General features: G+C 45.4%; 5 protein-coding genes, 1 long non-coding RNA gene and 1 other non-coding gene across 11 annotated transcripts; all 7 read right to left on the minus strand.

The window, feature by feature from the left end:
• Positions 1–623: 623 nt before the first annotated feature.
• LOC4341258 (berberine bridge enzyme-like Cyn d 4) lies at positions 624–2,352 on the minus strand. Its single transcript, XM_015786149.3, has one exon. It carries the CDS (start codon positions 2,309–2,311, stop codon positions 725–727), a length of 1,587 nt encoding a protein of 528 aa, XP_015641635.1. The 5' UTR covers positions 2,312–2,352; the 3' UTR covers positions 624–724.
• A 22,015-nt stretch (positions 2,353–24,367) lies between these two features.
• On the minus strand, positions 24,368–26,256 carry LOC4341259 (berberine bridge enzyme-like Cyn d 4). The gene has a single exon (XM_015786270.3). It carries the CDS (start codon positions 26,129–26,131, stop codon positions 24,551–24,553), a length of 1,581 nt encoding a protein of 526 aa, XP_015641756.1. The 5' UTR covers positions 26,132–26,256; the 3' UTR covers positions 24,368–24,550.
• Positions 26,257–28,524: 2,268 nt separating this feature from the next.
• On the minus strand, positions 28,525–30,333 carry LOC107275394 (berberine bridge enzyme-like Cyn d 4). The gene has a single exon (XM_015787272.3). It carries the CDS (start codon positions 30,281–30,283, stop codon positions 28,697–28,699), a length of 1,587 nt encoding a protein of 528 aa, XP_015642758.1. The 5' UTR covers positions 30,284–30,333; the 3' UTR covers positions 28,525–28,696.
• A 7,579-nt stretch (positions 30,334–37,912) lies between these two features.
• On the minus strand, positions 37,913–41,369 carry LOC9271874 (uncharacterized). Of its 5 annotated transcripts, none has more exons than XR_010742104.1 (7): positions 40,874–41,369; positions 40,139–40,279; positions 39,837–39,928; positions 39,069–39,160; positions 38,568–38,777; positions 38,343–38,425; positions 37,913–38,189 (listed from the first exon to the last, which is right to left on the minus strand). It is a non-coding gene; the product is annotated as an uncharacterized lncRNA (long non-coding RNA). The 5 variants fall into 5 exon arrangements; XR_010742103.1 differs by having other exon boundaries at positions 37,989–38,189; positions 38,518–38,777; XR_010742101.1 differs by lacking the exon at positions 37,913–38,189 and having other exon boundaries at positions 38,240–38,425; positions 38,518–38,759.
• Positions 41,370–48,737: 7,368 nt separating this feature from the next.
• On the minus strand, positions 48,738–50,668 carry LOC4341261 (berberine bridge enzyme-like Cyn d 4). The gene has a single exon (XM_015786137.3). It carries the CDS (start codon positions 50,607–50,609, stop codon positions 49,023–49,025), a length of 1,587 nt encoding a protein of 528 aa, XP_015641623.1. The 5' UTR covers positions 50,610–50,668; the 3' UTR covers positions 48,738–49,022.
• Positions 50,669–67,284: 16,616 nt separating this feature from the next.
• On the minus strand, positions 67,285–69,906 carry LOC4341262 (large ribosomal subunit protein uL5). Its single transcript, XM_015785601.3, has 5 exons — positions 69,843–69,906; positions 69,627–69,734; positions 68,800–68,842; positions 68,517–68,712; positions 67,285–67,673 (listed from the first exon to the last, which is right to left on the minus strand). Exons 1-5 carry the CDS (start codon positions 69,843–69,845, stop codon positions 67,475–67,477), a joined length of 549 nt encoding a protein of 182 aa, XP_015641087.1. The 5' UTR covers positions 69,846–69,906; the 3' UTR covers positions 67,285–67,474.
• Positions 68,150–68,232, minus strand: LOC112939457 (small nucleolar RNA snoR117). Its single transcript, XR_003243171.1, has one exon. It is a non-coding gene; the product is annotated as a small nucleolar RNA snoR117 (small nucleolar RNA).
• Positions 69,907–71,477: the final 1,571 nt, after the last annotated feature.

Consider the following 71,477-nt stretch of genomic DNA (forward strand, 5'->3'; position numbering starts at 1 on the left):
AACCGGCGGCCAAACGCGACGCGGCAGAGCACGTCGTTGGCGAGGTTGAGGAAGCACTCGCTGAGGTCGATGGGCTTTGCCGACGAGGTGTTCTTGGTGAGGTGCGCGAGGAGGCGCTGGAGCTCCTTGACCCTGACAACGCCGTACATGGCGACGTGGTGTGCCGACAGGAGCTCTGACACCTCCACCCCTCGCGCCATCTGGACATCCGGTGGTACGGCCCCGCCGGCGCGAACGTGACGTCGGAGCACCCCGAACGAAAGGAACTAGCCGTTGAGCAGGTGCTGGCGCGACGCCAGCACGGCGTCGTTGGTGGTGAGCGCGGGGCGGGCGAGGTTTGGCTTGGAGATCACCACCGCCGGCATGCTCCCGGCTTGGAGATCACTACCGCGCCGTCCGCTGGCTCCACTAGGAGAGAAGATAGAGAGAACACAAGAGAGATAGGAAAGCTGACATATTGACCTAAGGGTATTTTTGATATTTCACATGATTTCTTTCTTCTTTTTAACTAGAAATTATTATTCTAATCGACACAGTGTCCATTAATAAATTACCATATTTATTGAAGTCGAATGGTCTGTAGTAAAATTTGCCAAAAAAAAAACTCTGAAAGACTGTCAACAGTCAACAGAACATGTCCACGTAATAATATAAGAGTTCACCAAGAACCGAACACAAAGGCGGTACACGCAACCAACCAACCTTGCGTCAAATTAAGCCCAAATTAAGCTTTTTTCACTTGCTTTGGACCAACAAATGGCGGGATGCTCTGCTCGTTCCTGAAGTAGTCGGTCGGATCCATCGCCGCCTTCACCGCGGCGAGCCTCTCGAAGTTGCCGGCGAAGTACTTCTCCCCCCACACCTTGCCGCTCTCGAACGTGCTCACGTCGTTCGGCGCCACCGCGTTCTCGCCGATGTCCAGGTCCCGGAAGTTCACGTACGCCTCCCTCGGGTCGCTGCTGACGTACGGCTCCATGAACGCGTACAGGCCACTGATCCACCTGTTCGCCGCCGTTCCGTCGCCGGACCAGTACGCGATGTACTGGATGTTGTACAGGACGCCGCTCCGGTGCGGGTACGGCGTCGCCGCGGCGGGGACGCCACCGACGAACCCGCCCATCGGCTCGAGGAGCATCTGGCCGGAGCCGTTCATGGTGAACCACGGGAGGATGTTCTTCCACACGTCCGACGGGATGGCTCGCCGGACGTAGTCGGACTTGGCCTTGGTGAAGGTGCTCAGGCTGGTCCTCCGGTTGAGGAGCGCCTCCACCGGCGTGCTTGGGTTCCAGAACTGGATGAGCGCCGCCGACTGCAGCCAGCTCATCTCCCGGCAGTCGGCGCTCGTCATCCCGAGCTCCGGGAACATGCTGCTCATCGTCGGCACCAGGTCGGCGCACGAGCCGAGGTACAGCGACTGGAACGTGGCGCGCTGCCCTCGCACGATCACCCGTATGGTGAGCTCGGGAGGGAGGCTCGGCGCGACGTCTTGCCATCTGGCGACGACGTCGGCGGCGCCCTGGTCGACGTTCCTCCCGACGACGAACACCGTCACCGTCGTCGGAACCTGCACGAGGCGGACCTTCCAGGACACCACGATGCCGAAGCTCTCTCCGCCGCCGCCGCGGATCGCCCAGAAGAGGTCCTCCCCCATGGCGGCCCTGTCGACGAGCTCGCCGTTGGCGTTCACCAGCTTGGCGTCGAGGATGTTGTCGGCGGCGAGCCCGTACTTGCGTGACATCATGCTGATCCCGCCGCCGCTGAGGTGGCCACCGACGCCGATGGTCGGGCACACGCCGGCCGGGAACGCCAGCCCCGGGTTGCTCTTCGCGACGGTGTAGTACAGCTCCCCGAGCGACGCGCCGGACTCCACCCACGCCGTGGCGTCGCCCCCGCCGCTGACGCTCACGGCGCGGAGCCTGGCGCCGAGGTCGACCACCGCGAACACCTCGCCGCGGCGCGCGGACCGGTACGAGAGGCCCTCGTAGTCGTGCCCGCCGCTGCGCGCGCGGAGGCGCACCCCCTCGGCGCGGCCGCAGAGCACGGCGGCCTGGACGTGCGACGCGTCGGCCGGCGTGACGATGCAGAGCGGCCTCGCCGTGGCGTTGTTGAAAAACATGGGGTTCCGGATGGAGGAGACGAGCACGTCGGCGAAGCTGCTCGAGCTCGGCGTGAGCACCAGCTCTCCGGGGATCTTCTGCAGGAGACACCGCACGAAGCCATCGGAGGAGGCAAGCGAAGTGACGGAGAGGTAGTGACACGACAAGAAGCTAATGGTTAGCACTAGTGATAGGTTTCTGAACAACGTTGCCATCTTGAGTTGCTTCTAATCACTCTTACTTAGCTCATTTGATCTCCATATATATAAGTGATTTGTCGCTGTAGCTTGTAGCTAAGGTGAAGTGATGATTGGTGAGTCCCCAATGAGCAACCTTGCTTGACGGAGAATTATTTCACGGTCAACTAATCCGACGGGTATACATGTTGGCAATCTGTATTCTTTTAAGTCATCAGAGCTTCATACATGTTGGCATCATTTGTCACGCACGGTGTCTCATTCTCATTAGCACGTAAGGCCGTTAGAGGTGACTCTTGCATCGGACCGGCCTTCACCCGTCACAGGTGATTCGGACTCGTCACAGCTGAGGGTTTGAGTTCGACAGAGGTGATCTGATCTGGTATAGTGTTTTCTTATCTATATTTGTCTAGCAAAGTGCCACCAATGATAAATAAACGGGAGAATGATTCTAATCATCTGACTTATCTATTGTATGTGAGTATGTCAACTAAATAATTATTTTAAAAAATCCTTAAAAAATATCAAGATAGATTAATATGTGATATATCAATTTACAAGCATGCAAGTTCAAATCGATTTCTATGAGTTGTAAAAAAATAACAAATTAAATTATAATTAGTACACATATATTCACAGTCAAACTTGTTGTTTTTGTTATAATTTGTAGAAATCAAATTTGAATTTCCATCCTTATGGAGTGATATATTAGTTACTAATATATCTTATCAATTTTTTGTGATTTTTTTATAATCATTTAGTTGATGCTATAGATAAGTGGGTGTCCACACTCGAGTGATTAAAAGAGTTTCATGGATAAATGGGAGAGAGAGATTCCTATGTCAGAGTGGCTTAGGTATTTAAGACCTTGACGCCGAAGAAAATATGCTTGTTTGACAAATGGTTGTTAAAGATACTAAACAAAGACGAGATTTGATAGAAATCTCCTCAAAAATAACTCAAATAAACTAGATGGAAGCCTTGGTGGAACTCATATATCTTTTCATCCGTCTTTATGAAAATCATGATCACATATCACTAATTCAAAAGGTGTAAGGGGGTGATTTAAAAGTTTTTTTTACCAATGATACTAGTAGTCTTCAAAAGAATCATGAAAATGATAAGAAATCAAGATTTGCTGTTTTCTAACACAATGATAGAACCATCTAAGTATCCAACACCTAGTATGTTTGAAGAGTTATAAAAAATAATTAAACAAGTAAATCCTACATATACCAAGAAGAGTATAGTAAAATATAATCTATAAATATCCAAAAGTAAGACCACATTAATAAAAAAAATAAAATCTAAACCGCCGGGTGGTGGGACCAATTACAATGGTATAGATTGATACGAATAGTTGTATACAAAGTATATCTATAACTAATATAAATATTCGGATTTTTCCTATCGTCACAGGTCGGACGAAGGGCGCCTTTGTCCCTCGCGGTGCGCCTTCGCCCGCAGCCCCCGAATCCCAATTCCTCTCAGAATCGGATACGAGGGAAACAATTCCCAAAATCGGCACAACCAAATCACTACCACAATCATCACCGTGTTTTCGTCCATACGCAATCCGATTTGGTTAGCAATAGCGATGGAAAAAAATTGAAAAAACAAATCTGTGCGGGGATTTTTTTGTCCCCCCCCAAAGAAAAATCCCAGTCGGAATTCATTAAGAACACACATGAAACATTCCATCAAGAACACACATAACAAAACTTTCAACCAAGAACACATGAACCTCCACTGCCACCATGCCATCCGCCGCACACAGAGAGAGAGAGAAAGAGACGACGCCCCCGCCAGACCGCAGCCGCCTCCATGCCGCCTGATCTGGCGGAGGCGAGGTCCGGCCCGCTGCCCCTCCCACCCCCACTGGGCCGCAGCTGCCTCCACGCCGCCGGATCTGGTGGAGGCGAGGTCCTGTCGGGTCCCAAAACTAATGACTTGGATCCGACTGGAATTAATGTATCAATCCCTGGATCAGTAAATATTTATACATACAATATAGCTGGTTCTTCATTGCATATGTTAAAGTTTACAATACTAAGGGATTTTACAATAGTAGGTATTCACCTAATTAAACATAAGTAAGACTATTACACAGCGGAAGTTTTTATACATTCTGACTAGGGAGGTATAACCTCCAGAGATTTTCTAAGTTATCAGGGTCATCGTAGTAATAATCATAGGGGTCCTTCTCTTGACCCAAATCTGAAAAAGGGGTTATACGAGCAAGGGTGAGTATTCACAATACCCAGCAAGTTACTATGGAAATATGTTATGCATTGGCATATAGTAGAGTTCTTTGCAAAAGCCAATAATAAACAATCTGGAAGTATAGAAGCAAGAGTTTATAAAGTTGTAGACTTTAGGTTTCTAACCAGGATACCATATGTGTCCCGGTACTCAATTCCGTGAGTACAGCTATTCGAATAGTTTCATAAATATTCTACTACATCAGATGTACGCTTTACCCGCAGTCCACGACTTGCTGATAAACATCGGCTTTAGTTATGGCCCAGTATTAGGTTATTAACAATTGTGGTACCTGTTTCATGAACTTATATCCTCATGTGCTCTGAGCGTGACGTTAACAGCAGCGAGAGGAGTTCTGGCATTCCCGGGATATTTAAGGGGATCTGATCGTATTACACTACGTCATTTCGATCAGGGTTTAGAATTACCATTATAATTATACTCGAGTATCACAAACCATTTACCTGTACATGGTAATGGTAAAATTTGCCCTTCGCGGCTATAGTTGCCTCCTACTCAAGGACTTAAAAATAAGAACCACTATACAGAGGTACCACATTGCTAAGTAACATAATAATAGGTTTGTCCCCATTCTAGAAACTACGGTCGTACCATTCGTTCGACATAAGTACCTGGTGATAATTATATCGATCGAGACAGTACTAGCCACCCGGAAATCATCAAATTCTATCGTATTGTCCCAATCTAAGTATAAGATATATTTTACCAGATTGTAAGCAAAATAAGCAATACTAGATTATCTGGGTTTCTATGATTGAATTATGCATAATAAAATAGCATATTGAATGGAAAGGTTATAAATAAATAGTTTGTAAAATATAGGCTTAAATGATCAAAAGGTAAATAGTAACTTGCCTTGCTCGATGTCCTAAGATTGATTGATATTATCTAGTGTCAGAAGAATCCTCAAGACCTAGGGTTAGACATATAAAATTCAAATTCAAAAGGGATTCAAATAAAATCCAAAAATAGGAAAAATAGGGAAAATAAAATAAAATAGAAAAATAGCAAAAGTGGTCTCAAAAGATAGAGAATAATTTTATAAGAATTTTGGTCCAAGTTTCACTGGAATTGGATCTATATTTCAAAAGATATGGGCTTCTGAAGTTTAAAAATCAATTAAATGTGAAATGATAATGTGTGCGGGTCCCACCGGTCAGTCTCTCTCTCTCTCTCTCTCTCTCCTCTTCTTCAATGTCCAGCCGTTCCCCATTTGCGGCCAGTGGCGCTAGGGTTAGCTATTGCGGCGGCGATAGAGGGGGAAAGGGGTTGCGGCCAGGAAGGGGAGGTAGCTAGGGTTCTCCGGCAACGGCAAGCGGCGGCGGAGGGGCTAATTTGGTATGTGGGTGGTCTAGCGGCTAGGGTGGCGGTGACATGGTTAGGCAGTGAAGGTGATCGGGGTGGTGAGAGTTAGACATGGCTGGGGAGGGATCCAAGAGCATCTACGGGATACCTAGAAGGGTTTAGGTAGCTTGCCGACCTTCGGCAAGGTGTAGAGGGTACTTGCCGACGAGTGCCTCCATTGGCCGCGGTTGTGCTCATGTCGGCAGCCCATAGGGTGGCATGGCAGTGCAAACCAATTGCAAAAATGGACTCTAGGGGGTATGTAGATGGTTAAAACGGAAGAACTCACCGAGATCGGTTGAAACGACGAATTGCGGTTGGAAAAACTTCTTAGCGGCAAAGAACAGAGCAGAGCAGGGACGGCACTGCTCGGCTTGGTGCGACGAGGTGAAGCTCGACACATGGCTTCGATTAGGCTTCAGTATACTAGAACATGGTTGAAATAAGGTGTTCTAAGGATTATTTAGGGTGGAGGATGGATGGAGGGATGTGAAGTCGATCGTGCACAAGGTGTTCGACCGACGGGAGAGAGTGGTTGATGAGATGGATTGGCAAAGCAGAGCTTCGGGGTTGTGGGGTTATGGTTGATGATGATCGATGGTGAACAAGGAAAGGATTGGGGTCCTATTTATAGGGCCAGGGGAAACGGATGAGCTCGAACGCCATCATTACCGTTGATGAGCTCGGTATTTGGGTATGGCAGGGGTGGCAGAGGGCTGTGAGAGGGCAGGCAAGATCAATTTGAGTGGCAGGAGGCCACGTTCGAATACTTACTAGCGAAGGATTGATTTAACCGCGGGTGGAATCGGCTAGCGATGTGTTGGCGCCAATCCAAGCACGACGCGCGGCGGCGGCGATGGTTAAAACGGCCGGCATAGTGGTGATTGGTTTGAATTGTGAGAGGGGAAGTCATCATTTATCTTCAATCCAACCGTGCGGCAAGTCTTGGCACGATTCACCTAGGGTAGAAGCGAATTCGAACTCGGCGGCAAGTTTGGATTGGTGTGCACGGCGTCGAGCGGCGATTTCTTGCGGCAGAGGTCGTCCCAGCTTCGTCTTCGTCACGATTGGTGCGGCGGCGGTGGTCTGAGGACGTCGAATGGCTGACGGCGCGCCAAGGCAGCTAGGGACGCGCGAACGGCCCCGAAGCCAACGCGCGGTGGCTCGGCGCGCGGTAAAGTCGGACGCCAGGCAACGCGTGCAAAGGGGAGGAGAAGGCAAAGAAAACCACGGCTTTGAGTGGGTTGTGGTCCCCAAGGACCAAACCTAAACTTTGTGAAAGATTGGAAGGGTGTTGGGCTGGGCATTTCATCGAACATATTGAGGACAATGAACAGTGCTTTCAGGAATTTTTGAATATTTCCCTAGAAAAGAATGAATTTAATCTTTAAATTTGAGAGGGTTTCACTAGGGTTTGGAGTATAGCAAATCCTCACTATTAAAAGGGTAAACTAAAAAAATAAGCCAAGGTTTGAAATTTGAGAGAATTTGCTCAAATTCACTAAGGTTTGGGATAAAAGAAATAATTAGGGTAAATTAATAGGGTTCCAAAGAAGTAATACTTGAACCAAATAAGAACTAAAAAGAAATTTAATTAAACTTTTAAATTTTTCTAATCTAGTCAAAAGCCAGCATGATGTAGTCAAATTTTAGTTTAAAATTTGAGGATGTTACAGGTCCGGCTGGCCGCCTCCACGCCATCTGGGCCGACGCCTCTATGCCATCCGACCCGCCGCCTCCATGACGTCCGCCGCCACCACCGCCGCACCTTCCCTCCCCCCGATCTATCGGAGGGGAGGGCGTCGCCGCCCCTCCCGCCGCCGCCGCACAGAGAGAGACGGGGAGAAGTGGAGAGAGAGTGGGGGAGAAGTGGGGAAGCTGAGAGAAAGGGAGAAGCTGAGAGAAGCCGAGAGAGGAGATGAAGCTTGGCTTATCTCCTGCCAGCACCTGTGGGAAGGCCACCGGTCGCTTGCGTCGCTACTCGCCCGAGGGAAACGGCCGGCTGGCTAGGAGAGGGGGGTGGAGGGGGAGGGAAGTAGCCGGCCGGCCAGCTGAGAGAGGGGGGGGGAGGGGGAGGGAAGTGGGGAGAGGGGCGGAGGGGCGGAGGGCTGGGGGAGAGGGTGCGGCAGCTGAGAGAGGGGGAGGGGGCAAGGACTGGAGGGGGAGGGAGGCGGCGGCTGGATGGATCGAGATCGATCCTTATCTACTCGCGTGGGACCCCCCAGCTTGACCGACTCGGCTCGATTATTAGGATTTTATCATTAAAGATATTTTTAGTATGACTTATACTTTTTCTTATTTACACAATTGAATAAAATGAATAGTAAAATATTATTTGAAAAGTCAAATCAGCACAATCCAAATAAAAACAAAATCACAGTCCAAATATAAATCGAAATCAAAGAACATCCGAAATATTAACACAAGATGAGGCCATCGCATGCTGCTTCTCGCCACCTTGCTGCAGTGAAGGTCGTGAACTCAGGGGGCTAGATTCTAAACCGATGATCGACGCTGCGCTGGGGATCCGCTGTGCCATCGCACCGACGAGAAGCAGCCAATCCGTCGCTGCGGTGGATGCCGAGAGGGAGAGGGAGGAGCCAGATCCTGAGCCGCCGTGCCGTTGGAGAGCCGTTGACCCACCAGATCTGGCGAGGAGCGGGGCGGCGGCCACTGCCTGATGAGTGAGAGAAGGAGCCTGCAGTGGGGAGAGGGAGTAGCGCCACATCCACCGCCACTTGCGGGGGAGAAGGATGTTGTCGCCGCTGCTCGGTGGGCAAGGCCGCTGCCATCGTCGCCCGTTGAAATAGTCGCCGCCACCGCCGTTGCTTTACGAGAGAGAGAAAGAGAGCACGTTGGAGGATCGAGAGAGAGAGAGAGAGATTTTAGGGTTAGGGTTAGGGTTGCGGGTATTTATCTAGGTCAGGACCAATCGAGACTGTCCATCAGATCGGACGGTCCATGCTTCTCCTACGTCGGGCCGGGCGATGTTTGAAGGCCGCTCTATTGGGCCGGGCTTAAATCAGTTTTTTCTCTCTTATTGATTTTAAGTATTTTTGTAATTTTCAGAAATAGCATTAATACCATTTTAATTGTTTATGACTGTTTATTAATTTAACTCTATCTAAATTGAAGCAGTGAGAAATTTTGCTAAATGTATCTCTTGATATGGATTAATTTTTATTATTTAATTGCATTTTTATATGGACTGTAAACTCTCCTTTCAATATTCTTTTTCATTTTTCTTTCAAAAAAAATTCTTTTTTATTTCGAATTTCAATTCTTTTTCTGAATTGTATTCCTATATGCACTCTAGCCTCTTTTGGAGAATATTCTAGACTTCTCATCCAATATAATTTATAATTTCTATTATTTCTAAATTTTATTTCTATATGAACTCTAAACCCATCTTTCAATATTCCTTATATTTTTAATTCCAAATTTCATTTGTTTTTCTAAATTGTATTCAACAAAAAAAATTAAAAATAGGAATACTTTGTATTAAATTTTTATTATTTATATAGAGAGATCATTAGTCTTTCCCGTTGCAACGCACGGGCATTTTTTCTAAAAAAAATATATGCTAACTCCAAATAAATAATCTATTTTTTCTGTACGTGCATTGTTCATCCATCCATTTTCTCCCATGCTACAAATAATCCAAACTAAACATCATGTATATTCCGTAAATATAGAACAAATTATTTATCTAAAAAGAAACAATTTTTTTATACCAGATTAGATGTCTAAACCAAACAACACTTTTTTTCACTATACACATTTCGTAATCACCCGGTGCAACGCACAGGCACTTTTGCTAGTAATTATATATATAGAAATAGAAAAAAGAATTGTACGCCAAATCCAATCTTACTTTTATACATAAAATAATTGCATATATGTAAATAGAAGATAAGAGTTGTATAACAAATCCTATTCAATTAGCCTGCGCATCATATTTGTTTACGAAGGTCAACATCACATGCCACTAATTCAAAAGGCTTGGGAGTGAATTTTCTGTTTTTAACCAAGGACACACTAACGGTCTTTCCAAAAGAATCATGAAGATGACAAGATATCAGGACTTGTTGTTTTCTGACAATGGTAGAACCGTCCAACACCAATTAGGTGACAATGCCTGCTATGATGCATATCTAATATGTTTGAAGAGTTATAACAAAAATAATTAAATAAGTAAAGGTAAAATACAATATATGAAAAATGCAAAAGTAAGATCACTTTAATAGAAGAAAAAAAATAAAATATAAGCCATCAGATTTTGGTGGGACCAATTATAATGGTGTAGATTGATATGAATAGTTGTACACAAAGTAAAATTGTATATCTCTACCTCTGTCTCTACGATTATAAAAATTGAAGATGTTTTTGTTAAAATTTTAGTACGTCATATGTGTTTGAGTCAGTTTTTAGTCGCATAACCGGTTGGTCCGTTTATATCGCTGAAAACTAATTAACCGTTTGTATCGAATATGATTACGGTGTGATGTTGTAGATATAGCGAATTTGCTTATGCCGATGAGGTTACATCTAAATCTACACTAACTAAATAATAATAACTTTCTGGTCGTCAGCAAAAATTGCGTCCGTGGCAAGCGGATCCGTTATCTTATATGAATATGTGATTGGAGTCTATTCCAAATTTGTCAAATTCGTCGCCGCACGTCTTAATAAAAGGAACCCGCAGTACCGTGCACGATTAGCATCCTCCAGCACATGCTCCTCCGATCCGCCGCGGCGTCCTTGCAGGCGGCCAGCCAACTCCCTGCGCCACGTCTGAGAGACCATGTCGGCCGTCTCGAGATCGTCCAGCCCGTCTAGCCTCGCCTCTTCTTATTTCTCTCTTTCTGCAGGATTTAGGCTGCGTTCGAATCTGATAAAATTCAGATTAAATGCATGCACGTAAAACGAAATAGTTATCAGCGCATAATTAATTGAGTTCTAATTATTACAAACTTGAAAAATAGATATATTTGATATATTTTAAAGCAACTTTCATATAGAATTTTTTTTTTCATGAAACACACCATTAATTAGTAGTTTGAAAAAGTGCAACCAGAAACCGAGATAAAATCTTAACCTTTGGCCAGGTTTAATTCCCAACTTTTTATTCAAACTTTCAACTTTTCCATCGCATCTAAACTTTCCTACACACATAAACTTTCAACTTTTTTCTTCAAACTTTCAATTTTAGTCGTCAAACATCTAATTTTGGCGTGGAACTAAACACATTCTCACTGCCTAAGGGTTAAACACATTCTCACTACCTAAGGGTGTGTTTAGTTCACACCAAAATTGAAAATTTGGTTAAAATTGGAACGATGCGATGGAAAAGTTAGAAGTTTATGTGTAGAAAAGTTTTGATGTGATAAAAAAGTTAGAAATTTGAAAAAAAAATTGAACTAGACTCTTGCCTTACTCGACCACACCGCCTACCGTATGTGGCGACGGGATAATTTTCGATACCACACGACGACACGCCAATAAGCTAATGGAGAGCTGCAGCTTCATCGTCATCGTTGCTTGTTGCTTCTAGGAAGAAGGCACCATGTGGAGGCCAGGACGAGTGCAGCGCGACGGGACGGAGATCGATGACCAGCCGCGTGATCTCCAGCTGACTCCGCATGCACGACCTCCCCGTGCACTAGGCCAGTGCTGCACGCTTGCTGGTGTGGTCTGGTGCTCGATCTGAGACACAGGATAGCTAGGAGCTAGGGAACGCTTGGCATGTATCCCTACATGAAGGTGGAGAAGCCGCACGGCACGCAACGTGATTATCGGTGCCGACAAGATCCATACCGCTGTTCCATTATCAGCCCTCGCGGCGAGACACGACTTAGCGCGGCGGAGTATAACAACATTATCTAAGATAATCCCATAAAAAACTAACATAGTATAAATTTATTATACTAAAATATGTCACATTCAGTTATACATCCGGTTTTTCAGGACAGAGAAAGTAGTCATCAAAATCAAAGTGAAAGTAGGGCACGAGCCTACTTTTACTTTGATTTATAAGTGTAAGCGATAAAAAAAAACTGTAGAGAAAAAAGCCTTGTAAAATTGACCCTCACCCTTTTCTGGACCCGTCGCAATGCACGGGCAAATTGCTAGTCTCTACTATTATAAAAATTGAAGATGTTTTTGTCGGTATTTTGATATCCTACTTTTAATATGTATTGTATGCATAATATAATTGCATATATGGAAATAGAAGATTTGAATTGTATAACAAATCCAATTCAACTAGCCAGTGCAAAATTGCACAGGATAATCTCCCTATTTTCTTTTCATCCGTATTTATGAAAATCAAGATCATATATCACTAATTCTAATAGCGTAAATTAGTGATTTTTAAGTTTTTGATCAAGGGCACTAATGGTGCTTCCAACAGAATCATGAAAATGACAAGAAATCAAGAATTATTGTTTTCTAACAATATATAATCATCCAACACCTATTATGTGACAATGCATAGTAGGATGCATATCTAATATGTTTGAAGATTAAAACTAAAATGTTAAAACCATAAAACATTGGGTTGATAAACTTTATTGATCAATATATTTGGCTACGTACAAAAGATGACATTTTGTACAACAGAAGAATTAGTACTGGTTTAGGGCTCCTTCGGAATGTGGGATTCTAAAACCATAGGGACAGAAAAAACACAATAATATAGAATGTCATGTAGAATCCTATAGTGTTTTAAAAGGAACACTAGAGTTTATGACTTTGGATGATTCGTAGAAAATAAGCACAAGAATAATTTTGGAGGAAGTTGTTTGTGTCTAGGGATGGCAATTGTGCCTGTTTGCCCGTTTACCCGTGGGTAAAAACCCTATTAGGGTTGGGTTTGTTCTCCATTTTATACCCATGGGTTTCTTATTGGGTCAAAAGCTATGCCCGATGGGTAAATGGGCATGGATATAGGTAATCACTACCCATGCCCGCTTTGCCCGTTTACCCATGAAATCTAACTTACATGTAGGCTAGGAGCAAAATCCACTAGAATATATAAGCCAGGTTCTTTGTTTTCTACGGTTTCCCTTTTATTTCCCTTATTATTTCTCTCCCCCTTCCTCTATTGTCGCCAGAGGAGAGACACTACACCGAGGCGGAGAATTGATGTTTTAAGTTCGATTCGAACTTAGAAGCTTGTAGACTTTTTGTTGCACTGCTTTTGTTGTGGCGGGTAAACGGGCACGCCCGTGGGCAATGGTCATGGGCGACAATCCTTGCCCGTCATGTAGTAACGGGCATACCCACGGGCACAAATAATCTCACAGGGCACGGGTATGGATAGGCACTACCCGTGCCCGTCGCGCCCGATTGCCATCCCTATTTGTGTCAGTGTGTCATTGGGGAGGAAATAAAAAGACAAAGGATCAAAGAGAGTGCATATACTAATGAAAAATAAAAGAGTGAAGTGCATCAGCGGTCCCTAAACTTGTGCGGATGTATCATCTAGGTCCCTGAACTCTCAAAATATATTTTTGGGTCCCCGAACTTGTCTTGGGTGTCACATAGGTCCATCCGATGACGTGGCATGCCACGGTGGCGCATACGTGTTGGTGGGGACCCCACATGTTAGTCCTATGTATAAAAATAAAATTAAAAACCATATTTTCTCCTCTCTACCTCCGCGTCGAGCTCCGCCGCCTCCGCTCACCGGCATGCGCGCGCCGACCTACGTGCGTCGGCTCCGTCAGCTCCGCCATGCTGGCCTCCTCGCTGCAGCCTCAGCCGGCCCTCCACATCGAGCTCCGCTGCCTCCGCCAGTTGCACTGGCCTCTGCGCCGCAAGCGACACCGCACTCGCCTCGCCCGAGGCCGTTTCCTTGGCACCTCCGTTGTCGACGTCGCGACCTCCGCGCGAATGCATGTGGGTCCCCACCGAGGCGCCGGCGCGGCAAGGTAGCGGTGCCACGCGCGGTCAGCAGAGGCGGCGGAGCTGCGCGTGACTGGCGCAGGTGCTTCGCCCGCGGCGAGCGCAGTACCGCAGCGTGAGATCGCGGCAACCGAGCGAGACCGCAGCGGCGGTCCCGGAGGCGGAGTCATCCGGGGCCTTGATGCAGACACGGAGGTGATGCAGCGGAAGGTGGCTCGCATGAGGCCGCGCGTGTCCAGCGTCATGGCGGAGTTCGGCAGAATTGTGCGAGGCCACGGCAGTACCTCTCGGAGGCGGAGCCGTGGTAGACCTTGCACATGATGCTGGAACCGGGGGAAACCACGGCGGCGGAGTGAAGCTGACGCAGAGGCGGCCTCGCGCGAGCACGCAGGCATGGCTACAGGTTTGCAGGTTGCCTCGCTCCTGCACCTTGCCACATGAATAGGGCCATGCTCTGCATGCATCTATCCACACGTGCTACCGAGCGGAGGTTGTGGAGTCGCGTGGTGCCAGCGGAGGGTGCTGGTTGCCGCTCATGGCGGCGCCGCTAGGAGGTCGTGCAGGCGAACATAAGCGGACTCGACTGCGGTCGACGCGGAGGTGGCTCCGCACGGCATTGGTTGGTGGCGTTGGCGCATGCTGGTGAGCGGAGGCAGCAGAGCTCGACGCGAAGGCAGAGAAGGGAAAATATGATTTTTAATTCTACTTTTATATATATGACTGACATGTGGGGTCCCCACCGACATATAGGTGCCACCGCGGCATGTCACGTCATCGGATGGACCTAGATGACACCCAAGAATACATTTTAAGAGTTCAGGGATCTAGTTGACACACCCGGACAAGTTTAGAAAAACGAAATAAAACATGAGATATGAGCTCATGCTTATTTTCCAACAGAATGGGGGAGATGTAGGAAACTAATATATAGGGATCCAGACATCCAATTCCTTTGATCCAGAGGACATCATAGGAAAATTTTCTAAGGATTTTAGGACCCATTTGAAACGTAAGAAACTCAAACATAAATAAATAAGAAAAAAACACATGAATCGATCAACATGGAATCTCAATTCCTACAGGAAGATAGACCACGTGGATACTTCAAAAGATATGTTTGATTGCAATGTAGAACAAACATAGGATTGCAAGAGACAAATGATTGAAAACATGAGCTATGACATCTTTGTTTCTTCCAAAATCACCATAGGATTGTCCAATACATAAGAATTTAAAACAAAATAATAGGATTCAATCCTTTCTTTCTAAAGCTTGCAAATGAATTTTTCCTATATGATTACAATCCTTCAAATTTCCTATGTCAACCCTCCTAATCAAATTCAAAGGGGGGCGATTACTAAAGAATTGTTTCGAGGGTTCTTGAAAGACCTTTGTGATGTTTCACTATTTGAGGTATCTGACAGCTCGTTTGGCTGATGATATTACCGGGCGGTCCATTTTTTTATGACATGGAGCAATAACTTTTCATTACTCCAGAAGATTCGAAGCCCATAGAGTTTTATATTCACAAATAGAAAAAAATTATTGCCCCTAAAAATTTTACATTAAAAAGTGTGATACACATCCCCTTGCAACAACAGGAGAAGGCATATATTAAGTTCTTAAAAAAGGGCCCAAAATCAAGCATTATATTCCCTGGAAAGACTTGTTGAGGAGTGTTGATGCGAAAAACACACACTAGCATGGGAGATCTGCTTAGCTCCAGTGCAAGTCCAAAGGTTGGTGAGATGCGGGCGTGCCAGTCAGTTTGATCCTGCAACTGACAAGATATACAAATAGTAGATCAATGAGCTGATCGGCTAACAAGCCGTTAGAGTAATTCCAGCCGATGCAGATACCAACCGATAGCGATAGGGTTTTGAGCTATCGGCTATAATTCTGATGTAGATTCTAACTCTTGATGTAAATAAAAATATAAAGACAATCAGCTGATGATAATGCAAAAAAACAACAATGTAATACAATAGAAACCAATCGGCTAATAATAATATGATAGAATAAGTACTGATCCGATGGTTAAAAAATACATTGGCTGGAGGTCCGATGTCATAAAATCCACATATTAGATTAAACGGTGAAATCTTTGTTATCATCGGCTAAATCCAACTTATATGCAATACTTGTAAGCCGATACAACGTCTAGATACCTAATCGGTTGAAACCTCGATGAAACCCTTATTGGCAGTCAAAAAGCAGGCTAGGGATTATGGTTCTAAACACGACTTAGTAGATCAAACTTAACTGATGCAGCACTAAGTATGAAAAGAAACATAATATCTAGACAATCAAGCCGTTGACTGATTTTTAGGGTGGTAGATGCATTAGCTAATCTAATATAGTAAAACAATTTAACCGATACCGGCAGAAACCCTAAAGCGAGAGACAACCGATAGAGCTAAATTGAGATACTAGGACTATATTAACTAAGACATATGATAAATAGTTAGGCAAATATATCATCCAAACCGGAGCAATCCAAGAGATTAAATATACTGATGCAGCCTTGAACGACACCGACGTAGACGAGACAATTGCCTGGGCTGGCGGAACATTGGACTTATCCCTTCACCGGAGATCGAACACCGATGCAGCCCCGCGTCAGGTGCCAAGTCCAGCCGGACGATAAAATAAAGTAGAAAAGGTAAAAGGTGGCGATGCGCCGAATTGTATTGATCGTGGAGATGATTTACAATGACCCTGGGTATACATATTTATACCTATGGGGAGAAACTAGTCCTTGTAGTACAAGAAAGAAACTTTCCTAAAGATAAAAAGAAAACATAAAGTCTTTATAGGATACTAAACACACTTTCGTAAAGATAAACAAAACTAACAAACTATTCCTATTTAATAGATAATTTGCCATGCCGCATCCTCTTGAACTCGGTCACTTCTGTATAAGCTTTCTTTAATAGATTAATTTCCTTATTCGAATATAGCAGGAATCCGACTATTGGCGATGTGATAATTCTCTTAGGGGTGCCAAATTTCACTGTCAACAAGGAGTTCTTAAAAAAAAATCCATAGATTATGTTTGTTAGAGTTTATATATGTTGCATATGCATATAAGTTTAAGATTTGGAGTTATACTGCGTATTAGTAATAGAGTAAAAGTTGAACTCTGTTCTCTCTTAAATAGAGAAAATGGCATGTTGTAACCACATGTTGACTTGGCATAAATGAGAGGTAGCCGTTGCCGGTATCATTCGGCCGAGGGTCGTTGTAACTCTGATATGCTGTAATATGCTACATCGAGGAGGAGTAAGTGCCTAGGGATATAGGCTTAACTTGAATCTCGTTAACAAATATCGTGTTTCGGTGTCGTCATCGTGTTTGGATCTCCTATATATGGCATTTCTTCCGAGTTTGGTTTCCTATGGTAATTTCAGGCTGGTTTTATAACATCGCGATTAAGCAATAAGTTGCATGGTATATTTTTGTTGTTTTTTTCAGCTTAATTTTGTGCTGCAAAAATCGATCTATTGAACATTTGCCGCTTTCCCTCTGTACACGTTGCATCTCACAACGAAAAACCCGGCAGGGGCATTTTTTTTCCGCTGTCTGAAAAACCTAAGCTAGCTAGCTTGGCGCTAATTAACGAGCTCGATCTGATCTAGAGATCTGGTTTAGAGTTAATCTAGCTAGGAGACTTGTATGGTCAGATGTGTATATATGTCGTCTTGCTACAATGTGTCAACCGCTCTAGACTGGCAGTATTATTTATCTAAGGAGTATCTATGAGACTGTGACTGCATGATCGCTGGATAGATAAGGAATAATGGCAGTCACCTTCATGCCAGTTTAATCCATCCAAAAACACCCAAACGAAACATATGTGCCGGCATAAAATTCCAATCGACATGCTATGGTAACATGGGGGGCTTTTCTTAATTTCAAATTTTTTTTCGTTGCAAATATAATTTTGTTCCAAACAATCAAACAAAAACGAGAGGAAAAGAACACAAGATCAGGATGTGACAATCCATCGGAGACAGCGATATGATTAATCACAGTCAAACTGGCATTAATGTGCGCTCCAATATGACGATAAATTACGCAAAGCGCTTCAACGTGCTATTTGTATCATGGTATATTATATCCATGGCATCTCCCGAGTGTAACGTGGTTCACATATATGTATTAAGTGTCATCGATCTGGAACTAGATCCTTTACGTAGTTCTCCCTAAAAAAATCTATTTCTAGATTTGAATCTGGACGACACACTCCAGATACAAATCTAGAATTATGTTTTTTTTAAAGACGGAGGACCGAGGAAGTACGTACGTTAGAGGGACGTTGAAGTGACTTGCTTCATTCGATCCACATCAGACGAACTGAGTGATCTGCACAGCGGCTGGACAGGCTTTAGCTCGGCCCACAGCAATAAAAAACAGAGACGGCCCATTTGCAGACAAAGCTTCCACGCAGGCACTCACAACGTACTTGTCCTTTTGTCGGAACAGCGTGCCATGCATGGCCGCCGGCCGCTCGGCTCTCGTCGCCTCCCTCAGCACGAAAGGAAGCCACCGCAGCCGCCGCATTCCTCCCCATCCCTGATTACTCTGTAGTTGCTAGCTCCGGTGTCGCCACCGCGGCGTGGGTAATGCACCGGAGGCTGCTGTTGCTGTGGTGGTTCTTGCCGCAGTCGATGAGGCGGAGGCAATTTGTTGTGGTGATGCTGGCTGGTGGAGTGAGATACTGCTCGAGTTCAAGGCCGTTGTGACCGCGGACACGAATGGCGCGCTCGCGTCGTGGACGCCGAGGGCAAGAGCCGCTGCAACTTTGTCAGGTTACATGCGAGTATGCGATCAGTCTTCTAGCAGTTTCTTCGACGGAATCCCCTCCAGCTTCGATCAGCACGTTGGGCGCCAAGCTCCAAGAGCTCAACCTCAGACGCATGCAACACCTTCGGCGAGATCACACCCTTACTCGGCGCGTGTTTCGGGTCCTCTATTTATCACTGCTAGTGACAGGGGAGAATTAAAGGATATGTAGATGTGAGATGTTCTTGCTTCAAGCGGGGAAGGAATGTGTTTTACTAGCTAGCTTTGGCTTATCTTTGCATGCGCCTTAGGGCATGTACAAAGGTAGAGTCAGATATGAGCTCTACGTTATCTAGAGACTAGCATCCTACAACAGTTAAAAGACAATATGGTCTCTAATCATTAATGTATTAAAATACTTTTTCTTACTCTTCTTTCTTTTCTTTCACCACAATGCAACAAAATTTGCTCTAATAAATGCTAAGAGTCGACTCTGAGCCGTTGTCATGCATAACAACCATACTCATTTCTCTTTCTTCCATGTCATCAAATTTACTTGTATAACAATAGAGAGAGACCACTAATAAAGACCGTTGTACATGTCCTTAGGTGGTGTTTTGATGGGAGGGACTTATTTCAGTCCCTTTCACAAAAGCATAAGTGGACTTATGCTTTTGTGAGAGAGACTCGGACTTATGTTTTTGTGAGAGGGACTAAAATAAGTCCCTCCTATCCCAAACAGCCCCTTAAATTATGTACTGAAAATCTCAAGTCAATCTTAAAAGGTCGAACGGTTTAGATGACCACTCGTAAAGGCTATCCACTCAATTTCATATTATAATTATAAGTCATTTGAATTTGTTTCTAGTTAAACTTTGTATATTTAATCAAATTTATAGAAAAATATAGTAGTAACTTTAACCCAAAACAATTTTAGACTTAAGCAGCACAGACCATCTAAAACATCTAAAACATTGTTTTAACATAAAACAATGCTAGATTTGATCAATGTATGATTTAATGAAACTAATTTCATATTTTAGATGTTGAATTTTTCTATAAATTTGGTCAAACTTAATAAAATTTAATAAAAAAATTAAACACCTTATAATATGAAACGGAGGGAGTAAAAGGTTCGGACGGTTCGGACAGGGTGACTGATAATCCAGAGCTCTGTCCAGACCATCCGGCCATTCAATCAGCAGAAACTATCCATCTTGTTGTCCACGGACCGTGTAATTTTTCACCCTAAGCGAGTAATACTGTTGGTTAGAGCGATAAATCGTCAGTGTTGCTCTAGGTACCATTTCTTGTTCATGGCTTAAACCGGCAGTGGTACTGCGCCATTTTCTTATATTGAAAGATCTAATCCAGTGGAGCATATATACAAATGACCCGTCTAAACAATAATCAAAGGAAACCACTCATATTGAAATATAGTCTAAAATATCGTGCAGGTTTTTCAAATCTTCTATTATATATTAAAAGTCTATTAAACTCTCTACAAACGCTCCTAAACCGCCATGTGTCATCCTATAAACGTTCTCGAGTTACCACGTGGCACTCTAACAAAATATAGAATATCATAAAAAATCTAATAAACATCTAGCCATTGATTTTCTGTTAAATCGGTGGACCCATATATTTTAACCATTAAAAATCCGGTAGCCCTCATCCCCATCGTGCATATATGCGGCATGTGCAGGTACGTGCTATACCTCCCTCCCTCCGGCCTCTCTCTTTCTCTCCTCTTTTCTCGGTAACTACTCCTATTTTTTAGCTAACACCTATATCTATCTTCAGATTTTCTAACTATGTTTACCTGTGAAAGTTTTGCACGTAAAAAAAAAAGTTCCACTGTTCCACATACATGCACGTGCATACATACGTACTCTTTTTTCCTTTTTTTCCCCTTCTTCTTGGTTAGATGAGATAGAAAACTAAATTAATAATTTAATACACACATTAACTGTTAATATTTTAAGTTCTAAAATGCACTTTAATAGATTAGAAAAAAATTCAAGAAAATCTGAGGAAAAAAGTAAAACATTTAGTCATCGATTTTCATTTAAATTAGTAGATTTGTTATCTCAGATTATTAAATTAAATCTATTAATAACCTCACACCTAATCTCTCTCAGCGCACCGACGAGAGAAAGGTACTTACATACTGCTCATAAAAAACCAAAAAAAAAACATATACAACTATAACGCAACGTATGATTAAAAACAAATAAATATATATTACATATATCATTAAAAATTACATCCGCTTCCATCTCCTCCCCTCTTTTCTCTATGCATGTATAGATGAGATCGTAACTATAATTAGTGATATTAAATTTTAAAGAACTATAACTTTATAAACATAGATTATATATATCACAAGACATACGTAAATAAATTAGATCCATAATCTTTGGAAATAAAATTTTTAGGATTCTATTATTTTACCCATTATATTAACAATATAATATAATTTTATTTAGAACCATTATTTTAAAAAACACGCGGTTTAAAATAAAGGTTACACAACTATATTTTATACCATTAATTATCAATTTATGATCTATATTAACTAATTTATACTCCCTCCGTTTCTAAATATTTGACGCCGTTGACTTTTTTAAATATGTTTGACCGTTAGTCTTATACAAAATATTTAAGTAATTATTAATTATTTTCCTATTATTTGATTCATTGTTAAATATACTTATATGTATACATATTGTTTTACATATTTCACAAAAGTTTTTGAATAAGACGAATGGTCAAACATGTGCTAAAAAGTATACTATTTTTAATAAAAATATTTTGCCATCGATTTTCACTTAAACTGACGGACCTATTAATTAATTAATTAGGCAATCATATATATATCATAAAAAAAGAAGAAAAAACCTTCTAAAGACCTCTCTTCAGTCCTCTGCACAACACGTGTTCATATTTGCCTTCTGCACATATGACAAAAAGCATCGTACCTGAGGCAGCTAAAAGTGATTACTAAAGTGATCATGACCGTCAATAAACACTACACATACTAATTAAATTTATATAATTTATCTCTTATTTCAAACAAATATTATTTCGAAGAATACAATTGAACATGTGAAAAACAAAAAAAAGGCTTTAAACAATTGCTGATATTTTTGCACTACTAAACCAAGCAATTGTGTAGATGATTTGTGTCCTAACATAAAAAAGTCTTCAATTCTTTAAAAGTATGGAAAAATATGAACATTTTGAACTTCTACGAATGGAGGAACAATCCAACTGTTAATCTATCCTTAATTTGGTTGTTACTAAGTCATGCATCTTCGTAAGGCGATTCAGTCACAATAACTTTGAATTTCTTACTATCACAGTTTGTGCTTATAGCAATATTGTACAATATTTACTTACTTGATCCAAAAGTCAAACTCATATGGCCATGATTTATCATCTAACATGAATGATATTTGGATATGCCCACCCTATAGTTTACCCTTATGAGATGCAATTTCTGAAGAAAAAAATTAAATATCATGTTTTAATAATACGGATGCCCACGCGATGCGTGGGCCACCTTTCTAGTGGAATATAAAAGCTGAAAATATATAATGGGCAAACAACTCGCAAAGCTAAAGTTTGTCCTAGTTTCCAATATAACATCTAGTTGTAAAAAGAAGATTTTAAATTTGTTGAACGAGTGGCTATGACACAATTGCAAGAAAAATGCCTGGTAGGGAGTTTTCCGCCGAGATAGAAAAAGCCCAGTCTCAGGGACATAAGCTGATAGGCCTGGTGCTTCGCAAGCAAAGATACTTTAAAGAAAAGGTCCATTTTATCTCCTCCGTGATGAGCCGACTTTGCGGTTGAAGAACGTGAATCAAGGTAGGCCCATGATTTGAAGGAGCCCAAATTATCCTTTTGCCTACTTTAATTTCAGACTGCATTTTCTCCAGGGAATAAGTTCGCTTGACGTCTCTCAGTTTGATGTCAAGTTCTAATTTCATCCTTGAACTTCAATAACAGATATAATATATTTCTCAACTTACAAAACAGGATTACCAGAGGTCCCAAAACAGTATTATGTCTCGTTTTGGCTAACATGGCGAGTTGATGGTAGTCAACCCAACTAACTCGCGTGGGACCCATGGGGCCCTATATCTTTGCAGTAGGTCTTTCTTCCTCCTCTCTTTCACTCTATTACACATAAACTCAAAGGCGACGACCCACAGGGAATAGAGCAACGTGCGGCGGGAGGTGGGAAGAAGGGTGACGCCGGGCAAGAAAGGAGTCAACGGCCTCCGCATGTTCGTCCCTAGCCTGCGCGCCACATGCTTGCCTTCTTCCACTCCGTCAGGCGGAGGGAGGAGCACACACGGGCTGTCGTGCTTCCTATTCGAGGAGTCCACAGGCGGGGCCATCTGCCTCCTCTTCCACCTCCATACGCCACCGGAGGAGTGGAACACCGCCGTCCTAGTGGCACCCATTGTGCTCACTGTTGATGCTCCTAAAGTTCGTAGTGGCGCCGGCGCTGGACGCAATGGCAGGGACAAGGTGAGGGAGGAGGCTGGGGGCTCGTCACATCGGTGTGGGTCGTCGGTGGGTGTAGTGCGTCTCCGGCACAGCTACACCCTCTCGTGTGGGAGGAGGTTGGCAGCGCCTGGGACGAGCGGGAGGAGGAGGTGCTTCGCCACAATAAACACGCTCGCCAATGCCATCTTGTTTGAGGATAAATTAAGCAGCAGCAACCTAGTTAATCGTGGCGGCCACCATGGCCGCCATGAAGCCAGAGCTCATGCACGTGCTACCGCCTTCGTCGGTCGCGCTGGGGCAGGCAATGAGCCTCATCTTTTCGCTTATGCTTATGCTTATCAGCCAAAATTTAAATTTTCAATCTTAAATTTGGAGTTTATTTTCATTGAAGTTTATTTTTCAGCCTTTCTTTTAGATCATTAAGAACACGTATTAAAAAAATTTACAAATTTTTTTTCGTTAGCAAATATGACGTTTGGCTTATTCCCGACTTAGGCGTGTTGTTCGTCGTAGGGCCAGACGTTTCCTCCTCGATCAGGGCCTCAGCGGACGTCTCGGTCGGGTCTTCCTCCATGTCGCCCCTGTCTAGCAATGAGGCCTCATCCAAAGAACTGGACGTGGAGTCCTTGGGGGCACTGGCCAAGACCTCTTCCCCGACACCTCGGCGACCTTTGACGACTTAGCGCTGGCCTTGGCGTGGGTTGGGTGACGGAATAGCCGAGTTAGGTTCTCCCCACCAGCCGCTGTCCTCCTCACCGCCAACCGCTAGCCTTCTCCTCACCACCCCGTCCCAGTGAGATGAGAATAAAGGGGAGGGAGAGAGGGAGAGGTGACGAGTGAGGGGCCTTGACATGTGGGTCTCACGGTGACTCGGTGTTGTTGACTCCGATCAATTAGCCATGTTGGATAAAACAAGCCGCTATGCTGCCATGGGATCTCCTGTCCACTGGTTTTGACAGTTGTGGGACGAAATACAAAGTGGGTGTCAAAATAAGGGACCTAAAGTGAACTTATTTCTTTTGTCCAGGCATCGTATCAGGCACCAGGCAAAAAATCACGGCTCATGCCTAGCATGGTTTGAAACCCAGTCTGACACTCTGACGAAAGACCAGAAAAACTATTAGCAGTTCTAGAAACCAGTCACGTTCCATACATTTTCCTACACACCGGACGAAACCACGTTTCTCCGGAACGATAACAAGATAAGCGAAAAATCTACCTAAAATAATATTCTTACAATTCAAATCTTATATTATTATTAAAAATTTACACAATCGTTCACAAATCATGATCCAACACGAAACAAATACTGTATACCAGTAGCTATCAATCTGTCACACACAAGACACGCACGCACGCACGCATATGCACCAACTATCACAAGAAACATCAGCTGCATTGCTATCTAATCGATCACTACTTGGTGGAGACAAGCGGCGGGATGCTCTGCTCGTTCCGGAAGTAGTCGCTGGCGTCCACCTTCCCCTTGGTCAGCGCCAGCCTCCTGAAGTTGGCCGCGCCGAAGTACTTCTCCCCCCACACCCTGCCGTTCTCGTAGCTCGTCACGCCGCCGGCCACCGCGTTCTCGCCGATGTCGAGGTCGCGGTAGTTCACGTACGCATCCCTCGGGTTGCTGGTGACGAACGGCTCCATGAACGCGTGCACGTTCTTGATCCAGTCCGGCACCGCGGGCGTCGCCGTCGTCGTCGGCCAGAACGCGACGTACTGGATGTTGTAGAGGACGCCGGACCGGTGCGGGTACGGCGTGTTGCCGTCGGCGATGCTGCCGACTCTCCCGCCGTGAGGCTCCAGGATGATGAGCCCCGCACCGGCGGCGCCGTCGAACCACGGGAAGATCTTCTCCCAGGAGGCGCTGGGGATGGCCTGCTTGACGTAGTCGGACTTGTTCTTGGTGTAGACGCTCAGGCTGGTCGTCCTGTTCAGGAGCACCTCCACCGGCGTGCTGCTGGTGCCGCCGTTGATGTACACCATGGACTGCAGCCAGCTCATCTCCCGGCAGTCGGCACGCGTCATGCCGAGCTCCGGGAAGCGCGAGCCCATCACCGGCAGGAGCTGGTCGCACGTGCCGAGGTACAGCGACTGGAACAGGGCTTGCTTGTTCTGCACGACCACCCGAATGGTGAGCTCGTCGGGGAGCGCCGCCGGCGCGAGCGTTTGCCATTTGGTGACGGCGTCCACGGCGCCCTGGGCCAGCGTCTTCTGGATGTTGAACACCGTCACCGTCCGTGGGACAGCCACGAGCCTCACCTTCCACGACAGCACGATGCCGAAGCTCTCGCCGCCGCCGCCACGGAGGGCCCAGAAGTAGTCCCTCCCCATGGCCTTCTTGTCCAGGAGCCTCCCGTTGGCGTCTACGACCATGGCGTCGAGGACGTTGTCCACGGAGAGACCATACTTGCGCATCATCATGCCGATCCCTCCGCCGCTGAAATGCCCGCCCACGCCGATGGTCGGGCACAGGCCGGCGGGGAACGCGAGCCCGGCGTCCGCCTTGGCGACGGCGTAGTACATCTCCCCGACCGTCGCGCCGGAGTCCACCCACGCGGTGGCCGCGCGGCGGTTGACGCGCACGGAGCGGAGGCCGGCGAGGTCGACCACGGCGAACACCTCCTGGCGCACGGACCGGTACGAGAGGCCCTCGTAGTCGTGCCCGCCGCTGCGCACGCGGAGGCGCACCCCGTGGCGGCGGCCGCACAGCACGGCGGCCTGGACGTGCGACGCGTTGGTGGGCTTCACGACGCAGAGCGGCCGCACGGTGCCGGGCGCCAGGAACCTCGGGTTCCTGACGGACGACGCCAGCACCGACGCGAACGACGACGAGCCCCGCGTGACGACGAGCTGGCTAGGCACGCCCGCGGCGAGGCACTGCAGGAATTCGCCGGAGGAGTCGGCGGAGGACAGCGGGGCGACGGACGCCGCGTAGCAGCAGCAGCAGCAGACGGCGAGCACGAGCGCCAGACTTGTCGACGCGGCCATTGTGAGATGTTGTGTCCACTCTAACGTTCAGTGATGACACGAACACGTACGAATTGCATCTACCGGATCGGCTGTTTATATACGCGCGACGTTAACGTGTACGACTGAAGGTTGCAAGTGTTGCAGAAAATGAGAAACGCGCGTAGGAGAGGTATTGGTGCTTAGTAGTAACATGCTGCCGTGGTGGTTTGGTGGAAAAGTCGCGGTCAAAGGCTAGCACCAGCCGGTGGCAGAAATAGTTGTAATTAGTCTATTTGCGGGTTCGGCGGCGTGAATGGAAGCTGCCTGGCTTGGCCCAATCGGGGGTGCGTCAGTTGTTATGGGAAAATCAAGCGTGTGAACATCGCGGAGCCACGTCGTAGTTCTACCAATAATCTACCTTGGCTTGGAACTTCAAGTAAACGAGGGACCGATGGAACGATGGCTTGGAAACTTGGAAGTAAACGAGGTGCATCACGCTGATGTAATATACGGATCTGAAGCTTGGAATGTAAGAAGTGTTAGAAGCATACATATATCGGTTAGCGATAAAAGTCAAATATAAATTATAGAGCTAAAATATAATGGTAGAGATAGAATTCTAAAGAAAAATAAAGTCGTAGAGACAGAATACAACAAATATATTTTCCACAAGAAGCACTGCTCTAATGAGCGGACCTACGTTGTTTTCGATATAAAACTTAAGGTTGGTCACTTTGATTAAAAAAATTGTGTACACTTAAGATATTTAGCATGATCAAAGATGAACAAGTGAGCGAAAACATTTGTGGAACACCCCAAAAAAGTGAAAACTTCAGTCGGTCAAGTGTTTCAACAACCAGTCAAATGTTTTATACTCCCTCCGTTTCGAAATGTTTGACATTGTTGACTTTTTAGCACATGTTTGACCGTTCGTCTTATTCAAAAACTTTTGTGAAATATGTAAAATTATATACCTACATAAAAATATATTTAGCAATGAATCAAATGATAAGAAAAGAATTAATAATTACTTAAATTTTTTGAATAAGACGAACGGTTAAACATGTGCTAAAAGTCAACGGCATCAAACATTTCGAAACGAAGGGAGTATATGGGACTTGATGAAACATTAAGTAAATAGATGAAACATTACATGTATGTTTCACTACATCTTTGTTGCAACATTCCGCAAATAAAATGTTAAATATTAAGTTTAAATCACTTGGAAACAAGTACAACTTTTGGAAAAAGTAATGCAACATTCAAAATTCTATGCAATATTTCTAAAAAGAATTGGCGCAACATTGGAACAAATGCAACATTTGAATGCAACGAGTAAGACAAATAAAGAAGAAATGATTGCAATAAAATCATCGAATAATATGCAACAATATCCTACCAATTTCGATCTCCCTTCTTTCTCCCCTCTTCATAAATATTTAGCGTTTACCATAGATTAAGTCTATGACCATTAATAATATCTCAAATGCTTACTTTTAAAATATATTATGTCTAGTATCAAATATTATAAACTTACTAGATCTTGTAAAATTATACTAAGATAAAACTAAAGGCCAAAATTTCACATGTTTGACCAAATCTTATCTTAGACGTCAAATATTTACAACAACCACAATCAATTTCCATGTAATTGAGTTGTACATACTCATTCTCTTCTCATTCTAAAATGACCGGCTATGAGGTGGTTTCGGATTTTAGTGGAGAAATAAGATTTATTAGTTAGTACGTGAACTATCATAATATATCATATCATAGTTGTAATACAACATTACACTCATAGCTCAATGATAATTGTGCTGGGATTGCCTAGCCACATTCGCAAGCTCATGAGTTATGTTGTTATGAATCTTACGAATACACATTTTTCTTTTTGTATGTTCAGAACAAAAGTGTTTTCCTAACCACATAAGATAATTTCCAGCTTATTGGTATTGATCTATCCTTCTCTCTAGAGCGCAATGTATTGTTAAGACTTAAGAGCTTCATCAGGTTCATGTATATTGTGTAGATGAGAGGGGGTGCTTTTAAGAAGATATGGAAACCACGGTTTTAATTTCTTGTCAGGTTTTAATGTCTTATTAATGAGCTAATGATCGAAATGATATTCTTTTTTTACTAGATATCCTTTTAGTTTAACTCATATGGCTTAAAATAAAGGTATCTGATCCATGACAAGTAAGTACATTATCACTATTTAGATAGACTTAGGCATTGGGTCACCCGGGGCATGGCCCATGGCCTAGGATTGGAGGCCCACTAATTAAGGTAGGAAAATTTTCACCATGTACTTCATATGTAAGACATAACGAGCGTGGGCTTTTGGCTAATTCTTAGTACGCCTCAAATCTTTGAGGGTTACAGAGGCTGCATTGAAATCCATTATCTAAAAATTTCAAATAGGTATTCGGCTACATACATAAATATATTTTTATCCCTGAAAAATCAGTATTTTTCTTGAGAAAAAAGATTGGTATGTGATCTGCATACATTTTCACTGCAAATGGATCACCCTAGAAAAGAACTACCAGTAGGTATCCGAAAGAAATTATTACTTTTACATATGCCTGAAATGCCACATGATCATCACTCGAACAAGGGAGGAATGCTCTGCTCATTCCTGAAGTAATCATCAGGATCCACCGTGGCCTTCACTTTGGCAAGCCTTTCGAAATTGGCCCTGAAATACTTCTCCCCCCAAACCTTGCCATGGTGATAGCTGCTGATGCCGTTCACCACCTTGTTCCTCCCAAGATCAAGGTCCCTGTAGTTGGCATACGCCTCCCTGGGGTTCTTGCTCACGTAGGGCTCCATGAACTTGTACAGGTCCCTGCTCCACTTCAGAGCCAGTGTGCCATTTGCATCACCGTTCCAGTACGTGATGTACTGGATGTTGTACAGGACGCCTTCCCGGTGCGGGAACGGTGTCGCGGATTCATGGATGCGGCTGATCTTGGCACCGTAGGGGTCTATGAACAGCTGAACCTCACCGAAGTTGGTTAGCTGTTGTAGCTTGGCGAAGATCTTCTTCCAAATGGACTTTGGGATGGGGTGCCTGACGTAGTCGGATCGGTTTTTGGTGTTCACCCTGGAGATGGAGCTCCGGTTCAGGATGTCGGCCACCGTCGCGTTGCTGCCGAGGTGGATGTAGGGGATGGACTCGATCCATGTCATCTCGTTGCAGTCCGCCCTTGTCATGGCGAGGTCGGGGAATCGGTGGTGCATCAATGGCAGGAGCTCGTCGCAGGTGCCGAGGTACATGGCCTCGAAGGTGACGCGGCGTGGCTCGGCGATGACCCTGACCATGATGTCGTCGGGCAATCGGGGCGCGATCTCCTGCCATTTCGTGAGGACGTCGATGGCGCCGCGCTCCGGCGTCCTGACGACGTCGAACACCGTGACGGTGGGCGGGACGGGGACGAGCTTGATGTGCCAGGAGACCACGATGCCGAAGCTCCCGCCGCCGCCGCCGCGGATCGCCCAGAAGAGGTCCTCGCCCATGGCGTCCCTGCCGAGGAGGTCGCCCCTCGCGTCGACCAGCGTGGCGTTCACGACGTGGTCGACGGCGAGGCCGTACTTGCGCTGCAGCATGCCGAAGCCGCCGCCGCTGAAGTGGCCGCCGACGCCGACGGTCGGGCAGACCCCCGCGGCGAAGCCGAGCCGCGGCGCGCTGCTCCAGATGGCGTGGTACAGCTCGCCGAGCGTCGCGCCGGACTGCACCCACGCCGTGCCGCGCGCTGCGTCGACGCGCACCGACCGCATCCCCGACAGGTCGACGACGGCGAACCGCTCGAGGCGACCCTCGGCGCGGTACGAGAGCCCCTCGTAGTCGTGCCCGCCGCTGCGCGCGCGGACGCGGACACGATGCCGGCGGCCGCAGACGACGGCGGCCTGGATGTGGGAGGTCTTCTTCGCCATGACGATGCACAGCGGCGTCGTCGACGCGGTGGTGTTCAAGAATTTAGGGTTTCTGATGGAGGACTTGAGGATGGGTGTATAGGAAGAGGAGCTCCTTTTGTGTATGAGCCATGGAGGAATGGATTTCTTGGTGAGGCAATGGATGAAACCTTTGGAAGAAGGATCATGATCAGAAGCTATGGCAGGACTGGGGATGTAACAAGAAGAGAAGATGCAGAAGATGATGAACAACAAGAGGGTTTTGAAGCTGCTCATGTTTTCTGTTGATTCTTTGGCTTTGGTGACTTAGATTGTAAGTAGGTAGATAGGGGGGGTTGTATATATGGGTGATCATGTCTATCCATGCCAATATTGGCATGTCAAGATAAGGAACAGTTATCACTTACTAATGCTTTTTGCGCATATATGCAATTAATGTTCCTATCTGGCTAATTTGCCAAATATTTTACTAATTCATTAATTATCCATACTTGGCATATCATAGAAAAACATATATTTAGTATTATTTTACAAAAAAATAATCAGAGTTTTAAATCTCCAGCTATAGCAGGCACTATCGAACTCTGGCTGTAGCTGTTTGAGTTCTACTTTTTTCCGATTATACATATATGGAAGATGCATGCACACACCCCACTACGACCATACTCACGTACCCTATAGCATAAACTTGAAGGGATGGAAACTAGTGTGACAAATCACTAACCTCACTTATGAAAAACACATTTGCATGTGTAATATTCATGTATGAGTATATATACAAACACACATTTCTATTAGTTAATTAGTAAGTTGATCATGAAAATATAATGATTTGGTACTTCTTTAAGATGCATTGTCATGTTTGAAAATCGAAAAAAGATGACATCTTAAAAAGAAATAGAGGAGCTCCTCAGTCTACTAATTTAATTATCAGGTATATACCATTTTTCCTTTTGTATTCACCTGCTCATGTGGAATGTAATTAATACATTTAATATATGATTTCTGGGAAATTTTATTTTGGTATGGAATTAAACTACTTTACTATTATTTTTGCCTGATGCCAGCCATACAAAACTAGTTTTACTTTGGCAAATTTTGCTACAAGATATCACGGCCTCTTGATTTTAGTTTTAGCACACCACACAAAATGACTTTTTAGAAAAAAAACTTTATAAAATAGTTATTTACCAGGGGTCACCGCGCTGATTATTTTAGTGTTTTCGTGTTGATGACACGAGATAGGGCCCACGCTTTTTCAGTTAGCGTGACCAAATTGCCCTTATGCATCCTAGACCATCCTCTCATCTCCTCTCCTCTACGGCCACGATTCTCCTGCCACCCCTATGATGGTCCCGATCTAAGCATGTCCGACATCGACGGCGAGCACCACCGGCCCTCGTAGCATCACCGCGATGGGCCAACCCGCTGACACCAGAGGATGGAATCCTCCTCGGCCATGTCGTTCGTTGCTCGCCCCTATGGCACCCTCCACGGCCATGGGGGCGTTTGTTGCTCGGGGCTGTGGCACCCTCCGCGGCCGTGGGGGTGTCCTCCTCGTGTCCCCCCGAGAGTCCACTTATTTGTACTCCCTCCGTACTCGTAAAGGAAGTCATTTTGGACAGCGACACGGTCTCCAAAACATAACTTTGACTTTCTGTTTCTATAAAAATATTTATTAAAAAGTGATATATGTATACTTTTATGAAAGTATTTTTCAAGACAAATCTATTTATATAATTATTACATTTTCAAACTCAACAACTTGAGAGTTATTTATGATTTATATATATTCCCAATATTTGACTTAAATATTATCTCAAACGATTTTCTTCACGAGTACGGAGGGAGTATGGATCACCGACTCAAGGACCACATCAAATGCACTCGGTTGTGCTCGTGCACCTCGCCGACTGTGGGGACAGCGCCACGACATGCATCTCGTCTACACGGGGAGGCAGCTCGTGTCGGAGAGAGCACCAGCACATGGCAGCTAGCTAAGGCCCTGTTTGAGGAAGCTTCTAGCAACTGCAGCTTCTCCTAGAATCTCCAGTTGACAGAAGCTTCTTCAAACAGTCCAGCTTTTTATCCAGATTCTAAGAATCTGTAGTTGTAGAATCTGGAAAATGAACTAGAAGCCAGAAGTTGGGTTTCTCAGCTTCTCCAGATTCTCATCAGCTAACTTCTCAGCATCTGCTTCTCAGAATCTTAAGCTCCCCCAAACAGACCCTAAGCCTCCCACATCGCTTCCACCCTACCAAGTCCGACCCCGTCCAGCTCCGCCGCTAACATGGATGAGCTAGTCCAGGAGTTCATTCTCTCCGCGCACCAAGCTAATCAGTCTAAACAAAACACGCAAGGGCAATTTGGTCACATTGGCTAAAAAAGGAGCCTATCTGCGTCATCAGCACAAAAACAGAAAAATAATGGGACCGGTATCTCCTGATAAATAATCATATTTACAAAGTGTTTTTTCTCTAAAAATCACTTCGTGCAATGCTCTACCGTTAAAACCACGAAGTTGGGTTGTCTTGAAGCAGGATTTACCTTTACCATATGATTTTGGTATATGCCTCGTTTTGTATAGTATTTAATTTTGTCTAGTTTTGTATGGCCGGCATCAGACATGCTCATGCATGCCTGGTTGGATGGAAAACACATGGATTTTTTAATTAACATTTTGGAAAACATTTTCCTTAACATTTTGGTTTTTTAATCCATTTTGGTGTAATTTTGTATGGCTGGCATGCATTTGCACGCTTGGCTGGAAGTAAAATGTTTCCAGCGAAAGCATTGATGAGCTTAACTGTGATTTGTAAAATTGTTAATTACTGTCAGCTGTCCTGGCGCTTAGTGTGCTACGCCAAGTCCTGTCGCAGGCATGTCCCTCTGGCCGAGAAGGCCTCTCTGATTTTTAATGGAACTGGATTTGAACTAGCGACACCTAGCCTTATTTATTTACATACAATTCAAATCACTAATAATCCCTCTGGTCAAAATCATTCGTTGTTTCTAAGATAAAAAAAGAATAATGAAAGCTGAAGAAGCTCTAAGTTATTTGCACCGTCTAAAGCGATAAATATTTCTGTGTGGAGAGTATATTTTAATACTGGTTTAAAAGCACATGGTTGTCTATCATATCCGTCCATCCATAGCGTAGTGCCAAATCAGCTAAGCTTCTTAAAATAGGAAAAAAAATGCAACGGCTTAAAGCCTTCAATCAAGTTTGGTAACGAGAATCCTCACACACAAATAGTCAAATATGCGTGACGCCCATGTGAATTTCTACCCTTTTCCTTTTCAACCCATACTAATGGCGATTAATTTCTATTTTCGGTGCCTCTTTCACATGAACCCTTTCCTTTTCTGCCCCTTTCAATTTGTTCGATTTTGTGGGAACCAATTTTGGAACGAATTGAAAACGCGAGTCTAAGCCTCCCTCACAGTCACAGTAGCCCTAAATCTGCATATGCTGGGCTTACTCTTTAATTGGGCTAGTTTAGGCCTAATAGAGAGTCGATATTTTTTTTTTCTTTATTGAACTTGTTTCATTGAATTCAGTTCAAAATTTTCGTCACAAACTTTCAATACCAGAATTTTATATTAGAAACTTTGTTTAGTTATGCATAAAGTTTCTGAGTAAAAAGTTTGTTATTTTGTGTATAAAGATTTCTAGTGTTTAGAAAAACGTCTAGATATTTAAACAAACTTTTATTTGAGTAGAAAGTCTATGAGCAGCTTTTTTTGAAAAAAAATATCAGAAGTTTCTAGGAACTTTTTACTCATCTATAATTAATAGTGTTGAGTAGTTTTTTTTTATTTCTCCAGAACTATGAAATTTTTATTCATGTAGAATATTTATGAGTAGAAGTTCTCGTCTAATAAACAGGATGCTACTAGAAGTGCTAGTCCTAGTCTAATCACGCCATAATGGTGCATGTCGACATTTTCTTACGGTTAGCCACTAAAAAATCATAATATCTATGGCTTTCTAGATTCGGTGGTTTTTACTTGATGGTCGGCTGATGGAATAATTAACCTGGGTAGTTTTTGACCGCCAAGAAAATTGCGGATTCTTGTAGTGATGTAATCTAACTGCAAAAAAAAAAGAATACTATGTACTTCCTCCGTTTCAAAGTGTAAGACGTTCTAGAATTGCCCAGATTCATTTAGATGCTAATGAATCTAGACATATGTATGTATCTACATTCATTAACATCTATATGTATGTGGCCAATGCTAGAAAGCCTTATATTGTGAAACGGAGGGAGTACGTAGGTTGAGCATATGTTTGCAGGAGCGGATCTAGCATAAGATTAGAGAGGATGACTCATCTCCTTCTTACTCCTATAGTCCACCCTTCTTTTCCTTCTCTCCCTCTTCTTCTCCTTTCACTCTCTGCTTCTTGTTGGAATTAATATATATGCCTTAGCTCACAAAGAAAAGAAGGGTCTTACCTCATGGGATGACATATATGGAGAGTTTAGTATCACCTTGCTTATTCTAGGAGAGGGGGACCTCCTTAAAAGGGAGGATGCCCTCTTAGCCACTTGAAGCATGTGTGGTGGAGAGAAGAGGGGGAACACACGCGCGCGCTCGCTCGCCTTGCCTGGCAGGGTAGGCGGCGCGTGTGCACGACGTACGCGTCGAATTGTCTGCAAAATTGGCTCCTCACCCTTGCGCAGATGCAGCCTCTTTTTGCAGTTTTGTTTTGCTGCGGGAAATTCAGATTTGTTTTGTTTTGGAAACATTCCGAAAAATCCGGTGCGTGAAAACGACGTGGAGTCCGGATAAGTTATACGCGACTTATCTGGTTCGGTTACGCGGAGTGGAGATCGTACGGGCGTCCTGATCAAGCGACCTATCTCTATATAAGCCGAGCCGCCGCCTTCACGCAACACATGCGAAATCAATATAGGGTTTGCCTCTTACTCTGTGCTGCACCGTCGCTCGTAGACTACTCTATCCCGCTCCCCGGCGTGCACCGGCGATCGGGAGAGCAGGTCTCCGGAACCTCTGCCTTCGACGTCCTGCACCGGGAGAATGCGGCAATAAGGTTTTTGGGAAGCGCTTCGCGTGACTGCTCCCTGTTCGTCCGCGACGGCTCACCTTCCTCTCCGCTCGCGTGCTGCGTGCCTTCGTCGACGCCCGCAACCGCGAGTAGTTCCTACTGAGCAACCGGTTTTTCCGCAACCTCGGTACGTGTTTAATATGTTGCGCATATTTGATCTGTTCATGTTATACCGTGTAGTTTACATGTGTAGATCTAATAATGTGTTCATGCTAGTTTACATCTGCAATGTCATGATTTATTTATGGAATAAATTAAATCATTATGTGCTTATAATTTCAACACTTCTATCAGCGGTGATATAGCAGGGTGGGAGGAACTTGAGTCCCTCCAGCATTCACACTGGATCTGCCCTGCATGTTTGCTAGCCTGCTTCACACTCTTGAGTTGAATCCAAGTTTATACAGAATATGCACGTGGGAGTGTAGGACGCACATAGGACAACACAATTGCGCAGACCATACAAATGGTCACATACTTGGAGCCAGTGTTTACCTTACTGTTACCGGGGTAAATGGGTTAAAACAATATTTCCTCATATAGCTGTGAGCTCGGAGAAGATAGTCTTAAGGTAACTAGGGGGAAATATTTTTCACATGCGGATTGTGTTTATGTTTGTAGAAACATATGCATGATTTCCTCGAGCGCTATACTAAAAAGTATACGGCTAAACGCATGCGTAAACAGGTTAGCTGCCGTATGTATAATTCTTTTTTGGTTAGCAACGAGTTGTATTTTAAATTATATTTTCTGTTTCAAGTAGAAATAATATGTAAGATATCTAGACGACATAAGCTTATATAAATCGATGTGGTTTATAATAATTTAAATAGTATATAGAATGATAATTTAAATATAAAAGTAAATATGACGTGGTTTTATGAGAGAAGAAAATGAGGAAGATAATTTGGACCATAGATTGATCATCCAATGATTAAAAACAATTGAATGATATGGCTTAATGAGAAAAGAAAGAAATAATATTACCGACATGAGAATGAACTATATATATGTATATATAGGATATTGTAAAAATTAATAGTGATATATATTGAAATATTATGTGAATTATGTGGGATGATGGATCAAATGATTGTATGTTTAAAGCTCTAAAATTTAATAAATTATATAGATACTATAACATGCTTATTTCATATCAATACATACGGTAAACTTAAATTTAATACAACACATACATAGTAAATTTGATATAATGGCATGCACATAGTAATTTTTTCTCTAAATAAATTTGCTTTGACATTAGTATATAAGTTTTGTGATGCATTTTACGAGTTTGACATAATCATAGTTAATTATTTGTTATTATGATAATATTACTTATTTTATATCAATAAATGGAACATTTAAAAATTTAACAATGATGGAAGTAATAGTCATGAAAGCATATCGTAAATTATTAGATGTGATAATATTGGCCTTGTTTGGATCCAAGGGCTATTTTTTAGCCCTCCCTCAAATAGTCTAAATAGCCCCAAAAGATCCAAAAGGGTGAGCTATTTGAGGGCTATTTGGAAATAGCCCACCCAAAAAAACTATCCCAACCAAGGGGTGCTAATTGGAGCTATTTTGAGTGGAGCCCACTAAAAGGTGTTTTTTCTCTCTCCCACAGGCACACGGGATCAGAAAACACGACCACCTCTCTCCCTCTCTCCGCACGACCGCGCGCGTAGGCGAGGGGCATTTTCGCCGCCGCCGCCTCCACTCCTCGCCGGCCCCCACCAGCGCCGCCGCCTCACCCCAGCAGCGCCGCCGCCCCCACCTCCTCCCCGCCAGCGCCGCCGCCCCCACCTCCTCCCCACCAGCGCCGCCGGCCCCACTCCTCGCCGACCGTCAACCACGTCGCCGCCATCCCCCACTCGAGCCGCCACCGGCCCCCCACTGCTCGATTTGTTTTCTTGTCCATGGAGGATGATGGCTTCGATTTCTTCTTCGAAGATCCAAATCCAAGCGTCTGGCCGTCGCAGCCGTCGGCGACCGGCCTCGGCCATGCTCCTCCTCCCCGTGCCGGCGTGGATGCGTTGGACCTCAACTTTGTTAAAGAAAAACTTTGTTGTTTTCTCCCTTTATGCTACAAGCTTATGAGATAGAGCACTGTCCTAGTGATAGAGCACAACGGCATGGCATATGCAGCCGGCCACACCAAGACACATGCCCAAAAGATCCAGTGGAAAAAGAGAGAAAATGGTAGTTATGATTGGGAAAGTGGACTAAAGGTCAAATAGCTCTTGCATCCAAACAGCTTAAGGGCTATTTCATTGAAGGGCTATTCCTTGAGCTAAAAAAAGCTCTCAAAATAACTCTTGGATACTTCTCCAAATAGGGCCATTGTTAACTACGAATCATAATAAATTTGTTAATTGTTAATGTTATTTTTTTAGAATTGCACAGTACAACACAGACACTCACAATGCACGCACACTCACCCCTATGAATGCACGCACGTAAACCCTATCCCTATGAGCATCTTTGAAGATTGGGCCAGCAAATTCTGTTATTGTTACACCTACGCTTCATTCATGCCAAGTATATTCTACAAACACATACATTTATGTTGTTAACTAGTTATCGTGCACGTGCAAGACACGTTTTGGCATTTTTTATGCAATGCACTCCATACAAATGCTACCGATAAAAATAGAGTTTCATAGAACATGATAGGATGACAATTTGTATGGATCCATTAAAAACACCAGCACTGTGCATTCCTAGAGTGCCAATATAAAATGCAGTGCACTGCCGGAGAAGCAAACCTTGTGTTTCTTGCTCCAAGAATCTGTATCTAATTCCAGATAATTCATTCAGCATAGGAAAAATTGTAAAGAATATAGATTTGAATTGACAACTTTAATAATAGCACAATGGTTATCTTCATACAATCTGATCTTTTTATACAAAATTTAAAATACATTTATATGATTCTTGAAATGCGAACACCACCGAAAGAGATTATAAGGCAATGATTTGTTGTATCTGAAGCCTTTAAAGTACAACAATTGATCTCTCCCTTCACTTGCAGCCATATGTCTATACAATTGTCCACGCCAGAGTGCAATGAAAGTGGATTTTGTGGTGATGGTGATTCTTCTCCTACTGACAGTATCCCCAATCATCAAAGCCCAAGTTGTCATGATGTTACAGAGTTATAGAATACGCAGTGATGCATTTGAATTAATAAGGATCAGATAATTGCTAAGATTCCAGTGCATGTCACTGGGTAGGCCAAGGGGAATTGGTGTGCATCACCTGTTCATGCAAATGGATTTGGTGTAGAGTTTCCAACAACATTATCCATTGCAATAGGCCAAGGGGCACCGATCAGTGGCCACCTGCATACATACACATATTGAAATTAGTTCATCAGTCAAGATGATCACTGGTTATCTTGGGCTCTATCAGTTGTTCATAGCAAGAGGACAACTCATGTGCATGATCAAATTATCATGTAGACGATGGAAATAAGTGTCCCACCAGCTTTAGGCTCTATCATAATGCATGTTTACCTGCAGGAAAGTGTACTAAATTATTGAAAAGTTTGAAGTGAATCTTATTTCCATATTCTACTGCATAGAAACAAAATTCAAGGAAGAAATTCATATAACAGTCTTCTCCTTTTTGTCTCTGCCTCCATTAACAGAAATTCCAAAGCTCCATATGAATGCCCTATAGGACAATAGGACACTGCACATAAATATGTCATCAATTTCTCATATTCTTATTTGTAGAACTGCATTACAGGGAGGAATACAATAGCCCATGGCTAGCATAATTCTCATGGAGGTAGATTTCAAACAGATCAAAATAGCAGAACTATAATGACTCATATGAGCAAGCCCGTGATTAGTCGATGGAGAGCATGTTTTGGAATATATATCACAGGAAATAATATATAATATCTATTGTAATATACAATGTGACACCCAACTATTAGTCCATTTAAGTCAGTAATTCATGGAAAAAAAAGGTGCATACACTGTCTAATTATAGCTCACAGTCCACTTTCCCTGTCTCTTTGCGCCCTTCCTCTTCCCCTGCTTTTCCTGTGAGCCATCGAGCTGCCACCACTGGACATACCAAGGAGTAAAAATTAAAATTGTGCCATCAGTATTCAGTAACTTACAAAACAAATAGCTTTATTTGATGAGAGGCATATACATGGATATTGCAAAGTTTTATTCACTCCAAATCTGAAGATGTACACATTGGCCTAAATCTATATAAATCTCAAGACATAAACAGGTGACCTTATATAAACCTCAAGATATACACAGGTGACCAAAATATTGACACAATAATTGATTTACTTTTCCACTTAAACTAAAAAGGTTGTGTATGGTCCAAACAGAATGAAAAACAGTCACAGAAATTTTTTCAGTAGAGAGATGGGTACCATTCCCTGGTCTCCGAAGCAGACTACCGTTCCAAAGGTCATATAAAGTGCAGACGACATCAATCCAAAGTGGCAAGCAGAATGATCTATACATGGATGTGTTAAACTTAACTCGACCCTGTCAAGCCATCAACTCTGATTCGATGAACATTCATTCTTTTTTATATATATATCCTCGATTAAAATTTCTGATAACTATTGAAATACATAATTGCCAAGCCTACTCCTTTTTCCCAAGTTATGTTTTCTAATAACGTCTAAGCAGTAAAACTTTGTGTATATAGAATGATCTTCTTCAAATTTTGTGCATATAGAATGATCTTCTTTTTTTTGCCCTGCCTCCCGTTTACCTATTACTCTTTACGTCGGCTCCATCTGTGGCCGATGGGGAAGAGGGACGACCTCGTCTCCAGCGTGGCCAGCGGTGGAACCATATCTTGCACTGTTGCAGAGTTAGGCATTTTGCAACATTACACATTGGGTTAGCATCAAGGTTGAACCATATATTGGGAGGAAAATTATGCTAGCTTTACTTGCATCGTAATGTAGAAAGGAAATATCGTTGACTCCTTGGCTCATAGCACAACAAAGTTTCAGTTAATAATTAACGCATGAAGAAAGATAAAAGAAAAAACAATGTGCCTGTGCTTACCACCATGGCGAGTGAGACCAACAAATCGAAGGGCGCAGCACGACGGTAAGTCGTAATCACGAAAGCCAATAGAGCAACTCAGTCGTCAGAAGCAGTCGGCAGACCACCAATCACATGAAGGGTGGAAGAAGCAAATTCCATCTGTTAAGTTCAGTGCAGTAAATATTTTAGATACTCAAACCTTATATATACCGATACATATTTAGTTGTTTATATACTGCTTAATATCTTAGTCAATTCATCTGCACCCGTGGTCAGTACGTGTACAAACCCAGGTTTGCACATGCATCTGTACATTACTATATAATTCATATAGAAAAGAAATGAGTCTAAACTTGAACAGCTTTTCAGGACGTTTTCTAGTCACGGGAATTGCTTCAATCTCATCCCTTTTTATTGTTTGATTGCTCTACTTTCGTATACAAGAAGAAGTACAGGACAAGGAATGTTATAAGTCGTAACCAGACTCATAACAGATATGGACCAGAGCACATATATGAACAAAATGAAGAAGGTGTAATATATTCCAACCCGGTACATAACCTACAATTGATAGTACCAGATGATTCAGATCAATATACCTATCAACAGGAGTAGCAAATATCCATAGAACTAACCCCAGCTTCAGGGATCCAAACAAGTCGATCTGGGAGAGGGCATGGACTGGAATGTGACAAGGTGTGGCAGCAGCGGGGGATCGAAGGCGTTACAGCAGCGGGGGATCGAAGGCGTTACCTGAGGGTGAGAAGGGAGGAGATCACCGGCGAGGAGACCCATGCGACAGGGAAGGAGCAGGAAGCCCGACGAACTTCTTGTGTGGCGCCGCGAGTGACGACGATCTTCCTGGGCGGCACCGAGGTCAAGGGATCCCATCGAAGTCGAGCTGAGCCTTGATCGCCTGTGGGAAGGGGGAGGGGGGTGCGACACGGGGATTCCGGGCACGACCTGCACACTGCACAGGTAGGGTAGGGGTAGGCAGTGGGCGATGAACGGCGCCGAGCTCCGCTGAGCCATCGGAGTGGAGAGGATGCGCAAAGAGCGCATGGCCGGCGCGGCGGAGGGGACGGCTGAAGTGGAGTCGGAGGGATGACGGGGCGACGGCGGAGGGATGACGGGGCGACGGCGGCGCGGCGCGTTGGCAGCGTTGGGGGTGGTTGGCGTGAGGGTGGGGATTTTTGGGTGAGTGCAAGAGAGAGAATGGGAGAGGTGGCGTGATTTTCGGGTGAACCATGTCGTTAGGGGGGGAGGGGGGGGGATGGAAATGCGGAAGAGAGGCTGATGGGGCAACGTGGAACAATCTGATTTTCGGATGTTGGATGGATTTGATGGATGAGATCTGTAGGATGAATGGATGGACGGTAGGGATTTTACCTGTTGATTTGGCAAGTTGGATTGGGGGTAAACTCCTCTTTTTTATATTAATATAGATTATTCTTATAAATTTAAGCTAATTACTGTAAACAACAAACAAGAAACACATTTAATATAAAAGGGAGGTTATGGTCCCGTGAACGTGTGTCCCTATAAACTAGTTGTTAGTGGATGATAATATATGATATATTGAGATTTAAGATATAGCGGATTGTAATTTTATAGAAAGATAGGATAACAAAAAATTACAATTATGGTCCAAAGCTGCCAACGCATAAGCCGAGACACCTTCGGAAACAAAACCAGAGGAAAGCTCTCTCCTACAACCTAGCTGTAGAGCTGGATAACAAGCCAGCTCGGCTCATTAAAGCTCGGCTCGTTTGAGCTCGTTGTTTTAACAAACCAGCTCGGCTCGGCTCGGCTCGTTAATGTTAACGAGCTAAAAGACTAGCTTGGCTCGGCTCGCGAGCTGGCTCGTTAAGCTCGTTAGGCTTGTTAATGAGCTATATCTTATTAATATCATATTAATAATTTCAAATTTAACATTTTATTATGTATTAACATAATAATTAACACTAACTAACATAGTACTCACTGAATATGAATAGTTTTGATGTAACTAAAAGACTAAGCACTAGTCAACAAACACTAAGTTCATGAAGATATGGTGATATTTTATACTAACGAGCTAAATAAGCAGCTCGTGAGCTAGCTCGTTAAGCTCACAAGCTAAAAGACTACGAGTTCTAATCGACCCGAGCCGAGCTTGCTACGAGTTGATTCGAGCCACGAGTTTTGAGCTTTTTATCTACCCCTACCTAGCTGGCCCAACTCATGTGCCACTTCATTCGTGCTTCGATGGCATTTGGAAATTCTAAAAAACTGGAAAGAATGAATGGATCTTTTGGCTTCTTCTATGGAAAAGCAGTTGGCTGACTGAGAAGAGAGTCGTTGAGCGCCAGGACGGTTGCCATCCAGCCGGCCACATAGCCACATATATAGGGTTCGACAAATGCCTGTCAACGCAGCTAAGCTTTCCATCTCTTCAACTGATCTGCAAAGCTGATCACTGGACCAACTAGAGAATACGACATTTCCCAAATGGTTTCTAGCGATAAAACCAAGGCCCACATGTCTTGTATTTGGAACAAAGCCGGCATCCACATTAAGTTTTATCCATCCAGGGAAAGGTGTTGTCCATGGCATTCTCTTTTGGTTCAAGTTCTGAATGTCCGGGAATACTTTATGTTGTTCCATGGATGATCCCTCATTGTGAACACCTATTATTTTTTTAAGGAGAATGCTACAGAATAGTATTATGTTTATATGGGATGATAATACCTGATACCTGGATACATATAATATATACGTATCAGGCAATACCTCATAGGTATCATCCTGTTCGAACAGGGTAGCAACCGAAACCTACCAGATATTAGGCGATATCTCTGAGGTATCATTATATCGAACGGGGTATTGTCATTTAGTATTTTTGAACGGGTATTGTTGTTTAGTATTTCCCTTTTCTTTAACACAAAAGGAGACAACACTAGGAACCTAACAACTCTTGATCAAGTTGCTTCTTGTCTATAGGCCACGATAAATAAAAAACGATTTTGTTTTTTCCGAGGAATCAAAACTATCTAGATAATAAAGTTGGTATATCGAACCATTATTTTAGTGGGACAATAACTTTCCTTGTTTTTTATACACTAATTAAGCATGTGTTTTTTCGATTACAGAGGTGAACAAGTCGTACATCTCTTAGAAAAAAAAAGGTCGTACATCATGGGGTGGTCAATTGACTATTTCACGCAGGAAACAAAAAGTGAACCGGCGAAAGAACAAACAGAGAAACAGAGACTTGGGGAGCATCTAATTAATCTTTCGACTTCGCTTCGCATACATGAAACGTGGTCGGGGGATATGCAGGGTTGGAAATTTTGGTTATTTCGGACTCCTCCGATATGATATTATTTTAGCTGAAATTTTTCAATTTTTTCCTGAATTTTGGTAATATTTTTTAAAATTTAACTAAATTTTGTTTAAAATTTCGGTATTTTGGTGATGTCCAATTAAATCGGCTAAACCGAAATGTTTAACCCTAGGGATAACTCTGGACAAACACAGCTTAGGTCTGATTGCAAGAAAAAATTGGAAGAAATTTAGGTGTAATCTGGACAATGCCAGTGCAAACGAATCAGAGTAGAATCTGACGATGATTCTATGACATGTCGCCTGATTTGCGTTCTGACGATCGGTATGAATTTTCGCGCGTTGCCGTTGTCCAAGCAATATTTGAAATCATTTCTGGATTGTATACAGATATCATTGCATTTGTACGTGCTGCCACACAATTCCAAATGGTCAAACGCATGATATTGTTTTTCTTTTGATTACACACGTTGAAGACAAGCGAGCACACCGCTGCATATATAGTCAGAGACAGAGAGCGTCACTAAATCCCTTTTGAATTCAATAGTACAGTAAAAATGGCAGAGTTGAAAAAAAAAAACTATAGACATGGATTTTAACGTGAAAAACCTCTGGAAAAAAAATCCGCCACACCAATGCACAGACGTGGAGATAGCTCTCGGGTAAGTTGGTCTGTTGTTGTCATCTCCACTGCCAACGGTCATCGACATATATAAAATTCAGTTGATGACCAAAATACGCTATTAGTTGTTCGGGCGCAATTAGGGTGCTAACTCCACTGCATGCCAATGCAACTAGCATTACAAGGAGTTACTTTTTAAAAGAAAAATTTTTGAAAGAAAATGATAAGTGGATTGTTTACAAGCATAACAGCGGTTACACTGAGGCATTTTCTTTCATGTAGCTTAATTATATAGAACCAAAAAAGGGGGATTACTCTGAAAACATGGCAAGCATGCCTATCAACCTCCCGCTCAATAGCTCCTACAACCTGGTCGTCCAGCATAATCATATGAAAATAGCTGAAGTTTTCACGCAATCAGATTATAATTTTCTCAAAAAAGAATCATATTTGCCAGATAACTACTGTTAGTTATGGATACCACATACCTAATACCTAATAGTAGTTGACTAAATCTCGGTAGGACCCACCACATACCATGTCTTATACGGAAACAACCTTCAGATATAGGAGGGGTTCCGCATAAGGAAGGATGAATAGAGTTCTACATGGAAACGACAAGTACTACTCGGATTGTATCCATATTGGTTTCCCTAGTTCTACTTAGACAAGGGGACACCTATGGGTAAAAATACAAGGCTCCCTAGGAGGAGAGAGGAGACGGAACAATAGATCAAGACAGAAGATCAACATAGAAGCCAACATACGCCAAGACAAGACGCCGGATATCGACTTCAGAGATAGGCATGGCTAATCCCCTACGGTGACTACGGATACCGTCAGGAGAGATATAGCGTTGTCTCTGATCTCGACGGATGCGAATTCGAGGAGGAAGGCTACCCTGTTGTCGACTACGAGTTAGAACTTCAGACCGCCATGTCGACAACAGTTAGTTAGGCTACCCCAAATATTGTACTGATGTGATTATGGTGAATAAGAGCAATACCGGCTTCGGCCAACAGGATGTAGGGTTATTATCTGACAATTCAGGGGCCCGAACCTGTATAAAAATCCCTGTCTCCATCTCTTTTACCTCAGTCTCGCGTACATCCTAGTACCAACGATCTCCATACTATACAAATACCGGAATCGCGACATCAAACGTCGACAGTGGCACGCCAGGTAGGGGGATTTTGGTGCTTTAGAATTTCGACGAGATGGGTTTAAGAGATGGATTCTCCAACAACAAGCTATTCGACGACTTCGGCTGTGGGGAGATCTAACCCGATCGGAATATATCCTCCGACAAGATCGGAACCATCGTCGTCAACAACTTGGTCTATCGAGATCATTCAAGCCTCAAGGTCCGCGGCGTACCAAAAGATGTCAGATCGCATGATATCGAACGAGTACGCAGCGAGGTAATTGGTAGATTGGTTTTTTTTAAATTGATCTACTAATTTCGTAGGTACATCCGGCATGTATCTATTAAGGTACGCAATATCTTATATGCAATTTATCGTACCTATTCAGATCATACAGCATTGTCAGATCAATAATTTATTATGTTTACCTAAAGCATGTTTTTTATACAATATCTACTGTGCAAGTGTCCCCGATGTTAAATCAACTACGGTTTAATGCTGGGGGCTCGCTCTATTTTCTTCCGTATAAATCATGCTTGTTTACGGTTTACATAATGCCTGATATTTACATCTGCTCGTTATATCCTGATAATGCTAGAAGATCGATGCAGTTTTTTGAGTACATACTCGATATTCTCTGCTATATGTCTTGCCTTCTAGAAAATATTTTTTAGGAACAATTGAGCACTCAAGTAGGTTGTGGTCGAGTACACCCCATTATCGAGAACGATCTCGACAAATGCAGAGTCGTCGCGCCCAACCTGCCAACGAAGACTGACGACCTATCTCATAGCACCGGCCATGGCTAGACTACTCGAGAAAAGGTTGTTAACAGATAATTCCTCACGAACGTTGTCGGCTTGATCACCCGACATAATTGCGAACGGACATCTGGATATGCTATATGTTGGGTATGTGAGTCATGCTGGCCACATGATATGCACATATAATAAACCAACTCTAGCGTCCCCATTGGTGTTCCCGAACCAGTAAACCGTAGCAATCTCTCGCACCGCAACTTCCATTGGTGTTCGAGAGATAATTCTACTCGCTCGCTGGTTCCCGAACCAGTAAACCGTAGCAATCTCTCGCACCGCAACTTCCATTGGTGTTCGAGAGATATTTCTACTTGCTCGCTAGTTCCCGAACCAGTAAACCGTAGCAATCTCTCCCACCGCAACTTCCATTGGTGTTCGAGAGATAATTCTATTCGCTCGCTGGTTCCCGAACCAGTAAACCATAGCAATCTCTCGCACCGCAACTTCCATTGGTGTTCGAGAGATAATTCTACTCGCTGGTTCTCGAACCAGTAAATCGTAGCAATCTCTCGCGCCTTAACTTCAGATAGTCGAGGTACGACTACGCCAATAGTATAGTGGTCCTCGCACCATGACTTCAGATGACTTCAGATGGTTGAGGGACAGCTGCGACTGGTCTTCGACCGGCAGCATAGTGGCCCTCGTACCAACTTCAAATGGTCAAGAGACACCTACTCACTGGTTCTCAACCAGTCAATCATAGCAATCTCTCGTACATTTACTTCTAGTGGTCGAATTACGACTACTACCTGGTCCTCGACCAGCAGTGTAGCGATTCTCCCACTATTTCCACTTTAAGTGGTCGAGTTGGGGCTACAACTGGTTTTCGACCAGCGGTGTAGCGATCCTCCCATTACCTCTACTTCAACAAAGTTGATATCAGGTACACAATATCGCCAAGTGTTTTACTCAGAGATCCCTTACCACGACGACACCTAGCGTTGAAACCTATCCTCATGTCCCTTTACGCCGTCTTGACAAGGCCTCTGAGGAACCTAAGGGAACTTTGGCTGGGGACGCCCAGAGCGGATAAGGCCTTGTCGGAACATGTAGAGACAAACGACCATGTAAGATCTGGTCATGTAAGAGTTCTCGCCATGCGTATTAACCAAGCCGTGTGATCGGAAATTGAGTTTTCCAACTTCACGGCTGGGGGCTAGGGTCAGTGCTTTTTCAACCAAGGCAGGTCAAGGGTCCAAGAGCCTTATCCTTCGAAAACGATTCTCCGACGACAAGGCTGGGGGCTATGGAGAGCGTATGACTCAACAAACTGACTGATCGAAGTCGGTAAGAAAGAAGATGCTCGTACACAAAACATTAGTCTGTAAATTTAATTCATTTTTAGTTTTCCATACATATTATAACATGTCACCCTTTGAGCGTTCGCTCGGGGGCTATTTCTATCTAATACTCTTTTCTGAGTGTTGATTTCAGGAAAATTCTATTCGACATTGACGAAGACTCCATGTCTTTATGGTTCTATACTAAGATCGACTAAGACGAGTACAACAAATGTTAACAAGGCTTCATCGCAGATTTTACGCCTTCTCGATCATTCGAGAACGGTTGGTGGATCTCGACAAGGAATACGGAATGAAAAGATGGTGTACCCGCCGAGATCAAAATTTCTTAACTTCAATCCAAATTCTCGATTACAGCAAGACGGGAGACTTAGTCGTATGCTCTGTACTTTCTTGGTTGACGTCGGAGATTGACTCAGACAAACCCTATAGGTGCCCGCGCGAGGCTGATAAGGGAAGTCTAACGTTATCTCTGAACTCACCGAGAATGGTCACGTGAGCTCGATAACAATTACTCCAAGGACTGCGATTGAGAATATGAATTTGTTCATTAGCATTGAAGTCGGGGGGCTACAGTCGGGGGCTACTGTCAGGGTTATGGATACCACATACCTAATAGTAGTTGACTAAATCTCGGCAGGACCCACCACATACCATGTCTTACACGGAAACAACCTTCAGATATAGGAGGGGTTCCGCATAAGGAAGGATGAATAGAGTTTTACTTGGAAACGACAAGGACTATTCGGATTGTATCCATATTGGTTTCCCTAGTTCTACTTAGACAGGGGGACACCTATGGGTAAAAATACAAGGCCCCCTAGGAGGAGAGAGGAGACGGAACAATAGATCAAGACAGAAGATCAACATAGAAGCCAACATACGCTAAGACAAGACGCCGGATATCGACTTCAGAGATAGACATGGCTAGTCCCCTACGGTGCCTACGGATACCGTCAAGAGAGATATAGCGCTGTCTCTGATCTCGACGGATGCGGATTCGAGGAGGAAGGCTACCCTGTTATCAACTACGAGTCAGACCTTCAGACCGTCATATCGACAACAGTTAGTTACGCTACCCAAATATTGTACTGGTGTGATTATGGTGAATAAGAGCAATATTGTCTTAGGCCAACAGGATGTAGGGTTATTACCTGACAATTCAGGGGCCCGAACCTATATAAAAATCTCTGTCTCCATCTCTTTTACCTCAGTCTCGCGTACATCTAGTATCAACGATCCCCATACTATACAAATACTGGAATCGCGATATCAAACGTCAACTACTAGATCTTATGTTTATTTACGAAATTAAATACAATTACAACGTACACAACTATTTTTGACCTTTACATGAAACTCACTACAACGAATGGAGCACGCAATAAGCTCAGCTTATGTGAAAGATAGTACATCGATCCGCACCACAAAATACAATTGGAAGAAAAAAAAGATAAGTACAGTGATGAATTTTCAAACATATAGACGGCGTAGCTACCCTATACACCACGCATCTTTACACATGACCAAAGATTTTTACAGCTATTAGTTTGACTGTCTGCCATGCACTACTCCCTCCATCTCATAAAAAACTAATTTAGTATTAAATCTGATACTTCCTAATTATATCCGGCACTAGATTATTTTTTATGTGACGGAGGGAGTAGGCCATGCTACATTTGAATTGGCTCGTCATTTTCCGGCGACAAGTGGCGGGATGCTCTGCTCGTTCCTGAAGTAGTCGTCGGCGTCGATCTGCGCCTTGGCCATGGCGAGCCGCTGGTAGTTCCCCCTGAAGTACTTCTCCCCCCACACCTTGCCGGCGTCGTAGCTGCTGACGCCGCCGGCGCCGACCACGTTCTCGCCGAGGTCCAGGTCCCTGTAGTTGGCGTACGCCTCCCTCGGGTCCTTGCTCACGAACGGCGCCATGAACGCGTAGAAGTCCCTGATCCACGCCCTCTGCGCCGCGCCGCCGCCGCCTCCGCCCGCCGCGCTCCAGAAGTTCATGTACTGGATGTTGTAGAGCACGCCGCCGCGGTGCGGGAACGGCGTCGCCGCCTCCGCCACGCTGCCGATCTGCCCGCCGTACGGGTCCAGGATCATCAGCCCGGCGTTGGGCCGCGCGAGCCACCCGAAGATGGCGCTCCACGTGTCCCTGCCGATGGCTTGCCGGACGTAGTCGGAGGTGGCCTTGTTGGAGGTGTCCATGGCGATGGTCCGGTTCAGGATGTCCTCCACGGTGGCGCTGCTGCCGAGGTAGATGTAGGGGACGGACTGGATCCAAGTCATCTCCCTGCAGTCCGACCGGTTCATGCCGAGCTCCGGGAAGCGGCTGCGCATCACCGGCAGCAGCGCGTCGCAGGTGCCGAGGTAGAGGGACTGGAAGCTGGCCCTCTGGCCCTGGACGAGCACGCGGATGAACAGGTCGTCGGGGAGCGACGGCGCGACGGCCTGCCACCTCGTGACGACGTCGATGGCGCCCTGGCTCACGGTCACCGGGACGTTGAACACCGTGACGGTCGGCGGCACGGCCACGAGCTTCACCTTCCAGGAGAGCACGATCCCGAAGCTCTCGCCGGCGCCGCCGCGGAGCGCCCAGAAGACGTCGCTGCCCATGGAGTTCTTGTCGAGGAGCCTGCCCTTGGCGTCCACGAGGACGGCGTCGACGACGTTGTCGGCGGCGAGGCCGTACTTGCGGAGCAGCATGCCGAAGCCGCCGCCGCTGAAGTGGCCGCCGACGCCGACGGTCGGACACAGGCCGGCCGGGAACGCGATCCGGCCGCCGGCCTTCCCGATGGCGTAGTACATCTCCCCGAGCGTCGCGCCGGAGTCCACCCACGCGGTGGCGGACGCCGCGTCGACGCGGACGGCGCGGATGTTGACGAGGTCGAGCACGGCGAACGTCTCCGGCCGCTCCGACCTGTACGAGAGGCCCTCGTAGTCGTGCCCGCCGCTGCGGATGCGGAGGCGGACGCCGTTCCGGCGGCCGCAGAGCACGGCGGCCTGGACGTGGGAGGCGTTCGTCGGCGTGATGATCCAGACCGGCCGCGTGGTGTTCGTCAGGAACTTAGGGTTCCGGATGCCGGCGTCCAGCACCGACGTGTACGACGGCGAGCTCTGCGTGTACAGGAGCTGGCTGGGTATGCTCGCCGAGAGGCATTGGAGGAAGCTGTCCGTGGCGGCCATGGAGGACGACATGGAGGCAGCTGAGCAGAGGAAGACGAAGGCGGCTAGGGCGCCTAAGCTTCGCGACGACATGGCCATGTTTGCGTCGTGCATGCAACGATCGAACACGTACTAGCTGCTGTTTGCAACGAACGAACGATGCATTGTTGTTGCATTTTGCATGGTGTTGGGCTCTACATATAGGCAGCCATCCCACGATCGATCGAGAGCGACTTGTCACACGTGCAGAGCACGCTTCAAGAAAACGGCTCGTGCCAGTTGCCAACTAGTGTGAAAAGATTATTTTCTTTCTTTTCCAGCTTGGCTTTATGAGAAAAAGTCATGGTCAACTAACTGGCTTGGGAAAGTCTAAATATAGTATAATTATACTCTCTCCCATTATTTCCTAGCTATATACACGTCGCCTAAAAGTGCATGTTGTCATTAGTCTAGAATTAATATATTATTTTGTAAGGTGCGAAATAAAAAATTAATGATTCCAAAACTTAGGATCAATGAATACAAAATTATACATCATCGTGGACTCTCCATTTAGTTTTTCTTGATTAAATCATTTCAACATTTAGGATTAGAACAAACAAGTTGTATTTGGTTTGGAGTCAATTATAAATTTCCATTAATAATTATAAAAGTATTGTGTACTAATTATCTTAATGTATAATTCTAAAGAGGCTAGCGCCAAGGGTCTATTTGTATTTTGTAAGAAAAACTATTGCATTTTAACCTTTTTTATAAAATTTATTTTACAAATAGGTCCTTAGCATAAATCTCTTTGGCGCCGACCTCCTTCGTGTCAGCAACTTAGCTATCACGAGGGGTTGAGGGTGTCGGCGCCAGTGTCATTGATGTCGACACTATTGAATCTCAACGCCAAAAGGCTTCATTCTTGGAATACTTTTTTTTTCAGATATCCATTTGTAAAATAAGTTTTCAAAAAAAGAGTTAAAATGTAAAAGATCGAGTTGTACTAATAGTTTAGAGTCTCAAATATAGTTTCCTGTAGATTTAATAATTATAATATTTGGAATTACAAGATATGTATGAATTTGAACTGACTCTTAATTTAGTATCTAGTTAATTCAATTCCAAAATCAAAATTAGTTTAGCAAGTTGTAGTTGATATTAACCTAACAAGGGGATTGTCATGCGAAGATTGTGTGGTGTAGAATTAGATACGATATACAACAATTAAATTATATGTACAATTCTATTTTCTACCCAATAGATGATCTTTAAAAGAGATTTAGGTATTTCATATCCAACTCCTAGTTTATGTTTTTATAGCTAGAATTGTAATTTTAACTGTATTTTGTACACAACTATGCTAATCTATCTTGGACCCATCATGATCTATTGGTCCAAATATTTTTGTTTTCTTCAATTAATGTGAAAAATCCTAGCCTCTAGAGCGAATATGGTAGCTTTGTTCAAGCTATCTTAATAATATATCATAGAAACATAAATAGATAAATTATGGTTTACTCTCATTTTTACATATAGCTAGATTTATTCCTTCTTGCTCAAAATAACAAGGAAACTTTCTCGGAATGTCTATAGATATGGATATATATGTTTGTCGGTGTTATAGATAAGACATACCTAATACTTTTACGTTAGGCTCGGTAGGGCCCACCATATAATAAGTGTAATCAAACCTTATATATGGAAGGTAGTCTGAATAAGGAAAGAGAAGCACAATCCTACTTGGGCACGACAAGGACTACTCGGATTGTATCCATACTTGAGTTCCTAGTTCTACTTAGATAAGAAAATACTAGATGGTATAAAAACAAGACCCCCTAAGGAGAGGGGGAAGATACAAATTCAAACCAGTACAGATATAGACAATTCAAGACAAGGCAATATCCACTGAGATAAGCCTAGACATACCCAGTAGGGAGCCACAGAGGCCAACAAGAGGGATCTAGGGCGACATCTAATCGCGCCGAGTTCATGTTCGAGGAAGCAAAGACTAAATTAGGTCAAATATTGTACTCGTATGCTACATACTAATATATCAAGGTAACACCGGCTTCGGCTAACAGAAGTCCGTACCTATATAAAAATTCATGTTTCCCGCTTCTTTTACTGTAATCTCGCATATACCTAGCACCAACGATCCCCATACTATATAAATACCGTAGGCCGGTATAGCCCATCGACAATATTGTTTATGCCACAAACGTCAGCCCTGTTCCGCTTAGGTTGCTAACTGTCACGCCCTGAAGTTTTCCCCCCTTTTTGCTTGCTTTAAAAATTGGCTAAATAAATCGTCCGAAGAAATTATCTTAATTAACCTAGAGCTAATTCCCTAATTAATAAATGCAAATAATAATCGGAATCGGCATGTGGAATTTTTTTTTGGATTCTACATGTCACAATATATTAACAGGATTTTTAGTGGAATTTTCAGAGCCTTGGAAATAATTTTAACCAATTAAAATGGAGCAAGTGCAATTTTAAATTCCAGGGAAATTCCTTTTTCTTTTTCTTTTTCTTTTTCCCCTCTTTTTCCTCCTTTTTGCGAAATGGGCCGTCGGCCCATTTCCCTTTTCCTTCCCCCCCTCCTCCTTGCTGGGCCGGCCGCAGGCCGAGGCCCAGCCCAGTAGCCGGCCGCCCGCCTCCCTCCTCTCGGGGTCGCCGACAGGTGGGGCCCACCTGTCGGGCCCGTCTCCCACCTCCCGCCGACCCCGGCGCGCCGCCGCGCCCGCAACGGCTGCCGCGCCCACGCCTCCGCCCCTCCCGGGCCACGTCGGCCACGTCCGCGCGTGCGCCGCGTTCCCCGCGCCCGCTCCCCTCTCTCTCCCGCTCGCGCCCGCGCCCGAGATGGCCGAGATTCGAATTTCGAATCCCGCCTCTCTCTCCGCCCCACTCCCCCACGTCGGCCGGCGAATCCCGCCGCTCCCGGCCACGTCCGACCCCCTCTCCCCCTATTTAAGCATCGCCGGCGCCCCCTCTCTCTTTTTCCCCATTTCGCCGACCCCTCTCGAGCTCCCCATCGTCCCCGCGCCGTGCAACCACCCACCGCCGCTTCTTTCCGCTCTCCGGCCGCCGCTAGCCGCCGCTAGACTCGCCGCCGTCTTGCGCCGTCGCCGCCGTTAGCTTCGCGCGGCCGAGGTCCACCTCGTCCGCCCCTCCTCCGTCGAGGTTCGTCGCCGGAACCCCCTCCCCACGTGCACGGGTGAGCGCCATCCCTACCGCCGCCTTCGGCCATGGAATCCGACCGCCGGGGTCTACCTCCCTCTCTCTAATCCCTCTCTCCTCCTTCCTTAGGGCACGCCGGAGCTCGTCCGCCGGTCGCCGTCGCCTCCCGTGGCTTGCCGCCGCCGTTCGCCATCGCCTTCCTCCGCGCCGGCCACCCTCGGTGAGGCATCTCCTCTCCTCTCCTTCCCCGTTTCCCCGTGCGTCGCCGTCGCCCGCGCTCGCCGTCGTTTTGGGTCGTTGCCGCCGTCCGCTGCCGCCGCTTTCGCGTCGCCTCCGCCGCCGGATGCTGTCGCCGGCGACGCGACGCGCCCGCACCGCCGCCGCTAGCTCGGGTCGGCCGATCGGCTTTGACGCCGATCCGAGCCCGGGGTTGCCGCCGCCGTCGTCCGTCCGATCGGCCTGAGGGCGATCCGGGCCGTCGGTTCGGCCGCCACGTGGCGCCGCCGCCCCATCCTTCTCCCCGTGTCACTGACCGGTGGGCCCGCGAGCCGCCGCCCCCTTTCTCTCTCTCCCGTGCCGCTGACCGGTGGGTCCCACATGTCGGCGCCGCGCCGCCCCGCGCTGACGTCAGCCCTGGAATTTATTGCGTAATAATTTATTTAAGGATTTCTTTTATAGTAATAAACACAGTGAATCTTCTAAAATTCATAAGTAATTCATCCGAGCTCCGTTTAAGCCCATTCAAGTCTCAGTAAATCAAGAAAAATGCAAAGAATCCATTAAAAATGGTTTTGTTTCCTGTTTCTGTAGTCTTATAGCATGTTTTGCTTGTGTGCTTTGTTTGTCGCGTAGGTTTCGGCCGTTTCGTCGATCCACGGTTTCTCGAAGACGTTGCTGAGGTCTCGTCAGTGCGAGAGCAAGGCAAGTCATGCAATACGTTTGATCATATTGTACCCAATTTACAAATATCCCGCATTTCTATTAAATGTTGCATTCTTTTACAATATCATGTGGGATGGGTCCGACTACTCAGCCATTTATTGTTTACCTTATGCCATTGATAACCTGGGTATCAAAATGACTAGATGTTGGTTTAGGAAATGCTTAGCCATGCTTAGTTCAACTAGCACACAAATGGGGATCACCTTATTACATAGACTTTGACTATGAGCATAGCTTTGGATTGGTGCCACCGCAATGGTGTTAGTTAATTAAAATACATTGAATGGTGGGTTGTGGGTGCATGGTTTTGCTGGTCGCACCCATGGCAGTTAAGGACCGGTTCACGGGAAACCCTGGGAGACTTACCGTGCTTACCACAAGCGGGAGTGGGTAACTGCTTGATCTGAAGTATAGCTCGACCCTTTCCTAGGCACCGGTGGCGAGGGTGGGCGTGATGGAGTTGGGTCGGCCGGGGTGTCCGGTTGTCCAGCTGCCGGATTCACCGCGGCGCAAGAGGGGACCGCCCACTGCCTTTTGAGGGGTGGGGGTGAAACCTTAGCGTGGTGTGGATGGTTAGGGGAGGGTTATGTGGAGGGTCTTGTCACGATTTCCCCCTTTGCAGTATCATGGTGATACTTCGGGGCATGGCGACATGTGTGGAATCGTGTCTTGTGGGTACAGTTGTACACCTCTGGCCAGAGTAAAACTATTCGAATAGCCGTGCCCGCGGTTATGGGCGATCAACCAGATTCACCGTGATTAGTCTCACCCCTAGTTTAGCTTAATGAACTGGTGTAGTTCAGGTGGTTGGTTGGGCCTGTTGCAACGTGGTGTAGCGTTGGACAGTGTTTGGTTAATATTGATTAATTACTACAACTGTTTTACTGCTTTCAACTACTGCTTTTAAATGCTAGCTTTATGCAAAAGAACCTCTAGCCTCCTTTGGTTATATCCTGCATCATACCTCCTCTTCCGGTATGACTTGCTGAGTACAGTGGGTAGTACTCAGTCTTGCTCTCTTTTCCCCCACACCAGAGCTGAAGATCTTCCTAGTTGGAGCTGTTTTGTCAAAGTTGGTTTCGTCGCTGCCGTCAAGGATTGCCTGTGGAGTGGAGCCGCCCGCTGCTGAAGTCAAGCTTCCCGGTTTAGCTCGCTTTTATCTTTTCCGCTGCATTTGTAATCTTTTCTATTTTTGTAAGACGTGGATCTGTATGTCAACAATTGTCGTTTGTGTACCCTGGCTGGTCCTGGACAGGGATTTAATGCACATTCAGCTTAGAAATTCTGGTTCGAGAATTTCTGGGCGTGACAAGTTGGTATCAGAGCCGACCTTGACCGTAGGACAAGCCAACTGGAAACCTAAGAGCCCTCTGAACCCCTTTTTCATCTGCATATGCCTTTTTGCACCTGGACTGGTTTCGGGAAAATTTGGAGTTTTGCCTCTTTGGTTTGCGGGAAAAATCTTGGTCGTTCTTTCGGATCGGATTTTTTTTTTTAAAAAAAAAATATTAGCTCAGTCTAGGGCTTTAGAAAAATTTTAGTTGGAGTTTATTCGACAGTCAGTCGGGAATTTATTGGGGGTTATGCATTAGGTCGTGTCTATATTCGATGGGGGCAATGTTATGCGCATCGTTTTCCATGCAACTAGTCTATGCATTAATTTATTGTTTAGTTGCATTAGTGTCTTTATTTGAGTTCATGAAAAATGTTCTATGCATAAAAATCATCATGCTCGGTTATTTATTTGAGTTTTCTTTTGCTTTGTTTAATTTGGGTTTGAGCATGAATTGGTTCCTATCCCTTGTCTACTTTAGATGTCAGTCCTATCCCTCGTTTGCAAGCGCCGCCTCGAGCTTCAGAGTCGCCGCCCTTAGCTTTATCGTCTTCTTAGTCTGGTTGCTTGCTAGTTTTCGTGTTTAGGTTTGTTGCTTGTGGGCTAGTCGGCGGCCGATATCATGTGTCAGTGGTATGACTGCCTCAATTAGGAGTTGCGTGCCTCTTTTTCAGTGTTTTAATCAAGATTAAGATAATTGCACTTAAATTCATAAGCAAGATTAGTTTCTGAGCCCCTGTTTTTCTTCCTTTTCTCATATTTCTACCTATCCCCTTCAGATGGAGATAAGGAATGGTTCACGCGACTCGAACAACGCCAGTGGCAGCGAAGAGCCGATCAATGGAGCACGTGCCAACGGTGCATCTGACAACAGTCCGTCCCCACCGCCCGAGAACCCAACAATTGCTCAGGTGTTGGACAATCAGACTCAGATGATGACAATGATGATGCAACAGATGCAGCAACAGTACCATCAGGTGTTGCAACAGGTGCAACAGCAAGCACAGCTGCAGCAGCAGAACCTGCAGTTTGGTCCTCCACCTCCTCAGTCCAAATTGTTAGAATTTCTTCGTGTCAAGCCGCCCACTTTCTCAAGCACCCCCAACCCAATCGAGGCCCACGACTGGCTTCATGCCATTGAGAAGAAGCTGAATCTTTTGCAATGCAACGAGCAGGAGAAGGTTGCTTTTGCTACACACCAGCTACAAGGTCCCGCTTCTATTTGGTGGGACAACTACATGGTGACCCGTCCAGCTGGGGCAGAGGTTACTTGGACAGAGTTTTGTCATAGTTTCAATAAAGCCCAGGTTCCCGAGGGAATCGTGGCACAAAAGAAGAGAGAGTTCCGTTCCCTGCAACAAGGAACCAGAACAGTTATAGAGTATTTGCATGAGTTCAACCGCCTCGCGCGCTACGCCCCTGAGGACGTGCGTACCGATGCCGAGAGGCAGGAGAAGTTTATGTCTGGTCTTGATGATGAATTGACCAACCAGTTGATCTCTAGAGACTATGAGGACTTTGAGAAGCTTGTGGACAAGGCCATCCGTCAAGAGGAGCAGTGTAACAAAATGAACCGTAAGAGGAAGGCAGCCCAGTTCAGGACTCCCCAGGGGAAGTGTCAGAAGCCTCGTTTCACGATGGGACGTCACGGTGGACCTTCCACCATGATTATCCGACAGCACCGTCCCTACCACCCGGGTAGCTTCAACAAGAACCACCATAGTGGCAGTCACAACAACAGTGAGCAGCACAGCCTCAACCCTACTCCGAGTTCACTAAAGATTCCAGCTCAATCAGTTCAGCCAGCTCTGCCAGAACAGCCCAAGAGGTTGGGAGAAAAACCCGAACTCTGCTTCAATTGTAACAAACCCGGACACACGGTTGGAAAGTGCCCGAAGCCAAGACGTGCCGGACCCAAGTTCGTTCAGGCCCGTGTTAATCATGCATCTGCAGAGGAGGCGCAGTCAGCACCAGAGGTTATATTGGGCACATTCCCCGTCAACTCGACACCGGCAGTAATATTGTTTGATTCTGGTGCAACCCATTCCTTCATTTCCAAGCGTTTTGCTGGTGCACATGGGTTATCTTTAGTGAAGCTTAAGATACCAATGCGAGTTCATACTCCTGGAGGTGGCATGACCACAACTCACTACTGCCCATCTGTGACAGTTGAAATTCAAGGGTTGATTTTTCCAGCCAACCTCATTCTTCTCGAATCCAAGGACCTAGATGTCATGCTTGGAATGGATTGGTTGGCAAGGCACAGAGGAGTGATTGATTGCGCCAGCCGCACCATCAAGTTGACCAATGCAAAAGGAGAGGTGGTAATCTTCCAGTCTCCAGTGCCGCAGAAGCCAGGGATTAGTTTAAACCAGGCTGCTGGTGAAGAACAAGAGGTAGCAGTGGAGAAAACCACTAAGAAGCTGGAGGATATTCCCATAGTCAGAGAGTATCCAGAGGTTTTTCCGGATGATCTGACAACAATGCCACCAAAAAGGGATATCGAGTTCCGGATTGACTTGGTACCTGGAACTGCACCGATCCACAAGAGGCCTTACAGAATGGGAGCCAACGAGTTGGCGGAAGTCAAGAAGCAAGTTGATGAACAGTTACAGAAGGGATACATCCGCCCGAGCACGTCGCCTTGGGGTGCTCCGGTTATCTTTGTGGAGAAGAAAGACAAAACCAAGAGGATGTGCGTTGACTACCGCGCACTCAATGAGGTCACCATCAAGAACAAGTATCCTTTGCCAAGGATTGATGATCTGTTTGATCAGTTGAAAGGAGCTACTGTGTTTTCTAAGATAGACCTGCAATCAGGCTATCACCAGTTGAGGATCCGCGAAGAGGATATTCCAAAGACAGCATTCATCACTCGGTACGGGTTGTTCGAATGCACAGTTATGTCTTTCGGACTCACTAATGCACCTGCCTTCTTCATGAATTTGATGAACAAGGTGTTTATGGAATTTCTAGACAAGTTTGTCGTGGTTTTCATCGATGACATACTAATCTACTCCAAGTCCGAGGAAGAACATGAGCAGCATCTTCGACTGGTACTTGAAAAGTTAAAAGAGCACCAGCTATATGCCAAGTTCAGCAAGTGCGACTTCTGGCTTAAGGAAGTTCAGTTTCTCGGTCACATCGTGAATGCTCAAGGAGTAGCTGTGGATCCAGCAAATGTGGAGTCAGTTACCAAGTGGACCCCACCAAGGACAGTCACTCAGGTTCGGAGTTTCTTAGGACTTGCGGGCTATTACCGCCGGTTCATTGAGAACTTCTCTAAAATTGCTAAGCCAATGACACAGCTATTGAAGAAGGAAGAAAAGTTTATCTGGTCTGCTGAATGCAATAGGAGTTTTGAAGAACTCAAACGACGGTTGGTGTCTGCACCAGTCTTAATCCTGCCTGATCAGACGAAAGATTTTCAGGTCTATTGTGATGCATCTCGCCAGGGGCTAGGATGTGTGTTGATGCAGGATGGCAAAGTGGTTTCTTATGCTTCACGGCAGTTGCGTCCTCATGAAGGCAACTACCCGACGCATGATCTGGAATTAGCCGCAGTTGTTCATGCTTTAAAGATTTGGCGGCACTATCTCATCGGTAACCGTTGTGAGGTATATACAGATCACAAAAGTCTAAAGTACATCTTTACTCAACCTGATTTGAATCTCAGACAGCGAAGATGGTTGGAGCTGATCAAGGATTATGATATGGGAATACATTATCATCCCGGCAAGGCTAATGTGGTTGCAGATGCCTTGAGCAGGAAGAGCTACTGCAATGTTGCATGGGTAGAGCAACTATGTTGTGAGGTTCAACGCGATTTGGAACATCTGAACCTTGGTATAGTTGAGCACGGATTCGTGGCTGCCCTAGAGGCACAGCCCACACTGGTGGAGCAGGTTCGCATAGCTCAAGCAAGTGATCCTGAAATAGCAGAGCTCAAAAAGAACATGAGAGTTGGAAAAGCCCGAGGTTTTGTTGAGGATGAACAAGGAACAATCTGGATGGGAGAAAGATTGTGTGTACCCGAAAACAAGGAATTAAAAGACCTGATACTAACCGAGGCTCATCAAACTCAATATTCCATTCATCCCGGTAGTACTAAGATGTACCAAGACCTCAAAGAAAAGTTCTGGTGGGTCAGCATGAGAAGGGAAATAGCTGAGTTCGTAGCACTCTGTGACGTCTGTCAACGAGTAAAGGCAGAACACCAAAGGCCAGCAGGTTTGCTACAGCCACTTCAGATTCCAGAATGGAAGTGGGAAGAAATCGGAATGGATTTCATCACCGGTTTGCCCAGGACGTCATCGGGGCATGATTCTATTTGGGTAGTCGTTGACCGACTCACCAAAGTGGCTCACTTCATTCCGGTGCACACTACCTACTCAGGGAAGAAATTAGCAGAACTCTATCTGGCAAGAATTATGTGTTTACATGGTGTACCTAAGAAGATCGTGTCTGATCGAGGAAGCCAATTCACTTCAAAGTTCTGGCAGAAATTACAAGAAGAATTGGGAACCCGGTTGAATTTCAGCACCGCTTACCATCCACAAACAGATGGCCAGACCGAGCGAGTCAATCAAATACTAGAGGATATGTTGAGAGCATGTGCGCTTGACTTTGGTGGAGCATGGGACAAAAGCTTACCGTATGCTGAGTTCTCGTACAACAACAGTTACCAAGCTAGTCTGCAGATGGCACCATTTGAAGCACTGTATGGACGAAGGTGTCGTACTCCGCTCTTCTGGGATCAGACAGGGGAACGCCAGTTGTTTGGTACAGAAGTTTTAAATGAGGCAGAAGAGAAAGTCAGAGCTGTTAGGGAAAGATTGAGAATCGCGCAGTCTCGGCAGAAAAGCTATGCAGACAACCGCCGAAGGGAGCTCGTTTTCCAAGTAGGGGATTATGTGTATCTCCGTGTCACTCCGCTCAGGGGAGTACATCGCTTCCAAACCAAAGGAAAGTTGGCACCACGCTTTGTGGGACCATATCGGATTTTGGAACGTAGAGGTGAAGTTGCTTACCAGCTCGAGCTTCCCTCCAACATGCTTGGCATCCATAATGTGTTCCACGTCTCCCAGTTGAAGAAATGTTTGAGAGTTCCTGAGGAACAGGCAAGTCCGGATCAAATCGAAATCCAGGAAGACTTGACGTATGTGGAGAAGCCAACTCGTATCCTCGAAACCAGCGAGAGAAAGACCAGAAACAAAGTAATAAGATTCTGCAAGGTTCAGTGGAGCCACCACTCAGAGGAAGAGGCCACTTGGGAAAGAGAAGATGAGTTGAAGGCCACCCACCCGCACCTCTTCGCCAGCTCTTCCGAATCTCGGGGTCGAGATTCCGTTTAAGGGGGGTAGGTTTGTCACGCCCTGAAGTTTTCCCCCCTTTTTGCTTGCTTTAAAAATTGGCTAAATAAATCGTCCGAAGAAATTATCTTAATTAACCTAGAGCTAATTCCCTAATTAATAAATGCAAATAATAATCGGAATCGGCATGTGGAATTTTTTTTTGGATTCTACATGTCACAATATATTAACAGGATTTTTAGTGGAATTTTCAGAGCCTTGGAAATAATTTTAACCAATTAAAATGGAGCAAGTGCAATTTTAAATTCCAGGGAAATTCCTTTTTCTTTTTCTTTTTCTTTTTCCCCTCTTTTTCCTCCTTTTTGCGAAATGGGCCGTCGGCCCATTTCCCTTTTCCTTCCCCCCCCTCCTCCTTGCTGGGCCGGCCGCAGGCCGAGGCCCAGCCCAGTAGCCGGCCGCCCGCCTCCCTCCTCTCGGGGTCGCCGACAGGTGGGGCCCACCTGTCGGGCCCGTCTCCCACCTCCCGCCGACCCCGGCGCGCCGCCGCGCCCGCAACGGCTGCCGCGCCCACGCCTCCGCCCCTCCCGGGCCACGTCGGCCACGTCCGCGCGTGCGCCGCGTTCCCCGCGCCCGCTCCCCTCTCTCTCCCGCTCGCGCCCGCGCCCGAGATGGCCGGGATTCGAATTTCGAATCCCGCCTCTCTCTCCGCCCCACTCCCCCACGTCGGCCGGCGAATCCCGCCGCTCCCGGCCACGTCCGACCCCCTCTCCCCCTATTTAAGCATCGCCGGCGCCCCCTCTCTCTTTTTCCCCATTTCGCCGACCCCTCTCGAGCTCCCCATCGTCCCCGCGCCGTGCAACCACCCACCGCCGCTTCTTTCCGCTCTCCGGCCGCCGCTAGCCGCCGCTAGACTCGCCGCCGTCTTGCGCCGTCGCCGCCGTTAGCTTCGCGCGGCCGAGGTCCACCTCGTCCGCCCCTCCTCCGTCGAGGTTCGTCGCCGGAACCCCCTCCCCACGTGCACGGGTGAGCGCCATCCCTACCGCCGCCTTCGGCCATGGAATCCGACCGCCGGGGTCTACCTCCCTCTCTCTAATCCCTCTCTCCTCCTTCCTTAGGGCACGCCGGAGCTCGTCCGCCGGTCGCCGTCGCCTCCCGTGGCTTGCCGCCGCCGTTCGCCATCGCCTTCCTCCGCGCCGGCCACCCTCGGTGAGGCATCTCCTCTCCTCTCCTTCCCCGTTTCCCCGTGCGTCGCCGTCGCCCGCGCTCGCCGTCGTTTTGGGTCGTTGCCGCCGTCCGCTGCCGCCGCTTTCGCGTCGCCTCCGCCGCCGGATGCTGTCGCCGGCGACGCGACGCGCCCGCACCGCCGCCGCTAGCTCGGGTCGGCCGATCGGCTTTGACGCCGATCCGAGCCCGGGGTTGCCGCCGCCGTCGTCCGTCCGATCGGCCTGAGGGCGATCCGGGCCGTCGGTTCGGCCGCCACGTGGCGCCGCCGCCCCATCCTTCTCCCCGTGTCACTGACCGGTGGGCCCGCGAGCCGCCGCCCCCTTTCTCTCTCTCCCGTGCCGCTGACCGGTGGGTCCCACATGTCGGCGCCGCGCCGCCCCGCGCTGACGTCAGCCCTGGAATTTATTGCGTAATAATTTATTTAAGGATTTCTTTTATAGTAATAAACACAGTGAATCTTCTAAAATTCATAAGTAATTCATCCGAGCTCCGTTTAAGCCCATTCAAGTCTCAGTAAATCAAGAAAAATGCAAAGAATCCATTAAAAATGGTTTTGTTTCCTGTTTCTGTAGTCTTATAGCATGTTTTGCTTGTGTGCTTTGTTTGTCGCGTAGGTTTCGGCCGTTTCGTCGATCCACGGTTTCTCGAAGACGTTGCTGAGGTCTCGTCAGTGCGAGAGCAAGGCAAGTCATGCAATACGTTTGATCATATTGTACCCAATTTACAAATATCCCGCATTTCTATTAAATGTTGCATTCTTTTACAATATCATGTGGGATGGGTCCGACTACTCAGCCATTTATTGTTTACCTTATGCCATTGATAACCTGGGTATCAAAATGACTAGATGTTGGTTTAGGAAATGCTTAGCCATGCTTAGTTCAACTAGCACACAAATGGGGATCACCTTATTACATAGACTTTGACTATGAGCATAGCTTTGGATTGGTGCCACCGCAATGGTGTTAGTTAATTAAAATACATTGAATGGTGGGTTGTGGGTGCATGGTTTTGCTGGTCGCACCCATGGCAGTTAAGGACCGGTTCACGGGAAACCCTGGGAGACTTACCGTGCTTACCACAAGCGGGAGTGGGTAACTGCTTGATCTGAAGTATAGCTCGACCCTTTCCTAGGCACCGGTGGCGAGGGTGGGCGTGATGGAGTTGGGTCGGCCGGGGTGTCCGGTTGTCCAGCTGCCGGATTCACCGCGGCGCAAGAGGGGACCGCCCACTGCCTTTTGAGGGGTGGGGGTGAAACCTTAGCGTGGTGTGGATGGTTAGGGGAGGGTTATGTGGAGGGTCTTGTCACGATTTCCCCCTTTGCAGTATCATGGTGATACTTCGGGGCATGGCGACATGTGTGGAATCGTGTCTTGTGGGTACAGTTGTACACCTCTGGCCAGAGTAAAACTATTCGAATAGCCGTGCCCGCGGTTATGGGCGATCAACCAGATTCACCGTGATTAGTCTCACCCCTAGTTTAGCTTAATGAACTGGTGTAGTTCAGGTGGTTGGTTGGGCCTGTTGCAACGTGGTGTAGCGTTGGACAGTGTTTGGTTAATATTGATTAATTACTACAACTGTTTTACTGCTTTCAACTACTGCTTTTAAATGCTAGCTTTATGCAAAAGAACCTCTAGCCTCCTTTGGTTATATCCTGCATCATACCTCCTCTTCCGGTATGACTTGCTGAGTACAGTGGGTAGTACTCAGTCTTGCTCTCTTTTCCCCCACACCAGAGCTGAAGATCTTCCTAGTTGGAGCTGTTTTGTCAAAGTTGGTTTCGTCGCTGCCGTCAAGGATTGCCTGTGGAGTGGAGCCGCCCGCTGCTGAAGTCAAGCTTCCCGGTTTAGCTCGCTTTTATCTTTTCCGCTGCATTTGTAATCTTTTCTATTTTTGTAAGACGTGGATCTGTATGTCAACAATTGTCGTTTGTGTACCCTGGCTGGTCCTGGACAGGGATTTAATGCACATTCAGCTTAGAAATTCTGGTTCGAGAATTTCTGGGCGTGACAAGTTGGTATCAGAGCCGACCTTGACCGTAGGACAAGCCAACTGGAAACCTAAGAGCCCTCTGAACCCCTTTTTCATCTGCATATGCCTTTTTGCACCTGGACTGGTTTCGGGAAAATTTGGAGTTTTGCCTCTTTGGTTTGCGGGAAAAATCTTGGTCGTTCTTTCGGATCGGATTTTTTTTTTTTAAAAAAAAAATATTAGCTCAGTCTAGGGCTTTAGAAAAATTTTAGTTGGAGTTTATTCGACAGTCAGTCGGGAATTTATTGGGGGTTATGCATTAGGTCGTGTCTATATTCGATGGGGGCAATGTTATGCGCATCGTTTTCCATGCAACTAGTCTATGCATTAATTTATTGTTTAGTTGCATTAGTGTCTTTATTTGAGTTCATGAAAAATGTTCTATGCATAAAAATCATCATGCTCGGTTATTTATTTGAGTTTTCTTTTGCTTTGTTTAATTTGGGTTTGAGCATGAATTGGTTCCTATCCCTTGTCTACTTTAGATGTCAGTCCTATCCCTCGTTTGCAAGCGCCGCCTCGAGCTTCAGAGTCGCCGCCCTTAGCTTTATCGTCTTCTTAGTCTGGTTGCTTGCTAGTTTTCGTGTTTAGGTTTGTTGCTTGTGGGCTAGTCGGCGGCCGATATCATGTGTCAGTGGTATGACTGCCTCAATTAGGAGTTGCGTGCCTCTTTTTCAGTGTTTTAATCAAGATTAAGATAATTGCACTTAAATTCATAAGCAAGATTAGTTTCTGAGCCCCTGTTTTTCTTCCTTTTCTCATATTTCTACCTATCCCCTTCAGATGGAGATAAGGAATGGTTCACGCGACTCGAACAACGCCAGTGGCAGCGAAGAGCCGATCAATGGAGCACGTGCCAACGGTGCATCTGACAACAGTCCGTCCCCACCGCCCGAGAACCCAACAATTGCTCAGGTGTTGGACAATCAGACTCAGATGATGACAATGATGATGCAACAGATGCAGCAACAGTACCAATCAGACTCAGATGATGACAATGATGATGCAACAGATGATTGGGAAAAGAAAGTACGAAAAAAAATAAATTAGGAAATATTGTGATTGGTTAAGATGAGACGGTACATACAAAATTAACTGTATTTTAATACAAATTTAAATCTAGTAGCTTAAAAAAATACACCTAACATCTAGTAGTTGATTAGCAAAACTACAGGTCTAATGCATTGATATACACGGTACATAGTCAAAATAAATAGTTGGTTAAAAGATCAAATATGTCTAATTGCATCATTAGTAGTGGGTTGACAGTAGCATAACACAGCTAATAAATAGTTGTATTATTGTTTCAGCTTTCATGAGCTCTAGTAGTTTAGTGGGCTGGTCGGTGTCATTAATCTTTTGCCGCTGGGGTCATTAGCTACAAAATACTGAATTACTCACTTGATGGATTGAATGCCATCGGGGTCATCTGACCCTAATGATATTACTGCAGCTCCGCTCTAAGTATTGTGTTTCTTTTCTTACATACCTTGATGTGTAATTCTGTTGTTAGTTTATATACGTGGACTTGGACGATTGGGCTGTATTTCTTTCTCTCTTTTAATACAAAGATCCGCAATCCTCTTGCGTATTCTCAATTCTCAACTAGAAAGAAAAACACGGTCAGTCTAAATAGATGGCTGGCGCCTATCTCGATCTGGATTAGTCTCCATTTGTCACAGTCATCTCCTCTGGAATCCATCTGGAACGTAGTCGAGCACCGCTATCTCACATTATCCGCGAAACTCCGGATGTTGTTTTATAAAATTGAAGTTGAACTGCGGCTTCGATCAGTTACTGTAAACATCACCCACTTTCAAGCCTTGCTTCAAAACAAGAGAAAACTTGGCATTGCCAATGGTTTACTTGGTTTCTTTGGACTTTTTACAAATGGCGGCTAAACTAAAATTGGACACAAGCGCAAGGAAGCTAATTAAACATGCATGGAATTGTAGCACGTTCGTACGCAATGGCTGCAGAAACATTTCTAAAAGTCGTTGGGTATACAGTTTCGACCACGGACTATGCAATGAAAGGAATAAATCGCATCCATCTAAAAGTCAAAAAACCAGCTTGTGCTTTGTACTCGTCTTATTAAATTTTTAAATTTAATATAAGGGATTTTAAATTTTTGCTTGCACTGTTTGACCACTCGTCTTATTAAAAAAATTTAGAATTATTATTTTTTTTACTTAATTTATTATCCAAAGTACTTTAAGCATAACTTTTCATTTTTTATATTTGCACAAATTTTTTGAATAAGACGAGTGGTCAAACAGTACAAACAAAAACTCAAAATCCCTTATATTATTGGACGGAGGGAGTATTACTGATCTATCAATGTTATGCGAAATCACACGCAAAATAGACCATTTCGGTTATCTGCAACGCCGTCTCAGCCTTTTCTAATCTCCAGGAATCGATTTGAGCTGCACAAAATCTCATCATCCCATACGTGAGTATGGTGTCAGCTTCAGCAACTCGCAGGATAATGTTTTGACGCTAATGCAGCCATCCCTTTTGGTTGTAGGGGCCTGCCCACGATGCCAATTAAATCGATTCTCACGCAACTTCAAACGGATTATTCCAAATATCTGGTATTTTATACTGATATAATTTCGAAAAGCACCATGGTCATGACAACTATGCGGTTCAAGGATCACCATCTCACGTTCACCATGCAATGTTGTGTTGGACAATAAATAACACTTTTCTTAAGCTCAGGAAAGCTAAGAAATGTAAGATGGTGCAACAAAGGAACAGAGAGGAGAGGGCAGTATGAAAGGCAAGACATGATTTCGGATTTTTCTTTTTTCAAGTGACCGGCGTTATACGCTCCCAAGTGCAAAACGAACTCAAACAAAACGACTTGGCAAAATAATATACTCCGGCATTGCATTAGGTGAAATAAAAACTTGTCTGCGCTCATAACAAGCAGTGACTGGACCTAAAACCTATCAAATCAGGTCTTAAGATGTATTAGCCTGGGCCTTGTTGAGGATAACACCTTCGTACTTGACCTGGAACCACTTCATGGCATCCTCCTTGGTCACCCGGTGCTGAATGCCAACACGGGACTTGCACCTGCGACGGCGAGCAACACGGTATCCAGCACGCTCAAGGACAACATAGAAGTCCATGCCATAAATACCTGTTGAAGGATCATACCTGCACAAGAAAACACAAAGATAATAAATGTTCAGCTGTGGCATACAACAGTAATCAAAAGATAATAAAGAAAGGAATATGCCCTTATGTCGAAGGTAGAAAGTTTCACTATTAGTATGGATTCATCATGACAAGGAATGCTTAAAATGCACAATAATCAAGGATATAAACAGGGAGTATATCGCAATTAATAAACGAAAACAAAAGTTGTTATTTATATCAAATCATTTCTATATTTTACTAGGTAGTGGTGATTAAAAAGTATGATAGATAGCATGAAATCTTGTTCAGGATGTGAAATGTGAATGCACAAAACCATAGTAGTCAAGACTCAGCAGAGCGAGAACTGCAATTGTGCTCAGTCAAGAAAAAGAATATCACAAATAACAATATGTATATGAATAACACTTAAATTACAATATCCAGCTGTTGATGTCAGTTCATCATGGAAATATAATTGTAAATGATAACAGTTTAGGCCTCAGAAGAAAAGGTACATCAATAAACCAGCAAATGCCAAGCTTCAGATGGTACGGACAATTAATTCAAGTCATTGGCCCACTGTTACTAATATAAGCTACAACCATAAAATTGTGGAAGCGAATGGTATAAGTAGATGAATGTAGTCCTAGTGGACAAGGAGAAAACAATTTAGAGTTTCAAATATAGATGGACTATCAAATAGTATCATGGAAAGACATACAAAAGGAAAACATGATGGGACTACAGAAATCCTATATTGCCAACCAAAGACATCAAAGCTACACTATACCCAAAGTTGTACTCTCATTATTTCAGTAAATTTCGAAGTTAATTATGAACAACACAGGTTGAAAATCTTACTTGATGCCAAGATCAATGTGCTCCTGGATTCCAAAACCAAAACACCCAGTTTCACTGAAGTTTCTTCTCAGAAGTTCATATTCCTTCACCTTCAGTCCACTCTCAAGAAGCTGCATTGCCTTCTCACCCCTAACAGTTACATAGCACGCAATCTTCTCATTACGCCTGATGCCAAATGAGCGAACGGTGTATCTAGCTGAAGAAAGTGGACAACCAAAACAACTGTCAACAAAGTTGTCATGAACAAGACAATAAAACTAGCAGACAAGAAAGGAATGTCTACCCTTAGAGAACACTGGTGACTGCCCACTCAGTTGCTCCAAGACCTGAAAGTACATGGAAAATATATTAACTGGCGTTAACTTAATTTAACAGTTTGGCATTAACAATAGCAACAGATACCTAAAACAGCGATGTGTCATTCTTGACCTTTCAGCAATTCGGAATTAAAACAATTGTTCACAATTAGAGATTAGGATATGACCAGGATAAGAACAAACAGTAGTTCAGAACTATTTTCCTTTTGCCACACAACCTTGAAAGAGACAAACAGTCGTCACCTTTTAGTTCCATTAGCTATTTTTTACACAAACATAATAATGTCATTGTCTCATGAATTTTATATAACTGCAATCCGAATCATCCAGCTTTGAATTCTAGTTCTATGGTCAATGATCAACGATTCTACTGGGGGAAAAAAATTCAACAAATTATCCTGCGACCATAAAGCAGACGTCAGGATACTTATCTGAAGTCTGCACAACTGAACACTGACGTTAAAGCAGCCAGGCAAATAGATTATCACTTAGTTGAATGGCAATTTAAAAGCATCATTCTAGTATTCCCCTAGCCGCAATTTCATCCTTGCACGGTTCCGCTAAGAAAGATAACTTACAGTCATAATCACCAATTATTAGCGAGTTCACACCACTATCTCAAATCATCGAAGCAAACACCACTATCTCAAATCATCGAAGCAAGATATCAAGCTAACACAATGCATCACATTGTAACTAAGCAAAAGCTCATTTCCTACTCGGACATCTACAACCTAAACGCTAATGGTACACCGAAAAAATAAAAAAAATAAAAAAAGAAGCCTGGCCAAACCTTGGAGGCACGGGTGAGGCGATCTCCGCTCTCCCCGACGGAGATGTTGAGCACCAGCTTCTGCACCTTGATCTCCCTCATTGGGTTGGACTGCTTCTTCTCCGACGCCTGCGACAGCACACACGCGTGTGGGCAGCCACACCGCGCCGCAGAGGGTAAGCCTCATGGGGAACCCATCAGGTTGGTGACGAGAGGAGGAGCTGAGAGTGCGCTTACCATGGCAGACGGTGACGTCGCGGCGGCGAGGGAGGGCGGCGGTAGGGGAGGAGTCGCGGCTGCCGCGGTGGGAGGCGGCGGCGGGGGGGTTAAATCAGGGAAACCCTAGAACGGATGGGGAGCACGAGGGTTTACGTGGGCCGGGTCCGTGAGGCCCGTTTAGCAAGGTGTGGCCTTCCAGTCTGATATGGGCCTGTCCGATGTGGGCTGCTGTGACTTTCCTGAATGGAGGCCCAGTTTAAATGGATGGGCTGGGCTGAATTCCCGTAGCAACTCTGGCCGGCCTAACAAAGGAAAAAGTACACCGAAGGTCCCTCAACTTGTTAGCTAGATATCCAACGGATATCCGGCGTCCCCCAACTTACAAAACCGGTCACAATAGTTCCTCGGCGGTTTTGACCCCGGTTTTATCCCACATGACGGCTGACTCAGCGTGGGACCCACGTGGGCCCACATGTCAGGATGCCACGTCATCCCTCCCTTCCTCCTCTCTCTCACTTCTCTCCTCGTGGGCAGCCGCAGCCCGCAGGTCATGCTGTGACGCGCGTCGAGTGCCGCAGCCACCACCACTGTGACCTGCGGCAGCGAGGGGCAGGCGTAGCGGAGCGGGACGGTGAGGTTGTCGCCGGCGACGAAGCCGATGGCTGGTGGGGCTGCTCGTCGCCGTCTCCTTCGTCGACAACTTACCGGAGCACGACGGATTCGACGGGGTGCCCGCGAGCACCATTGCCGCGAGCTCAACCGCAAGGTGCTCGAGCTTGCCCCGTGCACCGTCGGCGCCAGCTTCCAGCTGCCGACCAAGATATCAACAAGCGAAGAGACGACGGCGGCGAGGAACCAAGACGACCAGAAGATGGGGACCCAGATCACCGCCGTCTTCCTCGGCGGCCCCGACGACCGGGAGTCGGTGGAGTTCGCGTGCCGCCACGCCAAGAACGACGGCGCCATCAAGCTGACCGTCATCTGCCTCGTGCTATTGACGTCGTCACGCTGCTCACGCACGACGGCATCGCCAACGCTGCATGCATCATTAATTAGTTAGTTACTTAGTTAGTTTGCTAAGGCTTTGTGCTATGCTAGTACGTGGAGCAAGTCTATCGGTTGGTTAGCTTAATTTGTGCATGCATGCAGCTGGTAGTGGATCGAGTGGAGCATGCATGTGTGGCACGACCTCCGCCGCCAGCTCCAAGCTAAGGAGAGAAGCTCGCCGTCGCAAGCAAGTGCCGAAACTCACGCCACCATCCCTCCAAGCACAGACGAAACTCACTGCCCGAAACTCGCCGGGCACCTCCTCCAGCTCATGCACGCGGCGGGGCGGCGGCCGGAGATCGAACTCATCGCCATCGACATCGCGAGGCAGCGGTGAAGGCGTGGCTCTCCTTGTTCGCGGCTGCGCAAGTTGGCCAGGGAGCCGTCGCGCGTGTGGCTCCAGCTCCACCACCGCGGTCTCCCGCAGCTCCGCCCCGCCAAACGGCAGCCACATCGGCGGCGCCGTCATCTTCGATCTCCCCTTCCTCTGCCGCCTCTCCTGGACCGGCTACTGGCAGTAGGAGAACCACCACCGCCGGCCGGAGCTGGCCAAGGGCACCAACGGCGGCCGCCTCGCCATCTCCATCAGCGGCTACGGCGACAGCT

Source organism: Oryza sativa, chromosome 6, assembly GCF_034140825.1.
Source record: "Oryza sativa Japonica Group chromosome 6, ASM3414082v1".
Taxonomy (NCBI): domain Eukaryota; kingdom Viridiplantae; phylum Streptophyta; class Magnoliopsida; order Poales; family Poaceae; genus Oryza; species Oryza sativa.

What these genes read in the sequence shown, in the direction of transcription:
- LOC4341259 (XM_015786270.3), bottom strand. Translation starts at nt 26,131, where the DNA reads ATGGCCGCGTCGACAAGTCTGGCGCTCGTGCTCGCCGTCTGCTGCTGC.
- LOC4341261 (XM_015786137.3), bottom strand. Translation starts at nt 50,609, where the DNA reads ATGCACGACGCAAACATGGCCATGTCGTCGCGAAGCTTAGGCGCCCTA.
- LOC107275394 (XM_015787272.3), bottom strand. Translation starts at nt 30,283, where the DNA reads ATGAGCAGCTTCAAAACCCTCTTGTTGTTCATCATCTTCTGCATCTTC.
- LOC4341262 (XM_015785601.3), bottom strand. An exon ending in GCCTCACCCGTGCCTCCAAG is followed by an intron (nt 68,843 to 69,626) that starts GTTTGGCCAGGC and finishes ATGTACTTTCAG; the next exon opens with GTCTTGGAGCAACTGAGTGG. An exon ending in GTCACCAGTGTTCTCTAAGG is followed by an intron (nt 68,713 to 68,799) that starts GTAGACATTCCT and finishes CACTTTCTTCAG; the next exon opens with CTAGATACACCGTTCGCTCA.
- LOC4341258 (XM_015786149.3), bottom strand. Translation starts at nt 2,311, where the DNA reads ATGGCAACGTTGTTCAGAAACCTATCACTAGTGCTAACCATTAGCTTC.